Raw genomic sequence first — 58,436 nt, 5'->3', positions numbered from 1 at the left:
ACGAGACGTGGTACTATACTACCTCATACCTAACCGATCCCAGTCGAACAGTTGTTAGTCATGGTAGCATGATGTGATCATCCGGGAAGAGTGTGTTTTTCCTCGTGTAGTTGTGGATAATGCTTCTCCTCGAACGTCTAAAGTAAGGAGAAAAGTCGGACAGGCAGCCTCTGACATACATACACCTATCCAAAACTATATCTCTACCCCTAACCATATAACATGCATTTTTAACGATATTTAAAACGAATTTTTTTTCTTAAATTACTTATCTGATCTATAATCCGATCACACCGTTATATTCGTTGTAATTAAATCTTTACAACAAGATGTCGTATGATTATATTCCGATAAAAAATAATCATATGTTTCAATCCATTAACATTTTTTTTCTTACGTGATAGGGACATGTTTCAATATGTGTCTTCAGCGTGTTTCACAAAATTCACTCACAAAACTAACTGTTACTACTCTCTCCTCTCTCTCTCTCCACCTCATGCATGCATGCATTTTAACTAGTTTCAAAACAATTTTTCTCTTAAACTAATTATTCAACCTACGATCTGATCACACCGTTGTATTCTTTATAATTAAATCTTTAAAACAAGATATCGCATGATTATATTTTGATGAAAGAAAAACATATGTTTCAATACATTAACATTGGTTGTTTTATATGTGATAGTGATATGTTTCAACGTGTATCTTCATCATGTTTCATAAACTTTTTAAATGTTTCAGTTGCTGATATTTTTGTTTCACCATATATAACTTGATATTTCACTTGTTAGTTAACTGGAGCATTTGACTGACTGATTTTTTTTTTTGCATGCTGCATACACAGGTGGTGTGATGACGCGTAAACAGTCGGGCGTCCGATATTTGGTGGAATATCGGACGTCCGATGCGGAGTCGTCTCCCGTAGTTGCCCGTTGCCAATTTTTTTCTGCAGTAACTACAACTTCTCTGATCTGGACAAAAATCTAAACTATTTAGGTGAGTTTCTGTTTCTGGAAGAAGCTGCAGCTCGTAAAAACTCTCCCAAACATATCCAAAGATATTTCCTACGCTCATCTCTAGGATATTTGTAGGTATTGTAGAGCTAGTTTAGCTCCCATAGTCCCATTGAAGCGTACGTGCACACAACCAAAAATGTTTGCTGGAGCAGTGGAGAGCACGGAATGTTAGATAGCACCTACCCTTCACCGTCAAATCGGAACTACCTAAGCTTATCGATCGGGTGATCAGTTATGCTAAAGGCCTGCAGCTAGCTAGAGAACACAAACGCATCGATGAGTAGTAGTTGGAACGTGCCACTGCCCACTGCACGACTTTAGTTCTTCGACCCTGTGTGAGTAGTAGCGAACCCAGCCTCTCTATGTAGCGTGCTCCACCCGTACAGTACGCCCCTCCCTATATACGGATGATCACGCAGTACACGCTCTCCATATCGTAAAACCCGCGAAAACCACAACCGAAACGCAAGGGTCGATCCATCCACGCCTATCGCGCACGCGTGCATCGGATCGATCGATCGAGATGGCGCCGGTGGCCACGACGTTCCTCCCGACGGCGTCGAACGAGGCGACGCTGCGGCCGTCGTTCGTGCGCGACGAGGACGAGCGCCCCAGGGTGGCGTACAACCAGTTCAGCGACGCGGTCCCGGTGATCTCGCTCCAGGGGATCGACGAAGCGGCGCGGGCGGAGATCCGTGCCCGCGTGGCCGGCGCGTGCGAGGAGTGGGGCATCTTCCAGGTGGTGGACCACGGCGTGGACGCGGGGCTCGTCGCCGACATGGCGCGCCTCGCCCGCGACTTCTTCGCGCTGCCGCCGGAGGACAAGCTCCGGTTCGACATGTCCGGCGGCAAGAAGGGCGGATTCATCGTCTCCAGCCACCTCCAGGTACGTCACGTCACGTCACTTCACGTCGTTACGTTCCTAGAGCACTCGAAGTCGACGCACGCGCGGGAACGGCGACATGTCGATCACCATGTCTGCTCTGTTGCTTCGTCAGAGCAGTGATCACCGAAGATATTCCTATGCCAATGTTGACTAGGTTGCAATTCCAATGGTTTGTCGTATTGGCCTCGGCTGCTATATTTTCAAAAGAAAAGAAAACGAATGGAATCCTTACACAATCCTGAATTCTCCAAAAGGATCTGGTAAAATATTCTTGTGTTATATTTCCCTTCATTAGCCGACGAACAGTTTGGAGAGACGAACTAGTCATGAAGGACGAAGACAACAGGAGTATTTTTTTTTTTAGAAAATAGGAGTAGATTACTGTCTTCAATTCAACAAACAAATTGACAGATCCCATGTTGCACTCTAAACTTCAAATTAATCTCATTTCTACTGTTTCTGTACAGTCTTTGTGAATGGACAGACCCGTACGACCAATGAGAGGCCAAGAACCTTAACCTTTCAAACTTCCAATTGTTTACCACCGTTTCTATAGCTGCATAACTTCCTATTCTTTGTGCACCAACGTTTCTGTAGCTATCATCTTCGTTGAAACAATTAAATATATTTCGGTAAATCTAACACAAGAGCATCTCGATTTAGTCCTAACCAGCGACACGACATTGACCGGAAGAATTTACTTAACTATAGTAATACTAGTCCAACAAGTAAGTAGAGAAATATATTTCTATCACCTATATTTCAAATAAAATTTTCTCTTAGATTACTCATCGAATTTACGATCCGATTACACTGTTGTGTTCATAACAATTAAATCTTTATAACAATATCTCACATGATTATATTTTTGATAAAAAAAAATACAAATTACTTTTATAATATATCTAAATTACTTTTAGATTTTATTAAATTACTTTTTAGACATATAAAAGTAAATTCAATAAAGCCTAAAAGTAATATATATATATATATATATATATATATATATATATATATATATATATATATATATATATATATATATATATATATATATATATATATATAAAGTAACTTAAAACAAAACGAAACGAAAGTAACTTGTCACGACATTAGAAGTAAATCCGTTGTGGGGGGTAAAAACATGAGTCTATCTAAAAATTAAATGTAATTAGCATACATTATGGAATTGATTAAAAATGGTAATAAAACAAACAACTCACAAAAGTATTTTTTATATATGATAAAAGTAACTTACATATTAATAAAAGTAATTCATAGATATTTTTTATAAAAAAATATAATTATGTAAGGTTTTGTTGTAAATATTTAATTGCAACGAACACAATAGTTTAATCAGATTATAGATCGGATAAGTAATTTAAGAGAAAAATTTATAAGAATAAAAAAAGGCATGCATTGTTAGGTATAGACGTAAAGGTCTCTCATTAAAACAATACAATGTACGGTCTCTGTGTAGTCACGTCCAATATATTTGTCAGTTTCAATTTACAGTTTTACACGTTTAGAGTTTACTGTAACGTGCAGGGTGAAGCGGTGAAAGACTGGCGGGAGATCGTGACCTACTTCTCGTACCCGGTGAAGTCCCGCGACTACTCGCGGTGGCCCGACAAGCCGGCGGGGTGGCGCGCAGTGGTGGAGCAGTACAGCGAGCGGCTCATGGGCCTCGCCTGCAAGCTGCTGGGCGTGCTCTCCGAGGCCATGGGCCTCGACACCAACGCGCTGGCCGATGCCTGCGTCGACATGGACCAGAAGGTTGTCGTCAACTTCTACCCCAAGTGCCCCCAGCCCGACCTCACCCTTGGCCTCAAGCGCCACACCGACCCCGGCACCATCACGCTCCTCCTCCAGGACCTCGTCGGCGGCCTCCAGGCCACCCGCGACGCCGGCAAGACGTGGATCACCGTCCAGCCCATCCCCGGCTCCTTCGTCGTCAACCTCGGTGACCATGCTCACGTGAGTACTACGGCCACACTGTATCCTTGGTGATTTTGTTTTAGATCATGCATCTCTTAGGCAATGTGAACTTGCAGTATCTGAGCAATGGGAGGTTCAAGAACGCGGATCACCAGGCGGTGGTGAACTCCGACTGCTGCCGGCTGTCGATCGCGACGTTCCAGAACCCGGCGCCGGACGCGAGGGTGTACCCACTGGCGGTGCGCGACGGGGAGGAGCCCATACTGGAGGAGTCGATCACGTTCGCGGAGATGTACCGGCGCAAGATGGCACGCGACCTCGAGCTCGCCAAGCTCAAGAAGAAGGCCAAGGAGCAGCGGCAGCTGCAGCAGGCGGCGCTGCCGCCGCCGCCGCCGACGCAGGTCGCCGCGGAGTTGGCAGCACAGAAGCCCAAGTCTCTCGACGAGATTCTTGCCTAGATCGCCATGGACGCAGCGCGATCGATGTGTGGAGTACTGTGGACTAGATATAAGTATAACTATGCTGTCTATGCATTTGCAGCACGAATGCTTGAAGACTGAAATAATGTGTATCTTCCGTCGAAAATCGAAGCAGTCGTAATACTACTAATATACTAGTATACGAAGTAAGGACTCTTTACATGAGACCTTCTTTACATTTTCAGAGTTGTCTTTTCTCTATATCGGCTAAGTAATAGCTAGGGACAGACCTCCCGCCTCCCTTTGTCAAAGAGAGCAAAAGGGGGAGAACTTTATATGAAACATGACCAAATTCATTTATGAACTGAAAAATATCTCACGCTCATGACCTTTAAATTTTGATAAGGAACAGGGCAAACATATGCAGACGTGATAATTAACTGGCCAATTGCCTACCACTCGGCAAGAAATGCAGGCTAAATGGTCCTCATCATGCGGCCCAATCACTTGGTGCATGCAAGTGGAACAAGTTGGCCCACGAGCACAAGCATAGATCGCCGCCATTGGTAGAGATCCAAGCCGGGCCGTCCATCCCAACGCCCGATCCGTTCGTTCGCCGCTCACGAACCCAACCCCATATTCCGTGATCTTTTCGATCTGGGTGACCTGAGCACTATCGGACGGCTGTCATGAACCAACCCCATGTCAGCTTGTCAGGGGCCACAAAATAAAAATTACACTGTCCCGTTCTTGAGGACGCGATCATTGCGACAACTCAAATCACTTCATCCTCCCATGCTTTGCAGTTTAAGTACACACGACAAAAGAAGAGATAAAAAACCAAGCTGATTACTGAAGCCTCTATCAGTCTGTCACCCCACCGTGCACCAGCCAGCAGTAATAAATCAAAAACCGGCAGACGAGCCCCCGGTTTCGAGGTGCACGAGCCAGCCAGGATCCCCGGAAATGTGGGGCGGCTCAGGTGAGGCACGCGACGACGACGCGATCGATCGATCACACGTACGCGCGGTGGGCGCCGTCCCCGTTGCGCTTGTGCAGTGCCCTCCCGCGCAGGCAAACCATCGCATCGCACAGGGCAGCGTACGCGCGCAACGCCCGCAATCTCGCACCCGTACGTCGCGGTCGCTTGCTCGCCATGCACGGCGCGCGTCGATCTCCTCCGGAAAGGCGGCCGCCCCGCGCCCGCTCACGCGCGCGAGCCCGTGACAAGATCGAGCAGGAGTAGTACGCTCCCATGCCGCAGCGCTGTTCCATCCGCGCGCCCGCAGCAAAAAGGCAAAGGCGCCCCGCGCCCGTCCCGACTCTGTGTGCGCGAGCCGAAACCGGGCAAAACTTTCCAATATCCCTTAATTATACATTTTATACGGTGTGCTATGTGTGTGTGTGTATGTCGTGTGTATCCGTCGTCGATGAACTCCGTTGAGCTTAATTTAAATATTGTGGTTTTGCATGCACGCATGGATGTGCAGGCGGCAAGTTGCAAGGCGTGACGAAATAATTCGGCGGCTGATATGCTGTAACGTGGTTCCTGTAGAATATGTCATCGATTTCAGTTTGGAGGCTCCAAGTTAATGGATGATCGTACTGCCACACCTGCAAAACCGTGAGCATAGCATAGCAGCAGACGCCCGGTATTTTGCAATCTGTTGGCTGAACAGTATTGTCGCGCTTGTCATCACGGGGAAGCCAGAATTATTCCGGCCCAGTAGAGATTATGGACGTACAGGTTTCAGTTTCACTGCTGAAAGTGCTCATGTGTGCCGGTGACGGCGAGGGCCCAACGGTATGAGATGGTGAATCCTCGTATCGTATCGTCACATGCAGCTAGCCAGCTACGCCGAAAAAAAAAAAAAGAAGCCTCTCTTTATCGGAAAAGAATCAACATAGTACTACTCCACTTCCTAGTGTCAAATCATCGTGCGTGGTGACAGATTACCTGTGGTGAGAACTCAATGACCTGTTAAACTCGACACGATGCAAAGAAGGCCGTGTTTAGTTCCCCAAATTCCTAACTTTCCATCACATCACATCATATCACATCGAAAACTCTCCTACACACATAAATTACCAACTTTTTTCTCTAAACTATCAACTTTCTTCCAACTTTCAACTTTTCAACCATCTAAACACAGCCTAAACCGAGTTACGGCGTACTCTGGATTTAGAACCCGTTCACAAGTGGGCGACCTCACCATCAAAGGCTTATCCTGAATAATCCATACACCAGCCTGTTCTGGGGCCACGTACGTGCCCAGTTGAGATCAGTAGATCACCTCGCAAGGGTGCATGCTCTGCATGACAGATCAGGGTGCACATCCACCGGGCAGACACGCCGCCGGCAGCACGTACGAGCTGCGAGGAAAGCAAAATAAATGTGGTGTACCCCTCGCCCGACGACATAAGAAACGCATGTTTCAACACTGCAGGTCTCACGCGAACGCATCCATGTATGCGTGGTGCAGGCTGCAGCCGTGCAGCTGGTGGGGAATCGAAGCCAACGGGAGGACTACGTCGCAGCCGCCTTCTTTATAAAAAAGAAAAAGAAAACAAGATTTGAAAGGAGATATATCCCTTCAAATACACTTTCAAAAAAGAAATTACGAGGGTGTTAACATAGTATTGAAACTAAATATTACTTGTCACTGCACTATCAAGTGCATCTCGATGTAGTCGTCATCTCACTGGTAGCGAGGAAGATTTTGCAGGGCACGCCGGTGTGAATATTTTACATTTTAATCATTTTTAAAAACTTTGTAAATATATAAAAAAACTTATTTTAAAATGGTTCTTTTTCTCAGCATTAGTGACCTTCATGTTCAAGGTCTTGGTACCAACAACACTAATGTTAATACCCTCATTTTCTTAAAATACTTATGTCATCGATGTAAAGGGGATCGATGCTAATGATAATGGCAGGATCTATTTGTCAGTCCTGGAATCTAGCACACCGATGATGACTGTGTCTTAATTCTGAGTTCGGCGCACGAGCTAATATGCACGCCAGCTTCGCGAAGGTTCGGCAGAGTCCTCCTGCCGTCCTGCGTGGTGAACGTGCGCGTTTGAGCGGTTGAGCCGGATTTAACGGTGAACTGGCAGTCGGTGCTATACCTGTATAGCTATGTACTCCTAGCTGAATAGCTGCGTCCAGTTTCGGGGAAAGATTGTTGACCAGTTTGGGAACTCTCCGCATGTACCTGCCCATTGAACCAGGGGTAAGCTATTTTTACGTTTGATTCCAACCTCCAGAACTGAGAATACTGGATTAAAATGATCTATGGTAAAAGATCCAGACTAGTAAGAGAAGACTGTAAGAAGGCTAAATGCTGATATGGATGAGAGAGGAGAGTAAAGAGAGGGGAAGCGGGTAATAAGCTTACAGCCGGCTTAGATACATAAAAATAAAGGGCTTGTTTGGTTTGGTGCCAAATTATGTCCTACTAATTCATTGGTAATTTTGAATAGTGCTTCTATATGTTTGGATTGGTGCCAAATTTTACCAACACCATTTCTTAGGTAGTACAAAATTTATCCACCTAAATTTGGTAGTGCCAAAAGTTACCTAAACTTTGGTACTACCAAGATTTTGGTAGGGCACCAAACCAAACTGGCCCAAAAATTTGTGAGAGAGATAGGTGGACCATATATTAATAGTTAAGAGCTAATCACTATATGAGTTAGTTAAGAGGTAAACTGTAAAGATCTACTAGTATACAGTAAACAGCTGGCTATATTATTAGCCTCGCTCTAACTCGATGCGTTGATTATGCTCCAGGAACTGAGACAAACAATATCTTTTGCTTTTGTTTCAGACTTTCAGGTGTGCTAATGACCAGGTTAGCATCCCTGTAACATGTGAAAGTGAAACATGGGATTGTAAGCATTCCCAATCTCGTGTTTTCACTTTACACTCAGCAGTCAGGACTACAGCAGTACTCGTACGGTGGTAGCACAGCAATCAGCAGCACGCAGACTTCGAGAAACGACACAAAACCGCTTACCGATGCCAAAGTATCGCCTCACCTGCGAAACATACACGCAGTCACACACTGACACACACAAAAGAAAGAAAAACAAAAGGTGACACATGTCGATGCCATTCCTGCAATTTTTGACCAACTCCAGTGGCCAACACCTAACCAAACTGCTATATATTCCAAGTCCGTCTTGCCCTCCTCCAACCAACAGCTCGCGCGCCAAGCAAAGAGCCAAAGAGAGATCGAAAAGCCACCGCCGAGCAACAAACACAGCTCGCTCGTTCCGCCATTGGCCGCCGCTCAATCGATCGTTCGATCAGCCTCATTCTCGCCGTCAACCATGTGCAAGGTCATCACGATCCAGTCGCTCGTCTGGCTGCGCCGCACGGTGCGGCGGTGGCGCTCCCGCGCCGCGGCGCGCCCGGCCGGCAGCAAGATGGAGCGGGACGGCGACGCGGTTCCGGCGGGTCACGTGGCCGTGCGGGTGGGAGGCGGCGGGGAGGACGCGAGGCGGTTCGTGGTGCGGGTGGCGCACCTGAACCACCCGGCGTTCCGGGAGCTGCTCCGCCAGGCGGAGGAGGAGTACGGCTTCCCGTCCGGCGCCTCCGGCCCCGTCGCGCTCCCCTGCGACGAGGACCACTTCCGCGACGTCCTCCGCCGCGTGTCCTCCGACGAGCGCCACCACCTGGCCTTCTGCCGGCCCGCCGCCACCTGCGGCGTCACGAAGCGCCGCGCCGAGTCGTCTTCGTCGTCGTCGTCGCGGGCGCCGCTGCTTCAAGGGATGGCCGTGGACAGCCTCGTCTGGTGATCCGCGCCAATCCGAAAGCCTCGTACATAAGCCACCGATAAGCAAAAGCAGCTGCAAACCGTGCACGCGCGTCCATGTCGTCGATCGGCGGCATTGCAGCTGGTCGTTCGGGCGCGCGTGGCGACCGCGGGACAAGAAGGCCGTGCACGACACGTACGCACGCGGGCACATGCAAGAACGCGCGCTGGAGCATGCATGCGACGTCTAAAGGGCGCCCTCCCGTGCTCGGCGTAATGGCGGCGCGCGCAACTGGGGCAGGCGGCCGGCACACAGTACTGTAGCTAGCTAAGCTAGCTAGCATAGCAAGTAGGCTATAGCTATCTGCCATGGGCTGACAGCTACTACAAGATATACTAATCTGATTGAGAGGGTGGTGATGATTTTAGGTATTCTTCTCCCTGTAATTCTACTCGGAAATTAATAAAGAATCGATATATGGCTTATTGTGTTGTGCATGTATGCGTTTTGTCGTCGTTTGTCATGTGCTCGTGATGTTGATGTGGCAAACTTGTCTCAACCCAAAATGGTTTGGATCTTTGGATATGCCATGTATTAGCCTTTAAACTAGTGGCATGCCTTTGTCCTAGCTTCTAGCAGCCGGAAGTCCGGCACCAGTCGATAATACAGGAAAAAATAACAGCAAAACAAGAGCTGCAGTGAACACGATGGACGACGGATGAACAGTTAATGCGGATAGTTTAGCTAGATCAAAGTCAAGGCATATGGACACATATGGTTCAACATCAATGCTAGTGGATACTCACGCGTTGCAACAGGCCATTAGAACTTCTTTTCTTTACCGAGAATTGATTTGATGATTGATGTTTTACATACACTTTGATAAAATGGTTAGTATAGTTTGATGGCTAAAAATGTGAAAGCTGCTTTATAACAATCAATAATGCAGTTAGTATGTTGTAACGATGTAGGAAAAAAAATATCTTCATTCCAAAATATAACAACATATGATCAGATTCAAAGTTTAGGAAAGAGGAAGTAAAAAATACAAGCGGCGGAGCCAGGGGCCGGTAACCATGGGCAGTTGCCCGGGCTCCACCGCCGCACACATCATTAGAGCAAGTTTAATAGTATAGCCAACTACTGGCTTCAAATTATCTATAGTCAATTTAATAGCCAGTTCATACGATAGTTACCTATAAACATATATTACACAATTAATATCTAGTCCCACATGTTATACACACATATATGTTGGAGTCCGTGCTGCAGTTGGCTATAAATCTGTAGCTCGTTGTTCTTCTCTCTCCTCTTTTATCTTCTCAAAATGTGTTTATAGCTGGCTTATAGTCTGCTATTGTACCTGCTCTTAGAGTAGTCTTAAATCTTGGTGCTTAACCACAACATACAGCAGTATAAGCACACTACTTGGTTGGGACACTCTAATAATTTGTATAAGTATTAGAGAGCATGCTTAGCCACAACATGCAGCAGTATAAGTACGTTTTAATAATCTGTTAATAGATGTTAGACACACAATCATCTAGAGTAACCTGAAGCACCATGAATGTTTACTAGATCGTTGTACCTATTACTTGAGTGCAAGTTATTAGATGTCTACAACCTGAAAGCAAAGTAAATTTTCTAGCGTCCATTATATTTTTTTTCATTTTCAAGATAATAAATTACTAAGTCCCATAGTCTGCAAAAACACAACCATCGTTTTCCTCTAAATTAGAATACGGTAAAAAAAATTGTTGTATGGTGCATAGTCTATGGAGTTATATGAGATTTGTTATATATTTGTTGGTGTTGTTAATAAGGCTTGCCCAGGCTAACAAAAGTTTCTAGATCCGCCACTGCAAAATACATATGTGCATATGCATACCTACACTCCATTCTTAGTCTCTCCGCTCTCATCTTTTGCTATTGCTGTCTAAGGGCAGCCACAATGTGAACACAAGGGTGGGTCTTAAGCCTCTAAAGTGAACCTTATACATTGTGAGAGTAGTCTTTATAGGTGGCATTTATTTGAGCTAGCCATATGTATAAAGACCACCCACAAGGAGTAAAAAAATATATTACTCTTTCCTCTCTCATAATAGTGATACTCTCTCTCCCTCTCTCAATGGCTAATCTTGGGTTTGTGGGGTCCACCTTAATATCCACTCTTTCCATATACATTGTGGACATGATAATATATTTTAGTGTGATCCACTATAATAGCAATGTAGTCCATATACATTGAGCATGCCCTAAGACGTGTAAGCTAGCATAGTAAATAAGTAGTCCCTCCTATTCTAAATATTAAATATTTATAAAAAAATTGATTAAATTTAAAATTCTGTCCATCAGTTATATAGTACAAAATCTAATAAGTTTATGAATTATGATAATATTTGTGAGATAAATCTACATGTATCATTTCTTTTATTTTGAGACTAAGTATTTAAGAAATTATCGATCGATAGTAAGTTGGTCTTGGAGGAGACGAAATACCGTTTATTTGAGTTGCTTCGTATGTGAGACTAGGGTTCAATTTGTTGGTCCACAACAAAGTGTGTTTCCACAAATAAGCGGATGTGCTGCAGCTGTCCAACTCCCAAACGAACTGCACGCCTGAGAAATAGCAGGGCTACTGCCTCATGAAATTAATCAGCTAATTTCAACAGTTGGTTTAACTGGTTTGATGTAATTTTGGAGTTCTTAGGCCTGTAGTCTCACAACCTTGTTTGTTGTACGTAATCTATATTCAAGCTCTTCTTTGTCTTAATGAAGTTGGCCGTCGTTTCGTCGCTGGCCTAGCGGAAAATAAAAACAAAAATCAAGCTAATGCCATCATCTAGGACATGCATCCTGCCACCGTGTCACTGTCAATTCCACACTGGATTGATCAGAGTACTCTGGGAACAGTGTCGCATACGCCCCCTCGTTGCACATTTCAGCTGCACAAAGTTGAGTACATGCATCTTATTATGCTCCTAATTACTAACACCTGTCGATAGGGACTTCTAGTACAATACATTTAACTGATTAAAGCTTGGTCTGATCATCCAGGGTAAGGCAGATCTGGTTCAGCTGAGGATTCATAGGACAAAACCTCGTTCCAGACAAGATTTGAAGTCTGGGCTCTGGACCAACTGATCATTCAGAATGCTGTAGGATTCATGGGACAAAACCTCGTTCCAGACAAGATTTGACAATGCTGAAAACTTCACTGCATGCATGTTTGCGACCTCTGCACCCTGCACCGGATATCACTATACTAACATGTGTCACCTAAACAGAACAACAGAACAAAATTATAAACCATAAACCTCTGCACTTGCCATGTCTATATACTACTACTAGCACATGGATCTTTTTGTTTCAAGATAAAACTAATAATTAGCTAATTGACCATCGTATCGTAGCCACGTAGCGAGCTGAATCGTGTGTACCCCAGGGCAATTCCAGGATGGATGTCAGCCAGTTACACTGCACTTTCAGGTTCGTTATCTCTGAAGATTATATCCTTCGCTGCAGCCAAGCATCTGCGCTCGTGCACGACGCCTAAGGCTCAGCGCACGATCACGAAGGCCGTGTACGTGTCAGCTCGCCAAGGCGGTGAACATGCACAACCCCCAGAATCTTTGTGAAATGATGAAAAACCCCCGTGGATTGAGCGATTGTTCCAACCGAAATTGGTGTTTGTCCTTTTGGTTGCGAGATCACATCATCTAGCTACACGCAATATTATCATCTAATAAAATGCAAATGCATTATGCATGAGCTAGATAGGAGCTAGCTGAGTGCTGAGAGGCTGAGACAAGAGAGAGAAAAAAGGTTCTTATTTTTAGAGTGTTCCGGAATAAATTAACTCGTCACTCATAGATGTATGCATACACATGAATGACCAGATGCATGAACCGGGCATTCTGGTGCTTAGTTGTACTAATCGTGACTAACAATTACCAGTGCATTCCTGCATTGAGTATTGTTCTTCAGATTAATTAGGAAAGACCCTGAGTTTCTGCGTGTTCGCTAGTGATCCTTTCATATTGGAAGTCTATGTGCTATCCAGCTGAGCTGAAAAAGAAATGAGTTTTTTTCTAGGCATGTTTTATATATGTAGTATATATAGATTACTTTGAAATTAGCTACGAGTCACAAGAATCTAGTAGTTAAATTGCTATGCAGAGTCAGCCACATGCTCCCATGACACACATGGCACCACCACATGTATCACCATGGTCATGGAGAATCATCATTTGCAAGGCATCCAGTATGCTACTTAACAAATTGCAAGAACGTCAAGTGCGTACTTAGCGTTGGTGGTTGACACGTAGAGCATCTGTGAAGCATAGGACAAAGGTTGATTTGGTGACATATGATTAGCGAATTAGGAAAAGGACGAATAGACTCATTTGGCTTATAAGCCTACATATAAATCTCCTCCTCGCAATGTTCCCTTCACACCCTTTTCTATTGGCGAGATCATAAAAGAGAATCTCTGTTCGGTGAAGCGATTTAGAAAGGGGAAAACGGATGAAAAATATGATTATATTTTGGTACGCTTAATCATTTTGGCTAATCATTTATCGTCAAACAAGGTTGATAGTTAAAGACGTCTAATACCATTTTCAAATGTGTACCTGCAGCTAATCATGCTACTCCACACAATAAGATTCAGTCAGAACTGGGTAGTTTTAACTAAAAGTGCAAAACATGTCAACCGATCATGCAACCAACTATCCTACAGTAGTTTATACTCTGCTAAATATTCAGGCTTCTTTATACCCTGTAAATATTTGTATTCGATCCTTGCACGCAATAATTATTTTCAGTAAAAATATATTTTTTGTTATTACATAGAAGCTATGCATGTGTACATCGTTGTTTATAACCACGCACACCCAACTCACACAAGCAAAAACATTTCTCGAGAAACAATATGGTGATACTGTAATCGCACCAGCAGTCGACAGTAGACCAAAATTAAAAATTTGTTCACAGAAAAGTAATAGTTCACGTCAAATCGTTTGGATATTGTGGAGGCTAAGCCTTTTATGCGGTACAGCGAGAATGCTGAATGCATCTAGACAAATGACACTCTGTCTAAAGTTAGAAGTTAGAACCGTTCTTTCCAATGCATGGGCACTACTTAGCCTCTGTTCGTTCCAGAGTGAATGGGGAGATCGTGTCTCGTTTTCCACGCGCACGCTTTTCAAACTACTAAACGATGTGTTTTTTGCAAAAAAAAAAATTCTATAAGAAAGTTGCTTTAAAAAATCATATTAATCTATTTTTAAAATTTAAAATAGTTAATACTTAATTAATCATGAGCTAATGGCTCACCTCGTTTTACGTATCTTCTCAATCCCCTACTCCTTAAACACATCCTTAGAGTACGATATAACGCAATGTACGACGTTGCACTTAAATTGATGTGAAACATATACAATGTTCCTGTTCTATCTCTCTTTTTTCGCAGCTTCGCTGGCGCAAATAGCAAAAGATGAAAAGGCTATGTCTGCTCTTTTTTTTTTTTTGGTTGCACGCCCTGCTGATTCTTTCTTCTTTGGCGCTTTATGACGAGACAGTCCTATGATAATATTATCAGGAAAGGTTGGAGGATGCACTACTAGTGCGTAAAAAATGTGTGATAGTTTATGCCTGCAAATATATATTCTTTTGTTTGATACTTAGTGCTCGCAATCTTCCTGAATCACTGGCTCGATCGAGAGAAGCAAAATGCAGTAGCAGATAATGATCCTGCAGGCCAGAAATGAAAAAAATCGAACTGACAAGTTACTAGTACACCGGTGTTTGGTCAGGTATTGTCTGCTACGTTGCATATACGTCAAATTTCGATTCGTTTTGCTTTGGCTGTTTACGATAAGTGCCATGTTAATAAGCGAAAATTAAACATACTAGTCATGAACAGAGAAAAACAAAAACAATGGTTAGCCTTAGTTTGTTTCATCAGCATGATTACCGGCTAGAGCTAAATAACTACTCCCTCCGTACTAAAATATAGCAACTTTTATTTAGATGGGATGTATTCTAGTACTATAAATCTGGATAGGAGGCACTATGATGCATCCCAATCAACTAAAAATTGCTATATTTTAAAACGGAGGGAGTAGCTAGCTTACTTCACCAGTTGATTTTCTGAACCTTACATAATCTTTTTTTAGATAATCTTAATTTAGCAATTTAGAAGTATGTACCAATACATTACATTCCTTGGTGTTGACACTTGACAGTTCAGACTGAAAGCAAACGATATATCCTACTTATTGCGGCCACTCTGCATGCTAATTAAGCTCATATACTTTGAGCAGTTCTTATTTTTATGGTACACTTTGTAGCACGTCATCGTGGTCCTTTGATCGTTTCCCGTGCATCTATGGCGATCATCACTTGGTTGACAACAGTTAACACGAATTTTAAAAATAAATGGAAGTTAAGGGTGTCATATAGTTAGTTATAGGATGCAAAAGAGAGGATGGCATGGAAAGTAAACCGTCATCCTCATCATTCTGGGCTGCAACAACCGTTGTAGACAGCAGCCAAGGATGAAATTCCTAAACAAATTACTAGTAGAAGAGAATCCTTACTTTAGTGGTTCAGACTTCGGACCATTTCTCCTTTTGTTGTTGTTTTAGAGCTTTAGAAAACTAGAGATCCAGCCTGAAAAGGCAGAGGTGTGAGTACTTTTTTTGGACCTCTTTTGTTAAACTTTCACCGGCCGGAATGGATCAGGATTTATTCTTTAAAGCAAGTTATCCTTACTACTACTAAATTTGTAATAACTCCAAATTAATTATGCAAGCCTCAAAACCACCGGACCAAAGTACACTGTATGTCCTTCCAAGTACACCCACTTGGTTGCCACTTGCCCCGGTGGTTATGCCAAAACAATACGACTTCAGACCATTAGACGCTTACCAAGTTTGGCGTTCACATTCTTATGCCCGCTGTGACCTGTGGAATGGTACATCACCTCAGCTTTCCTCTAGGGTCTAGGCTCAACTGGCTGAAAGAGCACCAATGCAGCCAGTCAACGTGATGACGTAGGCAGGACACTTGAACATATGCGGATGGGTTTTTAATTGGATTTAGTGAGATTAAAGAAATAGCACTGATATAATCGTGTGTTAATTGATGTATTCGTAGGTGTGTCAGTGGTGCTGTGTACCAGGTGGTGCATGTACTTATGCAGTCCTGTGATCGAAAAAAATAGTGAATTTAATAAAACTAAAAGTAATTCGATCAAATTATTACAAAACTATAGATTTGACACTAAATTTATCATAAAACTACAATATCACAAAACTACAGATTTAGTAACAAATTTTGTTATCACAAAACTATAAGTTTTGATGACAATTTAATCACAAAACATGAACAATTATAAGTCCAACATAACATTAGTGCTAAAGATTTAAGCCCCATAATTTTGTGATAATTTTATTATTAAACATGTAGTTTATGATGCTTAGCCTTAAACCTGTAGTTTTATGAAATTTATCGTTAAATCTATAGTTCTGTTATACATTATCTTAAATATATAGTTTTATGATGATTTGACCAAAAGTACTTGTACTTTCGTAAAATTTACTAAGGCCCTATTTAGATCCCTCCTCAAAAATTTTCACCTTGTCACATCGAACGTTTTAACACTTGCATGAAGTATTAAATATAGGCTAAAAAATAACTAGTTGCACAGATTGCGACTAATTTGCGAGACAAATCTTTTAAGCCTAATTGTTCCATGATTTGACAACGTGGTGCTAGAGTAAACATTTGCTAATGATGGGTTAATTAGACTTAATAAATTCATTTCGCGGTTTACTGATAGATTCTATAATTAGTTTTTTTATTATTGTCCAAACACTCTATGTGACACCTATATAATAACTGATGTGACACGTCAAAACTTTACACCTAGGTCACACACCCCCCTAAGTGTTGACGTAGCAGGCATGTGACTGACAAGACGGACGAACAGCTATCTCGCTCAAACTCTGAGGAGATGGAGGCGGTTAGTTTGCGACGAAAAGACCAACTGATGGCGCATGGGCGAGCCACCGTTTTTCCACTGCTCGTCGCGCAATCGGCGTGCCCACTGCCCAGCTAGCGGCCTAGCACGCGGCTGCCTCCCGCCGCACCGAAGCGCAAAGGAAATTCGCGGCCCGGCTGCGCCGCGCGCGCCGCAACTCGCGACGCGAGCCTCTCCGTTCATTGGCCACCAATCCTCCATCATCCATGCGTATTCCTGCGTGACAACTTGCGGTTCGTTTTTGTTTAATCTATCGCGGAATCTGTGGGGGAAAAGACACGGTACGGACCACACGTCTCGTGGTACTTCCTGTCCTTTTTTTTGGGGGGGTATGGAACACCGTTATTTGGCGCGTACTAGTACGTGACAAAGTGACATGCCCGTCTCGATGTAACCCCGTTTGGTGCGTGTGTGCACGTACGAGTGAGTGTATCACTTCACACGTACGCGCCGCCCGTGGTTCGAACAGAGGATGTTGTCCTGATCGACGCATATGCAGTATCTCTATGAATTGTTATTCTTGGTATTTTCTGGGGCGTCTGGTTGGTTGGTCGACAGAAGCATCAACAAATGATGAAAGTTTTTTGCTCTCTTTTGGTGTACGTCCATGCGATCGAAGGTGCGTACGATTCGGGTGTACGATGAGAAAGGAACCGTTGGCTTGTCGCGCTAGTTTAATTACTCCTTTGCTAATTTATGCATAACAACAAATACGTACGTGCATTAAGCTGTGAATTTGCACGTATGCTCCCTTTTGTTGTCAGTGGAACGTGCTAGACGAAGACGAGTATTATGTTCGTAGGCTAGTTGCTGGTTGAGTCAATCGGTAACCTCTGCCCTCTCGTGGCAACTGGCAGTGCGAGATGTGGACTTGGCAACCAAAACAAAACAAAGCCCAACTAGCTCGTGAACTACTATGGCCAACGCAAAATGTGACCCCATATAATCATCAAAATTACTGCAGTATTAAACTTTGCACTGCATTGGTTGGCAGCTAGCGCTGCTCCAGCGACGTTGCCTGTACGACACCACTACCTAGGCGCCCAGGCTCAGGACCAGCACGCACGAACCAGGGGACAGGCCACATTCCACGAGGTGCACGTAATGCACGGCAGGGCGATGCTACTGGATCGCGCAATAGATGACCGGGCGAACGTACGTACCGACCGACGTACGCTCGTACCCTGCGACCAACAACACCCAAACCGGCCGGCGAAAACTGCCACAAACGCCGTAGCATGCCGGCTCGCGCGGCCTTCTCCCCGCCGCCTGCACATTTACTTCGCGCGCCTACTACGGCGTGCCGCGGCAACAGCCACGGCACATGGGTGTTGGTCGCGCGCGCGGTGTGTGGGGATCACTTGCGCGGCGCGGCGTTTACCCGGGGCCAAATCAAACGCGCGCCGCGCCGTGCCGTGCCGTGCCGCGAGCCGCGAGCCGCGACGCGAGCATATTCCAACTGCCCGCGCGCGCGCGGGCGCAACGGCGACGGGCTAACGAACGACGACGTACGCGGCGCGGCCCAATCCGGCACGAAATCCTCCTCTCGTCGCCGCGCGCGCGGCGGCATGCACGTGGAGAGCGCGCCGCGGCCACGCTCTCTCCACTGCACCTGGGCGAGCATGCATGCGGGGCATCTTGCTGGTATTCGTATCGCGTTATCTACCTAGCGAATCGTGGAGTCCGCGGCGGCCGGTCGGCCCAGCCGGGAGCGTGTACGACGCCAGTTTGATCGGAGTTTTTTTTGCGTGCAAGGGCGAGCTTAGCTAGTCTTTTGGACCATATGTACGCACGCAGAGCAGGTACACGCATCTGCGTGATTTCAGTGTGGCACGTGCAACAGTAGACGCTGCATGCTGCGATCAGTGACTGACGACTGACGAGACGACTTGGGTTAACTTAATTAGCCGAGGTCTTAGCTAGGAAAAGGGAACGGAAGCATGCATGTGTAGTCTCTAGTTGCTTACCTGGGAAGCATGTCGACGCTGCTGCTTCACGACAGTTAACCGGTATCACGGCTTTTGACAGGGATCAGATTCTGGACGGACGCACGACTGAACCGCCCGGATCGATGCTTAATTTTGTCAAAGAAGATGTACCAGCGCTATAGCTAGTAAGAATGGAACACCCTATATAGTATAACAAATCCTTACTCGACAAAAGGCTTAATTGGTTACACTAGTAGAGTGCACATGGCGGTTAGGGATCGTTAAAATGTCGTAATGCACTTCCTACCCACTATGGATGGCACTGCCAAACAATTGTTTATCGTACTGCAAACTTACTGAACTTTTTAATTGAAGAAGGAAGAGCATGGCAACCAGTTAGTAAGGGCCCGTTTAGTTCACAAAATTTTTTTTCCAAAAACATCACATTAAATCTTTAGACATATGCATGGAGTATTAAATATAGATAAAAATAAAAACTAATTGCACAGTTATGGGGGAAATCGCGAGACGAATCTTTTGAGACTAATTAGTCCGTGATTAGCCATAAGTGCTACAGTAACCCACATGTGCTAATGACGGCTTAATTAGGCTCAAAAGATTCGTCTCGCAGTTTCCCGATGAGTTCTGAAATTAGTTTTTTTATTCGTGTCCGAAAACCCCTTCCGACATCCGGTCAAACGTCCGATGTGACGTCCAAAATTTTTTTTTCCCAAACTTAAACAAGCCAAGATGAATCATCCTCATTTTAGCCAAAATGAAATGCAGTATCAAAAAGGGTGGAGGCGTGTGCAAATAATTAAGCTCGTTAGGTGCGAGAGGCATGCATGGCCTGAAATCTGCGGTGGAGATCTTTGACAGGTACAGGACCGGCAGGGATTTTTTCCATCACGCAGGCGCAAAATCTGATGAGAGATCAGGAATTCAGACAGACCAAATTCGGGCACATGTAGCCCGATTGACTGCCCGCTCAGCCCCGGACACAGCCGGGTCACATGCACGAGCACACCAGTACACCACCAAGCTAAGCTACCCTGCATGCTCATGAGTTGCTTGGCCACCCTGACCACCTCACTGGCCGCAGGGATCCACCACTTGGGCAAGCTGATCTTTTTAGTTCCCAAAAACATTTTCCTAAAAACATCTCTCAAATGTTTAGATACATATATAGAGTATTAAATATAAATAAAAAGAAAAATTAATTTTACAATTTGCATATAAATCGCGAGAAGAATCTTTTAAGCCTAATTAGGTCATGATTAGCCATAAATGCTACAGTACCCACATGTGCTAATGACGAATTAATTAGGCTCGAAAAATTCGTCTCGTGATTTTCAAGCGAGGTATAGAATTAGTTTTTTCATTCGTGTCTAAAAACCCCTTCCGTCATCCGGTAAAACGTTCAATATGACACCCAAAAATATTCATTCCACCAACTTAAACAGGCCCAAAGCAAACGATTCCTCCTAGCTCGTCTCTCTGCTCGACACAGGGACACCGCCGATGTGATGGGACTTCGCGATGATGTGAGATTGTGCGCCCAGTTAAGCTTAAGCTACAGCTTAGCTACAGCGACCCACGTTACTATGTACGACGCCGCTACGCTAGCTTGCGCGAGTCGAGTCACCGATGCAGCACGACAAATGCGCCTCCTGTTTCAGATTTGTAGCGGCGAAATAGGAAGTGAGCTTTGCTATAGTGGCCCTGAATGCGACGGGCATTCGGCTACACGTCTGCAAGATGCCAAAATGTGCTAGACACTGCCTTGTGGTGCACTCTGCAATTCCTGTTTCAGAAAGTTCACAAGCAGTCCGTGGTTTGTCCTTGCATCTCCACCATTTTTCAATGTGTGTGATGAGCTTATTAGAAAACATAAGAAATATTAAATTTTGATCCTTATAATTGGGCTCATGTTATCCACGCGAAAAGGGAGTTTGTTGATAAGTTGGAGATGGAATGCCGTGGTGCATGAGTAGGATTTCTTGCGAGACAGCCAATTCGTTAGTACAAAAAAAAGAAAGACAATATGTACACATGACATTTGGCGCCCTGTTTCATCATGTTTTAAAAATTAAAACACACTGAAAATGCAAGTGAAGTCATCAATTCGTTTTTATGCATACTATTATGCATGTATGATGTATCGCTGTGAACATAAACTAAAAAGTGACACACAAAATTTAATGGCTAGTCCAAGGTACAAACAAGAACTATATCATGGCTACAGTTTTCGGATCCTATTCTTTGACAAAATAGCTACAGCACTCTAGAAGAAAACGTTCAGATCACAGATCGACCTTCATTGGAGCGTTGTGAAAGAGGAGTAATGAGCAATATTTATAGATGACTTACAAAATTTTGAAATGAAAAAAACAGCACGGCTATATCATCAACCACATGTCCTTTTCCTTTTCTTCTAATATGTTGTACACTTTTTTCCAGCTGGAATTATTTCATCCAACCAAAAGCTCCTCCCTCCACATATAAATCAAACCTCTTCTTAGACCCAACTCTTGCAAATTATGGGAAGAATGACAAAAAGACTAATGCGTGAATGCGCTGACCCCGTGCATGCAAATGTGTCCTATTCCCTTTTGCAAGCGATTTTAAGCTTTAACTTTCAGCATATATATTTTTATAGGTAGAAAATTTTGTTATATAAACTTTATATTTTTATAGTATAAACTTTCTACAAATAAGATTTTAAAGAAATTATAAAAAATCAAAACATTTCTACTCAAAATCATGAAAGTTTATTTGAATAGTTGAAAGTTTCTACTAAAAAAATCAATAACTTTCAACCAAACTAAAAAAAATCTCCTCAAAATCATGAAACTTTCATATGAATATTTGAAAGTTTTTACTTAAAAAAATCAGAAACCTTCAACCTAAAATAGAAGGGTGCTAAGCTTATATGTGGGCCAGATCTAAGGAAGAAGGATGTAAGGAACCTCATCGAGGTTGCGATCATGAAGCACAAGTCTAGTTCGAAAAGGAGGTAGAAGCAAATGCTTGGGATCTTTATCTTGGAGGAAGATGAAGAGGACCTCAGGTTAGTCGTTGTCTCGCCAAAGACGACGAGAACCTCTAATGTGTTGTGGCCTACAGGGCGTAAACCTGGTTGACGAAAGTGAAGAAGGGGATGCAACGGGAAGGATGAAGGGGGAATAATGGGAGAGGCTAGATTTGGTTTCACTCTCTTGTGTTCACGGAGAGGAACAAATAGAAAGAGAAGAGGAATATGAATATCAAAGACTCTAGCCTTAATAGATCACAAGTTGGAAGTTAATAGATCACCAAGTTGGAACGTGTTCGCTCGTTAAAGTGACTCGAGTAAGTTCGGCAATTAGCTATCCCAAAGAATGGTGCATCTGTGGGAGGCTAAAAAAGAATTTGATCGTTAGATGTGACTTAAGTGTTATAGAGAAAAAATTTATTAACCGACATTGCGAGTCAGTCTCTAGGAAATACAAACTTCCAATTTAACAAGCAGCAAATCCATACACATCAACATTCCATTCCGTCACTTGAATAATTTGGTATGTACAAACGAATATCAAAGGAGGGTCCAACAAAAAAATGAATATCAAAGGAGGGAATGAACTAAGGTTCATTGTGACACATGTTACACATAATTATTATGTGAGTGGTAAATTATATGCACATTGATAGTGATATACATGCGATAGCTTCGTCTCAAGATACATTGTCCTAGTTCCTCAAAGATAGTTATAAGGACATGGTATAAAAGTGTATGTTCATAAGACTAACATATATATGAGTGTCTGTGTTTATACTATGTATCAAAAAAAGAAAATGATAGAAATGAACAAGAAAGCTTACATTTTTTTCACCTATGGAGGAATGGAGCATACCGTAGAACTCAATTGAAATTATTTTCCTTACAAATGGGCTTCCCTACCATAGATAGACAACATATGCATGCATGGGCAAACTACTAATCCAAATGAATTTTCCAATGTTTGTTTCCTATACATACCAAACGATGATTCAAAAATCCCAAGATAAAAAAAGATTAAATACAGTTTTTACTTTATAGTAATATATCATGTGTCACATCACTATTAAATTAATTTATTTTAGGTACGAAAGGAGTATAAAATAGGAGAATAAAGTCACATCTCGCCGTAGTATTAAAAAACTTTGCGAGCCAACTGGACGACCCAAAAACATTTTCCCAGTTCGTCTGTCCCGTCCTATAAAACGTCCCGCCCCGCCCACTCGAAAAGCCAGCTCCTCCATTTCACCAACTCACACCCCCACACACGCCATTAACTCACCCAACAGCAGCTAGCCGAGCCGAGCCAACCAACGGACGAACACCTCTCTGGCTCTCTCCCCCACCGCGTCGTCGTCGTCGTCGTCGCCGATGGCCAAATGCAGCAAGATCCGCTACATCGTCTGGCTCCGGCAGACGCTGCGGCGGTGGCGGTCCCGGGCCGCGGCGCGCGCGGCGGCGGAGGCGGTGCCGGCGGGGCACGTGGCGGTGTGCGTGGGCGGGGCGTCGCGGCGGTTCGTGGTGCGGGCGGCGCACCTGAACCACCCGGTGTTCAGGGAGCTGCTCCGGCAGGCGGAGGAGGAGTACGGCTTCCCGTCGGGCGCCTACTGTGGCCCCATCGCGCTCCCCTGCGACGAGGGCCTCTTCGAGCACGTCCTCCGGCACCTCTCCTCGCCGTCCTCCGCCGCGCGGTTCGTCACCCTCGAGGACATCCAGAGCGGCGCCCTCTCCTGCTGCTGCGCCGCCGCCGGCGACGCCCTCCCGCTCCTCCGCGGCATTGCCACCGACAAGGCCGTGTGGTGAATGCGATGTGTGATCCCACCCCTAGCTAGCCGCTCCGCTCGCCATTGCGCGTGCGTGCATGCGCGCGACCGTTCTTGCCACCATTTTTTTTTTCTCTTCTCTTCTTGTCCTCTTTTTTCCCCTCTCCCTCCATGGCCAATTGAGAGGAGCTGAGACTCGCCGGAGCAAGAGAAAGAGAGAGAAATCGGCGGCCGGCCGGCGGTGGCGGTGAAGTGAGATGGCTGAGAAAGTCTTAGGATTTTGAGACGGCCAAGTCTAGTCATCCATTCCCTTGTCAAATCCGGGAAAATTATTTAGCACCGGAGAATTTTATTCTTTCTTCTTCTTCTTCTTATTTTCACTTAATAATTCGCCAGTGTAAATAACTGTACTACTGCGATTATTCTGCCACCATTTCAAGTGAATTGAAACATTCTTTCTTTACAAAGCCTCACTGTCTCTTAATTTTCCTTCTACTGTACGGTCCTGTATGTACTTGCTGCTACTACTACTACATTTCTGTGTGAGCTGAAGCTTCTTACTATTTGGACCGTACGGATTATTAGGGGGCTTAATTAGAGGTAGCTTAATTAGAAAAGGATTTGACACGGTATCTTCTCCTTTTGTGGGAAAATTAAGAATGGAGCAGGAGTAGTGCAAGCTTAGTACTGGAGTAGAATATATGTTCAAGCTGTCGCTAGGCTGTTTGCAATGATTTAGGTATGCATTATCATGGATGCATCGACCAGCTACCGATCGGAATTATGGGCTGATAATTGATACTGCAACTTAAGTATTCCTAGCTACTGCTATCAATGTTGTGTGCGGTAGTCAACTATTTTCTGTTCTTTTCTCTGGGACTGAAAATTAAGCGACTTAAATTATCCCTGAAGCCTGAAGATATCGTCAAGCTCTTAAAGCAACAGCCATAGTTCAGAAAAGCTGTTTTTTTTTAGAAAAAAAAAACATTTTGATCTACTACTTTCTAGTCGAATCTCAACACATAACGGTATGGCCGTCCACTTTGCACCGAACAGGCGAAACACTGAACCTGAAGAGAGCAGCTTATCATTTAGTGGTAGTCAGTAAACGACTTTGTATATTGCACTATTGCTCCTAGAGAAGATCAGGTTAATTATGCAGCGGTAGTATGCAAACACCTCTCAAAGATTCCCCTTTCGAATGTTCTTCCTCCTCTCTCTGGATGATTATTTTTGTCCGTCTCTCCTTAAGATTACTAGATTTTCAGCAGGTTAGCCTGCAAAAATTCGGCAATCAGGGAGGAAACCGTTTTATCCAGTACTGGCCCCCGGCTAATCCAGTCCAATTATTACGTGGACGAAAAAAAATATCGTAAAGTTATGAGCTACTCCTGTATGTGGGGATGGAGAGAGAGAGAGAGAGAGTGTGTGTGTGTATTCAGTATTCTACTGTGTAGGCTCCGATTGTTCGAGCTATAAGCCACAGAAAAATAAACATGGTAATATAAATAATATATGAAATAAAATTTATATTTGTGTGATCCAAAAGTAATGTCAAAATTATATTATTGTAAGACAACTTTCAAACTAACTTTATAGTTAAATTTTAAAATTGAAATTTTGGTTGTAATTGACAATAAACTAATAACGAGACCAGAAGGAGAGTGTCACTTCAGTACTGTTAATACGGTAGTAAAAACACTGATGTGTGGATCCGGAGTGGAGAGGATCTGCATCCCACTTGGTCTACGTACTCCAGTAGTACTCCTATTTTTTACTGTGCTGCCGCTGCCGCTGAAATGGATGGGTGCGATTCGGTGGTGGGGGAGGGGAGGTTGGAGAGGGAGGGAGGGGCGCGCATGTGGGCCGTGGGCCCCGCTGCATGTGTGTTGATACCCCGGCCCGGGACGGCGCGGTGTGGACCAGCAGCCGCACGCCGTTGCCCCATCATCACCTGCTTCTGCTTGCCTCCGAGTCCGTAGTCCTTTGCGGCCTTTTCTTTTTTGCGGTTTAGTCCTTTCTCCTCCGCCTTTTTGTGCCCCGTCCTTTCTCCCGTCCTCCCTTCTTCTTCTCCGTTGCCCGATCCGTTCCGTTCCGTTCTCGCGAAGCAAAAATGCAAAACTGCAAGAGTCGGGGCGGCAGCCGGTACGCCTGCGGCGCTACACGTGCGGCACTGGACACGTGGGGGTAGGACATACAGGCGGCGACGTTCCTCTCCGGGTAAATACGGATTTACGGGCGGTGAAATCCTGTATGACGTCAAATTTATTTATTTACCCCCTCAGTCCGAAATACTCCCTCCGTTCAAAATATTTGATACCGTTGAGTTTTTAATACGTGTTTGACCATTCATTTTATTAAAAAAATTAAGTAATTATTTATTCTTTTCATATCATTTGATTCATTGTTAAATATACTTTCATGTGCACATATAATTTTACATATTTCACATTTTTTTAGAATAAGACTAACGGTCAAACATGTGCTAAAAAGTCAACGGTGTCAAATATTTTGAAACGGAGGGAGTATAAGGGATTTTAGATGGATGTAAAATCCCTTATATTTCGGGACGGATGAAGTATTTGTTATGTCAAATTTTATCAAAAGGTACTCAAAATTTTATAATTTATCTGTGGACATCTAAAAACCTGACACGGTTAGAGGACACCATATAAAATTAAAAACTAGTAATCTGATGGAGAATATCATAATCATTATTCTATTATTGAGTAAAGCACATGAACCATATCTAAACTTGTACGGATGTATTATGTAGATCCCTCAACTTTCAAAACGTATTTTTGGTACCGAACTTGTTTTGGGTGTCATATAAGTCCAAACGGGCTCCAACCCACTCTATGTACTAACGTGACATGCCATAGCGGTTTCTAAATGACATTTTTTTGATAGATTAGGAATCTAAATGACATACCCGCATAATTTTAAGAACCGTCCGTGCACTTCACTCTTTACTATTTTTATCCAATTGGAGAGAGATTTTTAAAATACAAAAAACACACTTGATCCATGAGCTTCTAACCTGTCACAAGCAATATGATATAGTTGGGGTGATGACAGGTTGCGAATTGCATAATGTACGGTTTGAAATTTTGGGGAAAAAAAGAAAATTTCAAAAAATATATATGAAAATATAGATAATTATGCTAATATTTTAAGAAAAAAACTTTTCATCCTGCTTTTGATTGAAAGCAAATAATTATGATATAGTTATATTTAAAATGTTTGAAAAAAACTGTGGAAAGTTGTATAGCTAATCCCACATTAAAACCGGCATAGGATTCCACTAAAAAGACCGACGTAGGAAAAGAAACAGAAATCTAGCAAAACAGAACTGAAAAAAAAAGAAAATTCAGGCTCACACACGGGGCCCACAAGGCACGCAACGTCACGGCCCACAAGGCCCACTCAGCCCACGCCACAACACACACAAGCTCCCACAAGTCCCAACCAACCCTAGAGCCGCGCCGCCTCGCTTCTCCCCGACTCCCGCGTGCTCGCCGCGCCGCCCACCGCCACCGCCTGGAGCGTGCGAAAGCTCGCCGGTGCGGTTTCTCCGCTCAGGTAAGCCCACCTGCTGCTTCCGCCCGCACCCTGTAATCTTCGTCTCCGTCGGTTCTTGCTGAATCGCCGGCCCTGCCTTGCAGCGTGAAGGATGAGGAAGCTCAGGTTCCACGAGCAGAAGCTACTCAAGAAGACCAACTTCCTCGACTTCAAGAGGGAGAAAGGCCACCGCGACGCCATCGTCACGCAGCGCTACCTCCTCGTCGAGAGAGACGACTACAAGAAGTACTAACTCATCTCTCTCTCCAGAGTATCAACTCGTACCTTATCGGTTGGTTAAAGGATTATCTGTGTGTTCTTTCGCGTTTTACTGTTCATCCTGTCCATGGACATGGATTTGCTGCAAATTTGTGATTTTGTTTTTGGGTGGTGGCAGGTACAATGGCATATGCCTGATGGTGCAAAAGCTCGTCAACATTATAAAGCAAATGGACCCGAGAGACCCTTACAGAGCGGAGATGACAGACATGTTGCTCGATAAGCTGTAAGTAGCCTGTTGCGTGGTCTGCATACAAATTTAGAGCTGGACAGTTACGGTCTACAATTCCACATGACCCATCAAACACGTTAGGCACACAAATTTGCTGTTTGCTGAATTGTCATAGAGTCAGAATCGAGATTGCTCAGGGAAATTCAGTTCCTGTATATAATGTTTCAGAGAATTTTATAGCATGTCAACTAATTCGTGTGTTTGAGGAGGGGCTGTGTGCCTGTGTCTATTTTTGAATTACCAAATTGATTGGATTTGCAATCGAGGCTATAAAGTATAAACACATGACTAGTTTCTCAGTAGTTCATCTGCTTCTTGTCCAGGGACATAATTGTTTCGATAATCCTGCCAAAGATTTTTCGAATAATTCTCGCTCTTATGTTTGGATACGTACCTCGGTAGTCCTCTTCTCTTTTACTCCCAACATTTTGAGCTTGGACTGGACTAAAAGATTGATAGACTTGTGCTAAGCAGAACTTATAATCTAATGTTACTTTCTGCAATGGATTGCCTATGCTTGGGTACTTCATATAGAACTGTTCACTCTTAATTTTGTATGCTTTTCTTGTTTCCAGTTGTCTAGCCATTTCCAGATTTTGTACTACTCATGTGTAGTTTGATGAAGTTCATGAAATTTCAGGTACAACATGGGTGTAATTCCAACAAAAAAGAGCCTGTTAACATGTGAAAAACTTTCAGTGAGCTCCTTTTGCAGGTCCTCTCTCTCTCTCTCTCTCTCTCTCTCTCTCTCCATGTATATGTGCTGTGTAGCCATCTTTTACCATTTAGTGGCAAATGTTTACTCATCTCAGTTCAACAATTGTTAAATTGCACGTTTCATTGGTCAGCTGTGTGTTAAAGTGTTGTTGTACCACTGCTTCAACATAAATGAGACTTACCATGGCTAACCACTTAACAAACACTATAACCTCGATTAGCACACAAGACTAAAGTTGTAGGAGATCAGACATATCGTACATCACTTATTGCGTGTATTGGCAAATTATTGCAGGCGGAGGCTTGCAACAGTCATGGTGAAGCTCAAGTTCGCGGAGCACCTTAAAGAGGCCGTGACATACATACAGCAGGGTCATGTGCGTGTAGGCCCAGAGACAGTCACCGATCCAGCCTTTCTTGTAACCAGGAACATGGAGGATTTCATCACCTGGGTTGACTCCTCAAAGATCAAGAGAAAGGTCCAGGAGTATAATGGTGAATTGGACGATTTTGATGCTATGGCTTGAGAATATCGTTGAGCAGAATTTCTGGGTCCATCGGTGTAGCTACTCGTGTATGATTTTTTTTTTTTTGGAACTTTTTAAGGTGAGGTCGTGATTTGCTGCAGAGCTACTTGCATGTGCATTGTTGTTGTCAATGTTGTGTAATGCAGCTCAACGCCTATGACAGTTCATTCACTTACTAATACAATTTTGTAGCCGTTTCTCTATTACAGTAGCGCTTTGCTTATGTTCTTGAGTGTATTTTCCTGTCACATTACAACCTGATTATGCAGGATAATTCTCATGGTCAGATTCATCGACTTTCATGTCAGTGCGTGGCCAATCTAGGCTACGGATTACGGATAGATGGCCCTTGCTTACTCTTTGATGTTCTCTTAGTTGTGTTCGTTGGGATGTGTTGCCTATGTGCACTATAGTTGTGTGCACAATTTTTTCGCTGAGTTCAAAAAAGCTTTCATTATCTTAAAAAAGTATGTGGAGACTGAGTATTATACGCTATATGAACCAGTAGCAGATGGCGCATACTGCAAAAAAAGAACCGTACTTGATTCCAATCTTCAGTATTTGTTTACTGCACATTCAGGCACTATAAATTTACAATGGTGCACGTTACGCCATTCAGCAAGAAGCTGCATGCACATTCAGGCCATGCATAGGTGTTACTTCTAATACAGTTTTCAAGCCGACATTCAACTGGAAGCATGAGACCCAAAGAAAGAATAGATAGCTCCTCACACACAAAATGGATTTTATACTACCATCATGTCCTAAATTTCAGTTCACAACACTAACTATGAATCTTGAGATTCTTCATCACCTGGTAACGTTTGAGAATCCCTACCGCATTTTGATTCTTGCATCTCGACCTCAACAGTAGTCACATCTTTTGCCTTCCCATTTTCTGTCTCCATCCTTCTTACCTTCTCCTTTTGTATGGCTCGTAGCTCATACCTACAAATAAAAAAAAAACAGAACATATGTTTCAAATGTTGATGCTGTTAAATTGTCTATGGTAATAGGGACTAGGAGAACATGTAAATATGAAATTCATAGACTTCTGCGGATAACATTTGAAATAGCAGCCTAAATCTATGAGGTCTTTGCACATCAAATATCAGCCTATCTCGATTGCATAGGTGGAAGCAGATAATGAGCAAAGCTGATTGCAAAGTCTCACGAGGCTACAGAGGAGTTAACTGTATATTTGGTCTAGTGTTTACATGCCTGTCTATAATTTTAGCCTGGATCCTGTAACTTCAGCACTCACAAGGATGAATAATTCATTTTACCTATAATTTCACCTATTTGAAGTATATGCCTACAATACCTCTAAATCTTAGGACATATAATTCAGACCAAAAAAGGATGAATAATTCCTTTTTTTCAGGATAGGTCATTTAGGTAACTTAAGTTAGTGAGGTACAATGGAGAACAATAACCTTCCAACATTCCATGATAATTAACAAAATCACAGGATGTAAACGGCAATTATATCTGGCAGAAGCACTACTTCACCAAGAAGATAGCAATTAATGGGCAATCTCATGTTTTTGCATACTCATCACTTCATCAGGTACAGCAAACCCAACTTCTTAAATATGTACAAGGGCTCACATTTGATGTAACTTATCTGATGAGATATAAATTGGTTGTGCGTAATGTTAAGTGCAAGGTAATGTAATGTCCATAGTTTATAATTATGTACTGTATTAAATTGGATTAGAAGGTAATGCATAACTCATTGAATTATGAAGGAAAAAGTGAGATGCTACTCTGATGTTAGCTTGTGTTGCATATCAATACTCAGAAACTAAATTTACATGACGATAATCGAAATAATTTCAGAATGGAAGCTTACGGAGAAGTGTAACTCTTAGCGAGCAGAAAGTATATCCTCCAGAACTGCTTATCCTTCATGTGGCGCGGGCACAGATCGTACCGGATCTTGGCCAATTCCTGCGCATCAAGCACGCATGCGTTTGCTCAAACTTCCACAACATCCTCATCACAGACAGAGAGAAGCGAGCGATACAGAACCGAGATCCGCCGGGAAGCGTACCTTGGCTTTGGAGAGCACGAGCACGGCGTGCCGCTCCTGCCAGCCGGTGAGGTCGCCAACTTCCACCCCTGCGAGAAGCACGCACGGACATCACGATCGAGCCCGGATCGGAGTGGGAAGGATGAAATCGAGATGGAGATGGCGAGTGTGTGGCTGTTGCCTTGGAGCTGGAGCGCGGAGGACTTGAAGGAGTCCGGGGAGAGCGTCCGGAGGAAGTCGAGCAGCTGCGGCGTCACGCCCAGCTCCTCCTCCTCGTTCCCGGCCGCGGCGGCGGCGGCGGCGGCGGAGGAGGCGGAGGGTTTGCTCGGGCCGCCTCCGCCTCCGCCGCCTCGGCGGCGGAACGGCCACGAGAAAGAGGAGAAGGCCATAGGGGGGACGAGCTGCGTTTGCGCCTCGCGATGGTGAATTCGGCGATGGGTTGGAGAGGATGGCCGCGACCGCGACGATTCGATTCGCTACGGCTTACGAATTCGCCGAGTCGTAATCAGCAGACGCACACACCACGCAAACCGTTCTGGAATCTGGAGGATGATTTCGACGAATTTTGCCTTGTGCCTTGTGCCGATGGAGTTTGGAACGGGTTTTATTATTATTATTATTATTATTATTATTTTACGAATTTGGCCGTGTGCTTTTATTTTTCAGAGAACAGTAACAGTTTCAAAGTAGGAATTGGGAAAAACGTTCGACTGCAATTCATTTCGAGGTAGATTTACAACGAGGTTCAGTAAGAGTTTCAAAGTAGGAATTAGGAAAAACCTGCAACTCCAATTCAGCCGCTACATCAAGGTTCCAAAACCGTTCGCTGATCAAGTACTCAACGGTTGTCCATTTTTATGAAAACGATTTGAAAATTGCAAAAATAGATGAAAGATAATCCAGGGCAGTTTAGTTTGACGTCATGAATTGAATTAGTTTACCAGGGTAGTTTTTGAACTCGAGCCGAAGCGAAAACCACCTGTGTGCACCCATCAGCGCTCCATTGACAGCCGCCAACTAGAGAACACATACGATAAGCCTCGCCAAGAAAACCTGTCCTAGCAACTTGTTAGGTATCAATTACAATGTTGCCACAAGCCGAACAAACTAATGGTTTTGCGTCAAGTAAACATTTACTAGAAGTTAATCGTACGACAATCCGCATCACAAAACATGATGCACCCCATGAAACATTGTATATAAGATCAAGATGAAAGCTCAAGAGGTAGTATGACCTAAGCTCACAGAATGTAAAGTTTGCCGTTGACCTTATCGTACATGAAATAAACATCGAAAGTGTAAAACCAAGGTCAAAGACAATTGGTTCAAACGCCATCATGCTAACATGTCACAATTCTTTTGGCTTCCACTGGGTCCAAAATCTAAGGCAAATAAAGCACATTCAGCTCCCAGCAGCACTAGGTATGGCGGTTGGCTTCGAATCCTCGGCTTTCTCATGCTCCTTGTTTAGCATCTGGAATCAAATAAAAGGAAGTCTTACAATAAATGACAAGTATCTCCTAACTCCCGCATCTTCTATATTCGATAGATAAGACAAACAATTTACCTTGTTATTGATCAAGTTATGGAGTGCGATGACACTCCGGATAAGAGAAGACAAGTATATGACCAACATCATATCGTTTGTTTTAACTGCAGGAAAGAACATTAGCATCGAACCATTTTAAGATAAGAAACCCAGACGACAGGTTCAGCTCAATTATAGTAAATTGGTGAGAACTTGTGTTATTACCTGCAAAGGCTTTAATAAGCTCGTTTACATTGAGATTGGGGAGCAGATTAAACACATCCTGTGATTTTTTTAAAAAATAAACAGGTTATTAACTGCATCAGTAAAATTGTTTCAGCAACAGAACTTTGAATTATATTTAAATTTTGTTTGGCAAGTTACATGTAGTAAACTGTCATGACCTTCATTAGTTTTTTTAGACATGTTGTGTCACAGTTTTCTTATTAAGGTAGTGACAAGCTGAGTAAAAATATTAGACAACAAACCAACAAATCATAAAAAACATACATAAAACAGATTTGGCCATCCAAAAGATCCCTTATATCTCGCGTCCAATGTATTGTGAAAACTACCAGTAGCATCACAAGGAATTACCAGTGGCAGCATATTCCACTTTGTAAGCAACTTTTAAGCACTTTTTTTATTTGATTTGGGAGTGATATTTAGTGATACTGAATTCCGAACAACCACAATAATGGAGGTGTATATCTCAAAGGCACAAATATTCCATAAAACCAAACGGCGGTAGCATGAGATAGCTTTCAAGTGCTGACCTCAATAATATAGCAAATGCAAGAGAATTGGAGGTATATGTAACTCCTAAGAATACCATACAGAAAGCAATGAGTAGAAGGCGAACCTGCAAGTGGTACAAAATCTCATGATTCAGTGGGAGCTTCCCTTCAATTACAAGATCTAAGTACCCACGGATCTCCCTGAGCCTTGCGTCCAGTCCTTTCAAGGCTGCAAGCTTGCTGGTTACCTTTAATGACAACAATGATAAAGGATATATTAGGGCATAATAAAGCAACTTGTAGGCTGAAAATGCATATTCTTGTGAAATATTACCTCTGTCGCAAGCGTGCTTATTGTTGTGTCCTTGACATCCCTCAGAAGATGCTCAACTCCTATAAGTAGGATGAACATACATCAGTCAACAATCCTTTCTGAAGGAAAAAGACTTCACCACAAAAATATTCTTTCCTCTTGGTGAAGAAACCTCACTAGCATCAACAACTTAATATATTTACCGCTCAAACAAGCTAACTATTATCTGTAACTTGCAAAATACACAAAGCATCCCTTTTTCCTAGTAAAAACAGATGAGACAGACATACCGATTTCCTCAACCTCGTGGGCAGCTATTTCTGAAGGAACATGAACAAACACCTTTTGACTTTTTTGAGTAGCATTCTGTAAAAGACAACATGTACATTGATGAAACAGAACAAGACAATGGACAAGCACAATAAACCTCCAGCTTCTTAGATCACATGCTAACCTCTTTAACCTCCTCCACAGCATAGTATGCTTTGGTGGGTATTCCTAACTCCTTGGGTTGAACATCAATAATCACCAGGACAGGGTTAGGAACATAGCTACAATTGAGAAGCACAAGAACTAAGTTAGCTACTATGAAGGGTAAGCACCAAAATAAATATGGCACAAGCATCCAGGGACAAAAACAAAAAGGAAAAAAAATACTTTGAAGGGGGGAAACTACTTCCACTTTCATTAACAAAAATTACAAGCACACTTAATAAAAAGATACAAAAGGTAATGTTTCAGGTATACTAACATCACCTATTAAACTCCCATGCCACCAATATGTGCGAATGACTTTCCAAACACATAAATTAATTTGAGGGAACAAATTAACTACAAAACTGCTTTTAGTTAGGATGATGCTTTAGTTAGCACCAAGCTGTTCATATCAGTTCATTATGTTCGTAACCAAAACTGATCAGGAAATTTCCATCGGCCAGGGTAGCAGATAAGGTTTCAGCAAGAAAGAAAAAAAAGGGGGAAAGATAAAAGGTGTTATCTATGATGCGGGACTAGCTATGCACTTCTGAGGAGCTTACAGTCCAGTGCAGTAGGGCCACAGTTTTATGCACAGACAACATTCAACTTGCTCTCATGTTAACAGTAGGAAGTCAAACAGCAATTGAATCTAGGTTATATATAAAACAGTTCCTTCTGTTATACTAGCAAGCTGAAAAGTCTACAGTGCTTTATAACTTGGGTGCCAGACAATTTAATAAAGATTACTTGCACCAAAACAACATATCTAGTCAAGAATATAACTTCATGAACAATACAGGATATAAAGCTTCGGTACATCACATACTTATTGAATAGTGCGTGTATATCCAAGTCGTTCTCCCTGAGTTTTGGACCGGTGCTGTACCAGCCAACAACATGCTCCTTGGCTACACGAAGAACAGCTCGTCAGTACAACACAATCAGTTACACAGGGCAGGTCAAACAAATGGAAGACTTGCAAACTGCATACCGTTGATCCTCTTGAACATGGAAAACATCGATTCGTGGTAATTATGATCGAGGAACCAGATCCTCGGATCCTTGTCATCCTCTTCAAACGGCACTGCAAAACCAAGTGCCATAGCATGCTATAAATACAGTAAATCGTCACTGGAATAGAACTCCACAGATCTAATTGTGCAGGTTCAACGCAATTCACGCCAATAGATCTAACTATACCCACAACCGCCACCAGTTGCGCGAACCCTAAGGCGAACTAGCAGCGCAGATCCCTCGGAAACAGAAGGGGGCTGATCCGAGACACGCAAACCCTAGTACTGGGGGAAGGTTTACCGGCGTAGGAGTTGGTGACATCGACGGAGCCGCGGGAGGAGGTGCCGAGGAGCACGCCGACGACGCGCTTGCGGGTGTCGCGGGCGACGCGGTTGTAGTGGTCGACGATGCTGAGCAGCACCAGCGGGTGCACCACCACCTTCTCCAGCGTCCGCCCCGAGAGCTGCGCCGCCTTCACCACGTCCATCTCCGCCGCCGCCGCCTCCTACTCGTCGCCCTCCTCCTCCTCCTCCTCTCCCTCCTACTTCCTCGCTCGATTCCGGCGAAGAAACCCTAACGCGGCCACAGATCTGCGGCGGCGCGGCCTCTCTCTCCTCCCCTGCCTTGTGTTGCTGCTGCGACGGCCGCCTCTGCGCTTTGCTTCCCCTCTTTTTCTTTCTTTCTTGCGGAGGCGGAAGGTAGGGGTGCGCCTCTTCGAAAAAAGGATTTAATAGAGGGACGGAAACGGAAAAGAACTCGGATTGAAGCCTCGTAAACCGTTCGATCTCAAGTGGACGGTCCAGATGAAGCTCACTGGATCGAGTTGGGCTTTTTGGCCCATGACCACCAACCCAACCCTGGTTCGCCTTCGGCTTCGGGTCGGTTCGGTCGCTCGTCTCGACCGCCACCGCCGCCGCCGCTCGCCGGAGGCTCTCGCGCCCTTCCTCGAGGTTGGCATCCCCATCTGTGCTTCATCCAAACAACTGTTCATGTTTTTCCCATTCCGGGTATAGATTCTCACCTCTAACTCTGGTTCATTCTGCACCCTAAATTTCCCCAATTTGCATCTCGATTGGTTGAATCAATGCCCAGATCTCTCGCCGGTTTGTTGAAATTTAGTTCGTATTATTGCCGCGATATCTTTAACACGATAGCCATCTCAATCAGGCCGGTAGGCGCTTGCTTGGCGGGGCCAGAAATTTTTCTGAGCCTGGGCAAGTCTACCGATGAACACAACTTAACAAGTGCTTGCAAAGATCACTCACACAAGATTCGCCATGGTCCCTTTCATATCAACTTCTCAGTATGAAATTTGAGCAAAGTGTTAGCACAGGTGAAAAATCCAGTTCAGTTTGTCCAAGTATTTTGCTCCTGCTGGTATGCCTTTGCATCTGCCTGCTAATTAAGTAGCCAAGCGCCCAAATAAGATAGTCTAAGCATAGAGTCATGTACCATGTGCCTGTTGTGTACTTGTGTTGCTGCACGCCCTGCTACTCTGCTAGACACCTGCTGCCCGCGCCATTGCGCCAACGTTTGCTGCTCAACCGTCGGACGCACGCAGAGCAGTGCAATGCATTCACTGCTGCAAGCGAATGAGCCATTTACCCTGGGCAGCTGCCCAGGGTGGTCGGGCGCGAAATCCGCTCCGCTTCTTCCCCCTGTTCCACTCCCTCTGCTTCCTTCTTCCTTGGCATCATCTCTATGGTCCTTTCATCTATGGGATTGATGTCCTGTGGGTAGGCGTGGGGGTTGTGAAGTGTGGGTAATGGTCTCGTGGGCGTGTTCAACATTGAATTGGTGCGACTGTACTAGTCGACTTGTCTGGGTTTTATATCGTGGTAAGTGATCGCGTGGTAATCAGTCAAATCGGTGCGAGTTGTCCTTGCATTTGTTTTGGTTTGCAATTTGCATCTGTAAATTGGTAGTAATGGGAGTAACTGATTAGTTTTGCTTTTTGATGATTCAGTGAGTCAAATTATAATCTCTTAAATGTAATGTTTGTATTATGTTGCAAGAACTGCAACTGCAATACCTACCCAGAAGATTTGACCACAGATTCTTAAAACAAAGTATAAATCTGAATGAAAGGGGCCTGGTTTTCTAGCGTGAAGATGATTTGGTTTCCATTTTACATGTAAACAATAGTTTCAAATTAGATTCAGTTTATTGAGCTTAAGGAAACATAGGCCACATCAAAAGTTGTGATTCTCAGATTCTGTGATGTGACAGCTTGGAAGTTGAGTTGGTTCCGTACCTGGCATGGCCACATCGTCAGCATATCCTCCACCTCCTCCATATTACCGACTATACAAGGATTACGAAAAGGATCCCTCATCTGCACCTGAACCTCCACCGCCAGTTGATGGACCATATCAACTCTTCGGTGCTACCTACACAGTATGTTGCTTATTGTACTCTTCTTTATATTATGTTGTTACATGTGTTAAACTGACTATGCCTTTGCCTATATGCTCTCTAGACAGATGTGGTGCTCCCAAGCTTAGAGGATCAAGGTGTTCGTCAGCTTTATCCGAAGAGCCCAGATATCGGTATGTGCAACTCCTGACTGCATATTTAGTTCAATAGTTACATTGTGACTTGTTAAAATTATTCGGGCTTCTATGGTAAGCTTCCTACACTTCTGGCCATACTGAACAAATGGTTTGTGTTGTTACTTTCAGCACTAAACAACTTTTGTATTCTTTGATTTAACGAGCTGGCTTTTTGAATAACTGATTATCTGCAGATTTCAAAAAGGAGCTAAGGACCCTGAACAGAGAGCTTCAGCTCCATATTTTGGAGCTAGCAGATATTTTAGTGGAAAGACCATCACAGTATGCTCGTAGGGTAGAGGATATTTCACTCATTTTCAAGAACTTGCACCACCTTCTTAATTCCTTACGACCTCACCAAGTAAGAGACTCAGTTTTTATCCCACAGTATGAATGATTGTCTCTATATTCGCCAAAATGATTTCCCTTTTCAAAATACTTTGTAGGCCAGAGCCACTCTGATTCACATGCTTGAGAACCAAATTCAGCGTCGGAAACAAGCAATTGAAGATATAAAGCAGTAAGTATCTTTAGCTTGAAACCTTGAATAGGGCTGCTAACTAAGAATGGCTGTTGAACTTCAATGATCATGCATGCTGTTTTAGAACAAATGCCGACTTTTAGGCTCAGATCAATTTTGACCTCCAACCCTTATATTATTTGCGAATTGTGCAACTTACATTCCTCATTGAAAACCACTCCAGTTTTCATCCTATGTATCACTGATTTGGATCCCTATTGGCACAAAGCACGTGAATCACTTTCCTGAGATTTATACCTTTCTTGCTATTGTTTCGCAGGAGGAGAGAGGAGGCACAAAAGCTACTTGGGGAATCACTGCTAATCTTAGATGGAAACCAGCCGAGTTTGCCTGCAATGTGAAGACATGTGATGTATCTGCTTACCTGCTTCCTAACGTGCCAAGTTGGCTAGCTAGAGAGTGCACTTGGCAGTTCACCTGTAGAAATAGTCTAGTGAGTAGTGTGACCGTGGGAGATACTTCTGGCTTTTGTGCAAACTCCTTATTTATTGCCTGTTTGTGTGTTGTGATTTGTGAAACTTTAAACATTGAACTTATCCTGGACTTGACGGTAGAAAAGCTTCAATGTTCTCCTGTAATGCATACAGTTTCATAATGTTTAGAACCTATAGTTCTGTTTAATTGCTTGACAGTTCCATTATTATTTTTTATCTACTCTACTAGTAGAAGACTGGAAGATTTTTTTTTAGTGGGGGAAATCCAAATACATGGGTGAATAGCCAAAGTGGTCCTCCAAGTTTCATCTAAGGCTCAGTTTAGTCCTTAATGTTTTAATCTATCCATATTAGTCCTTCAAGTTTTCATTTTAGTTCAAACTTATCCTCGAACCAACAACTCTCTTGATAAATGACACTTATACCCCCATCATTCACATATATAAGAGAAAAATTGTATGCTTGATTTTTTTATTGATAATATATAGTAAATTATGTAAAGCGAAAATAAATTATGTACTAGCAAGTGTATACGATAGTAATTGCTTATGTTTTATGTGCACATGTTGAAATAATGGGAAGTATATCTGCAATGTTGTTTATTCATCTTGGTTTCTCCCTTTTAGTATATAGTTGTATATAAATTAAGGGCAAAAGGGACATTTTCTAATAGAAATATTGACTTAAAAATAGCCATATGGCATATTAAGTGGGCCCAAGGATGATGTCAAGCCAAAACAAATATTTAGAGGAGCTATATGGACAAAATGAAACGTGAATGACCAAATTGAGCCTTCGGTGAAACTTGAGGGGCTTGATTAGCTATTCACCCCAAATACACCCCTATAAGTAACTGATCTTTCTAATCTCCCACCTACAACTTAATTGATAGAGAACACTCCTTACAAGTTTATTAGTTTCTTCCAACTTCCCACCTCTATTAGCTTTCAGCAACTTCTTGCGCTCCATAGGCCTCCATTTGGTGATTGAAGTTATCCCCTGCCACAAAAGGTGTGTGTATTTCGGTCTCCTTTCACCTTATGCTTTTGTACTCTTTAATTCCATAGTGGTACGGTGGTAAAACCATGGCGGCAAACACATGCTACTATAGATGTGGTGTATAAAATCTCAAGCCTAATAAGAAAAGACATAGGGGCAACTTTGCTCACCACGCCGGAGCCCCACATGCTGTGAGAAGTTGATCAGTACAACGAGAAATTATTGAAAACTAGATAGAGGTGGAGGTTAGAAGAGAAAATAAACTTCATGGAGAGTGTTCTCTACCAAATTAAGTTGTATGTGAGAGATTATAAAAGACAGTGACGTGTTGGAGTTATTTGGAGAGACCAATTTATAGAGCTAGAAAAAAAAAAGGATTCGCAATCATTGTGTCAACATATTTTTCCCGTCAAAAACAGCCAATTTTTGTTCTGTGATGTGGGTTGAGATTCGTGCTTCTTTTACACAGGTCCAACTTCTTCATACATGTCACTGCCAGGCTGCTGTCTACTTCTTCCGTCTCATAAAGAATCAACCTAATACTAAATGTGACACATCGTAGTAATATGGACAGGTAATCTATCTCCTTTAATTTTCATTGCTCAACAAACTCATGTCACGTCATCCAGGGACAGAGAAGTCGGAGAGGAGAAAGAAAACATTGGAAGGTGAATATGAGAATTACTAGTATCTAATCACACAATAGTTACTCCCCCCTCCCCCCGGTGTCCTTAAAAAAGTATCTAATCACACAATAGTTACTCCCCCCATCCAAAAAAACCAACCTAGGACCGAATGTGACACATCCTAGTACTACGAATCTAGACATACATATGTTCAGGTTTATCGTACTAGAATATGCCACATCCGGTCCTGATTCGTGTTTTATGGTACTGAGGGAGTACATTATAGTTACGTTGTAGTTATATATTGTAGTTACACTGTAGCTATATAAAAGTTACAGGATAAACACAGGATAATTACAATGTACATGAATGCAATTATAGAGTGAAAATATTTTGACTATTTTCTAGTGAAAAATATGATGTCATAAATATTGCTACTCCCAAGAAGAAAAGTTACTTTATGTGTCCTGGCTTGGGCCTTCCGTGTGAAACTGGGTCCATAACATGATAACGTGGACGTGCAGGCGGCCCATAGACACGGGAGCCCAGAGCTCAGACAGAAGGCCGACCAAACCGAGCCGGGTAAAAGCCCCTCGCCGAGCTCCGCTGCGCGTGTCCGTGTCTCTCTTGACTCTCCTCCGCCTCCCCTCCCGTCCCTCCGCCTCCATGGACGCCTACCCCCACCACCGCCGCTTCGCCGTCTCCGGCGACGCCCCCCCGCCGCCGCCGCCGCCGCAGCCGCAGCCTCCACCTCCCTCCCACGCGAGCCCGCACTGGTACCCCGGGCCGTCCCCACCGCCGTACCCTCCCCACGCCAACCACCCTTTCCCTCCCCAGCACCACCAGTGGGGACCACCCCACCCTCCGCCGCCGCTGCCGCAGCAGCCGCCGCCGTATGGGTACCATCCCTCCCTCCCTCCGATGCCGATGCAGCCGCCGCCTCCTGCGGCGGGGAATCCCTGGCCTCCTCACCACGCCGCTGCCCAGCCACCGCCGCCCAGCTACCCGCCGCCGCCTCCGGGCCAGGTATGTCGGGGGCTATCCTGTTTCGTTTTGGATTCGCCGTTGGAGACTATAGTAAATTTTCTGTTAGGGTTTGTAGTTCAGGATCGCTGTTGGCTGTAGGGTTTCTGGGAAGGGTGTGATACGGTGTTTGATTAGGGTGAGGTGACTATAACTCTAGGGTGGTTTTGTGACTGTGTGAAACTGGTCTGATGAGTCACTGAGGGATGATTGTGTGAATAGTGTTGTCCTTGTACAGTTCTCACTTATTCACAATGGAGACTTTCATATGGATAGATCATCTAGGGTGAAGGTCTAAATCATCTTTTAGAATGCATTCAATAAACCTCCTGCACTTGTTGTATTTTCTTTACTTCATTTTGATACATATTCTTTGTGGCAAATCCTTAGTGCCTTGGAACAATTTGGTTCCCTTTAGATATGATGCCACTCCTTCATGAGCTTTGGTTAGGTGCTCTTGGTGAGGTTACATTCAGTTGGCTTCAACATCCAATCTAAATGACATAATGTTTCCCATGACCCTGTTTTCTTATCTGTTCTTTTGTTGAATTCAAATAATGTTTTGTTAGTTGACATTGCTTATTTCCTAGGGCTGGGCCAATCATTCGTGGGCTCAAAGTCATGGATACGCAGGTTTGTCATTAGATCTAAGCTTTATGTTCATTTGGATCTAATTTTATTGGTCCAGTATGCTTGACAACCGGATGTTAATGAAACTTGTGTTGTTACTGATGCACAGCACTGGTTGATCATTATGATGCAGCATGCATCTTTCAATGTTTAAGCTCATAACACTATGCATAGGGACAAATGTTTATTGAATGTACATGCGTTTCAAGGATTTTGGGGAGTGTAAGTTGCCTTTAAGTTTTTACTAAAGTAGTCATCGGCTCATCGCTAGCGGTGATCAAACAAGTATCCACTATGCCATCTGGAGCTATTTTCTGCCCATTCCCAGTATGTATTAGTAAATTTACATGAGAACTAGCTTGTATGATGCACATGTTTCCCATTATCCCTTTTTTCTGAACTTTTGCTTATAAATAATTCCTTTTCTGATTCACCAAATGCATAGGCTTATTAGATGTATTTATGGTCTGTGCTTGAAAAGAATTCTTACATATGTTTGATAATAAGATGGTACTAATTGATAATAAGATAGTACTAAGCTTTCTTGGAGCAGACAAATCCCTTACAATAAGAATGTAGTTACTGATGATGGTTCAGGATTGACCTTTTCAATTTGTTTTTTCTCCCCATCTGGAAGGGCATGGAAATGAGGAAGATTGGGCTACAAAGGCGAAGGCATGGGCTGCTGCTAAATCTGTTACAGAAAACCATCATATTCAACAGCATGCCATATCCGCAAATAGGCCAGAAGTTCATAATTACGGTTACCAGGATCAATATCAGCAACCAGCTGGTCTGCCCGCAGAACCTTTACGCCCGCCAATCCCTCAGTCAAGTAATGACCAGTTGCCATTTCAAATGACAGGACAGCACAGGGAAACAAACTATCTGCCAGGTACCATATCTTATTACTATTGCTCAATATATGTTATATATGGATATGTCAGTTCCAGAGTGGAGCTGAAGATAATATTGCAGATGGAGGTCCATTGGCGCCACCAGCAAAGAACTTTGGTTCATTTCCATCCGCCTATGAGCAGGAGGTATCTTATAATTATCCTTCTACTCCAGGTATGCTTGCTTGGCAATATAACTTACTGTGTAGCCTGAATCATATTAAGGCTGGTCCCTCCTGGTAATACCTTCAGATTCAAATATGGAAAGACTTGCAAGTCTACAGAGCTATTTATTTAAGAAAAAAGAGCATATGACACACGTTACCTTGTAAAAACATTTGAGCTAGCGTTATTGTTTGTGTATGCTCCACTCTTCCTATATTTGAGGCGATTGCTTGGGTGGGTTTCACCAGCTTCAAAAGGAGGAATATGCAGATATCTACTCAGAATCACTTTCTCAGTGACTATGCCATTTTATCATGGATTCAATAATTACCTCTGATATATCATGAATGTAATTGAATGTTTGGTTGAGCCCTTTTTACTTTGAAGCACTGAAAATCTTCATTTCTCTTGCTGCCAGTCCTGGAAATTAGATGGAAATCACATTTTAGAAAAGCTAATTACTGGCTGGCTGTGCTCAATGTATATAACTCAGTGTTTGGATGGGGTAACCTGCATTTTTTATCCAGGCTTAATGCTGACTATGCAATGTAATAACAGGTGTTGGGAATGCTATGATTCAATATCCAAGCTCGCAGACTCAGCCAGCTCCAACTGCCTCAGCAATGCAAGATGGATTTCCACAAGCGCCTTCCAGTATGCATATTGCTCCCTCACTGGAACAACCTCATTTTGGGCATGATGGGCAGTCTTCCAAGATTGCAGTTGATCCCAGTGATCAACCTTTAGAATTTAATAGTAGGAAAGCTCCTGATATGGCAGTGCACAGAACAGCAAATTTCAATTCTAATATTCCAGCAGCTCCAATAGCAGCATCTGATCATGATGCACATTCAGCACCAGCGCAATCATGGATTCCATCTACTACAGTACTTTTTCCTCAAGCTTCAGTACCACCACAAGCAGCACAGGTTCAATTCTATTATTTTATTACTCCGTATGATTCCTCTGCACCATAGATATGATAATTAACTTTTACCTTACAGATGGACCCTTCAGTTCATGCTGCACCACTCTTTGGAGCAGTTTCTGGTTCAAGCTATATTCCACCTGCAGCATTTGGAGTTGGTAATGTGACAGAAGCATTCCCTGTGGATGCAAACACTCCTTTTAATGTCACAGAAAGATCAAAGAAAGTAAGTTTTGTTCTTCTCTTCCTTTTTTCTTCCACCCTTATTTTTGAGATTCCTGCGTGTGTCTGCTCATGTGCCTAAGTACTTTGACTGATTCCCGCGCTCTATTATGGCCAGCCTCCAGTGCCTAACTGGCTTCGCGAAGAACTTTTGAAGAAGAAATCTACATCAGTGAGTGCTTCGGTGCAACACTCAACAGAGTTCCACTCCAAGGGATCTGAAGATGCTGAAAAAACACTTAAAAGTTCTGATCAGGCTGACAGCAGAAGCGTAGATTCAGCTAAATCTACTGATGATGATGAAGAAGATGAGGTGCAGTTTGCTATTCTATTACTAAAAACTACTTATATGACTTCATTTTGGTCACAAGATAATTCACTAATTTGTTAAAAAAAAAGATTCATGGCCTTTTGGAACATATAGAAATGTTGGGGCCATATGCTAGCTACTGAGAAGCTATTTGCACTTACAGCAACTCCATTTTAAAGGAAAGCTACCTTTAGTTTTTTTTTAGGTGGATAATTAGACAACGTATTTGAACAATGTGCTGGTTTTATCCCCTTCTATTTTCTTTTATCTATTTTATAGTCTAGTATAGCCGCCTTTATTTGTAATAATTTTACTGGACTAAAATTATTTGCAGGACGAAATTGAAGCAGCCCGGATGGCAGCAATGAACCAGGAAATTAAGCGTGTATTAACTGAAGTTCTCTTAAAGGTCTTGTTTTTAACATGGAACTGGCAGTTACTTTGCTAGGTCTGACAAGGTCCTGTCATTTCTTTAGTATTTGATCCTCTTGTCACTTTCCAGGTTACTGATGATCTTTTTGATGAGATCGCGACAAAAGTATTGAATGAAGATGATCCATCAGCTGAACGTGAGTGATGTGCTAAATTGTAAATTTAAATAGACATTCTGCATTTCTGATAATTTCTTCTACATTGCAGCAAATGAGCCCACTAGAGTTTCTAGTGTGAAGGGGCCTGGTCTGGGAGAATCAAAACCAAAGGTCTCAGCTAAAGTTGTTGTCCCTGCTAAGCCAACCAATGTTAGCTCAGCTGATCATTCTGATGGTACTGGGTTAAGTTCCCCTAAAGGCGCTCTTCTTGGCCTTGCTAGTTATGATTCAGATGATGAGGACGATGACGGTGATAATGAGGATAAGGTTCCAGTTTCAAAATTATCGTCTGAAACTAAAGCTGGCGCAGCTCGTCCAGGAGAAGGTAAGTTCTTAAAATAAATACCTGCAGAGCATTACTTGTCCACTTAAATATATTAACTCGAGTAAATAATCAATAGGTGAAAAAGCCACTGACGGTGAACAGCATGGAAATCATAATGAAAGAAATTCTGTGGTCCAAAATGCTTCATTAGGCGAAGATCGTAAATTTAATGATGAAATGTCTCATAGGAACTCAAGTGCAGAACTTAAACAAGAGCTACGTGTTCATGACACACATAGTAGGGAATTTCCTTCAGATGCCAAAATATCAAGTCAGCCGAAGGATGTGGCTCCTACCCCGGATGAGAAGGCACATGGATATTCCCAAAATGGAAAAGTTCCACCTTCAGGCAATAATGCTGAAAATTTTAGCAATATGGAGAGCAGTCAAGGGCATTTAGGGAAGAGCAGCAATGAGGAAGATTTTGTAAAGGAGCCAAAGGCTGTTCGAAGAAAAGAATCCGAATCTTCTTCCAAAAGATATAATGATGATGATAAATCTAGCATGTATGGAAATATTGATAAAAAGGGTAGCTTCAAGGAGGAAAAAGGATCTGACAGGAGTGTGAGACATGGAGCTGATACAAGGGAACCCCGTTCCAGAGGAAACTCTAAGCAGGATGATGCAAAAGGAGAGAGAAAAGATTATCAAAAGGACGTAAGAGAGAAAAGCAGGGATTCTGCAGATAGAAGAGAGAAAGGGAAACATGAAAAGGAGGATAGGTCGAGGCAAACTACAAAGGGCTCAAGTAGTCATAGCAGTAGAAGGTCAAGATCACCAAGTGCGAGAAGTCGGACCAAGAAGGAGAGTTCTTCACATCGAGAGAGTGTCTCAAGTGATGAGCCTTCTGATAATTCGAAAAGGAGGTATATGCCATTCTTAAATTCTCATAATGTGTATTGTATTAATTGTTATCCCTGCGTGGTAATTTGTCCATTACTTTTTTTTTCTGTTACAGAAAACTTCATTCACGTAAAAGCAGCATGTCCCCCTCACCCCCAAAATCTAGGAACAGGTAACTATATGTTTACAGCATATTTATAATGTAGATTAATGCTGTTAAAAATGTGCGAATTAGCAGTTAGCTTCAACATGTTTGTAGATGGTATTGTTTTATGGCTGGCATCATTAGTTAATCCTAAAAGTTGTTTTTATGTTTGGCATCAATAATGTGGCTGACATACTTACTCTGTTCTGGTTATCTGGAAGCCACAAATTGCTTAGCATTTGATGTTTTTTTAATCATGAATACGGCTAGTCATGCCATGGTTTTTCTATGATTTCCATCCTTTCTCCCCATGCGAGGATAAGAGATTTTTGTTTTTGTGTGTGTGTTGGGGTGGGGGGGAGGGGATGTATTGGTTGAACTATTTTGTACTATCTGTCTGGATTCATGTTCTTTGAGGCAGTGCCTCAAGGACACTGCTTTCGCATATCTGCTATGGTAAGTCTTGTATAGGAATGCTTTTATTCTATGCCTTGTGAATTTGATATGAGTGTGCAGGTATCTTCTGAGTGAAGAAACATCAGGTTCATATATCTCTTATCCTTTCACTTACCCATTTAGTTATGTTTCATCTCTAGACGAGTTTCGCGGTCTCCACATAGCAAGCATTCTCACCGCAGGCATTCGCCTTATTCATCTGCGGAAAGGTAAGAGATTAATCAGTTCTTCCTTTATCATTATGTTACTCCAGGTGGTATTTCCACATGAATTTTTCAGGAGTTCTCAGCTTCAGTAATATGGTCGATCTTACTGTAGCTGATTATAGGAATTTGATTAGATGCAGAAAAATATATTAACGAGTTTGAGAAAATAGAAGTCAACCTTTAGGTGTCTTAAGAACATGTACCCGATTAAAATATGTGTTCTGGGTTTACATGAAACCTTTGTGTTTTAAATTCAAATTTACATAAGTTGTTATTGCATGGACTTCCATCTCAGCTTGAGAAATTGAAGACCCTTGGTACAAAATTTTTCCTAGAACTAGAATATATTTGTCATGCATAACACTTATGGGCTGCTTGGTTTTAGGAATAGGACAGGTTGGTTCTTCATGGATCATTCGATGATTTTGGTGGAATGACTGTCACTTTATTTTGTACTACGCTTGTGCTTTGAGTGATAAAAATATTGGTGTATCAACCCACTACATTGCCCAAAGTCAAACCAAACTAGACATCAAAGTTCGCAGTTAGGATCGGCAGATGCCCAATTCAGCATCCATTCGTCCAAAGCAAACAACCCTAGTAATATTACTACTGTTCAAAAACCACTGAAAACAGAGAGGCCACCAATTCAGGTTTTATTGGGACAGAGCTGATATGCTGGCCTGCCTCCAATCCTAGACACTGAAGCAAATGCGTGAACTCCTATAAATCTGGAACCCTGTCTGCCCTATGCCACTTGTGTAGTAACTGTGTTACTTTGTGTTATATTGGTGGTGTCTTTAAATCTGTGTCTAATCATTGCAGGAAGAAGCGTTCCAGATCCAGAACTCCAGTCAAAAGAAGATAGAAGATACTTTTGATTTCAAGATGCCTCGACATCCTTGTGAGGCGATGTGTGGCATATCGCTGCATCTTGTACTGATTCATTGAACAACGCATTCGCACGGTAGCAAGATGCCCGCGGATCACCAGTGTAGATAAGCTGGAGGTTTGCCCATACAGAGGATATTAAATCTTCTGTGCTAGCAGCCTAGCAGAGAGCAATGTACTTCATTATTTTGTAGGCCTAGCGACCCACGCAAATATGACATGTACCACCTTTCGATTTCATGTATTCCATCTTGATTGTGGAAAATTGGCAACGCCAACGCCCAGTAGGTGTGTACTGGCTTGCGATTATTTTTGTAGTTTTGAAGATTACTGTTATGTTTATTTCTTGAAACGCAGATTGTTCGTATTATTCTATTTGGCTCGCCTATCCATCTTGCTTACCGCTACTCCATTGTTGTTCTTCATTATGATTCGAGCGTGGTAGGCAGCTGAACTGTACTAAAAAATTTTAAGTAACTCGCCACAATAGAACCCACCCTATGACGCTGTAAAATCAGGTGCCGTGTATACAAAAGTTTGAAGGGCCTGTTTAGTTGGTGAAATGAAAAAATAAAAATTTATGTCACATCGGACGTTTGACCGGATATCGTAAAAGGTTTTTAGACACGAATGAAAAAACTAATTTCATAACTCACCTTGAAACCGCGAGACGAATCTTTTGAGCCTAATTAAGCTATCATTAGCACATGTGGGTTACTATAGCACTTATAGCTAATCATGGACTAGTTAGGTTTAAAAGATTCGTCTCGCGATTTATATGCTAATTGTACAATTAATTTTTCTTTTTATCTGCAATTAATTTTTCTTTTTATCTATATTTAATGCTTGTGTTCAAAAATTCCATGTAATGCTTTTGCAAAAAGTTTTTGGTAACTAAATGGGCCGAAGTTACAAGATCAAATATACTGTAACCACTTTATTTGTCACACTGGTGTTCGTAAGGTTCGGGTGAAGTGAAAACAAAACAGTGAGCAGAACCAAAATCGTCACTGCTTAGCTCCGAGCTGAACGCGGCTGGGCTAACGAAGGAACTGACAAGCTGACGAAGTGAACGCCGATAGCCCGCGAGGACCAAATTCTCATCGGCCCCGATCATGGCTCGCACGAGCATCCCCTGCCGGACGACGCGGCTCGGAAACTCCGATCCCACTGGTCCACAGGCGCAGCTTCAGCGTGAGGGACATGGCGCGGGTGCTTCTCCCTCTTATCACCCTTTATCTGCTTCAGGGCGTGTTTCAGTGCTGGAAGAAGCGCCTCCATGCACTCCGCAACGGCGTTCGGGTTCCCGGGCATGTTGATGATCTGAAAAGATATATCAACAGGTTTGATAAACATGTGAACGTTTCAGAGTGAGGTGAGAAATTGCCAAGTTTGAGCTATGGTGTGTACAAGTGTTGATCCTCTGATCCCCGCAGTGGCTCTAGATAGCATTGCGAATGGTGTCACCTGTACCACAGATAAGTTCAATAGCTCAGATTAAAGGAAAGTTAGGGTACTAAAATCTATTGAAATGAAATGCCACTAAAGTTTAGCCCTAGTGTCATATGCATGGTTAGTTGTTATCTCTTATCTCTAGAAAAAGTTGATGATAATGGATTTCCATGTTAAACCAAAGAACAAGGGGATATAGAAAAATGTCAGTCATCACCTTCAAACTTTCCTGAAGCATGACATATGTGAGGCCAGGTGCTTCTTTCTCTATGACAGATTTTGTTGCCTCTGGTGTGACATCTCTAGGTGTGAAACCAGTACCACCTGCATATCCGTTATAAAAAGGAAGTTGATGCTCATCTCACTGTAAAAATAAGGATTGTGCAATTCGCTAACTTAAAGAATGAAAACATTTTCACCTAGTGTCAAGATGAGGCTGACACGATCAATGTCACTCCACTTCACCAAAATGTTCTTGATTTTTTCCACATCGTCTGGAACAACAGCAGTAGCAACAACAGTCGCTCCACCCAATTTCTCTGATGAAGAATTCACTACAGATATTGCCCTTGGCCCACTACAGATGATATTGTATTACAGAGAAGAAACAACAGTGATTTAAGTATTCATGAAAAAGTAGTCACATGTGTTTTATAAAAATGCTAAGCTGACAGCATAAGGAATTAAAGCTTTTGGTTGATCCACTGTTCCGATGGAAAAAATAACAGCCTTGTGAAATGTGGAGCCCTTACTGAGATGCATCACCATCTTATGTGAAGAAAAAACAGTAATTCGACTCTTTAGTTTTGCATCATGGTGTGACCCCTTTGCAACTCAACACAAAGAGGTGTATCAGGATGCGTGCACTTCAAAAGGTAAGACTTTATATTGGTTCATTATCTTTTCTGATTCAATCTGGAACCCAATCATAAGCAAAAGTACAGCAGCTTTTCAGCAACAATCACGAGGAAAAAGGCGCTTAACGAAATACCTCCTGTCAGGGCCTGCACCCAATGAAACAGTGTCGCTCACTGTCAGAATTGCTACTTTAACTTCAGTATTCTGTGAGGCTGGAACCTGAGACAAATCTGTGGAAACACTTTTTGCAGAAGGAAATAAATGAGATGGCAACGGATTTGAAGCAGTGGGTAGCTTGTCAAAAGGTGAACTGGTCATATCAGAAATAAGTATAGCTTGCATAGATGTTCCAGCCTCCAACATCTGCCCCACTAATGGTACTTCCAGTAAAGCATTCGCAGATTTCATACTTAGGAGGCGGCTACTAGCTTGTTGGCCCGTGCTTTCAGCAACATATCTGCCAAGACCAATTTCATCAGCCGGTATCACCTACAGTATTGCCAAATATAAGGCATCATATTAAAATATAGCTCTTACCCAGGTCTACCAGATCCATCATCAGGCACCCATCTGATCACTGCACGATGGAACTCTTGATGATGTGGGTCTCCTCTTAAAGGATGCAGTAGACGTGCGTGCACTCTGTAGAAAGTCATGTCAGTGAAGACAATATGCTCAATGATATATAATGGGAATAAAGAACTTAATAACAATGCTAACCACTTATGCATGACAATAACTACCTTGGTAGATGAGGATTTGACCAGCCAGAGAGTGAACGTATTGCAGGAACAACAAAGAGATTGAAGCAAACAACACAACTCACTGGGTTTCCAGGCAACCCAAATGCAAGAACCTTTTTAGATGGTTTCGATGAATCTTCTGTTACGATCTCAGCAAATGTTAATGGTTTCCCTGGTTTCATCCGAATCTGTACATGCAAACACAGCAAACTGTTAGAATTACTGGAATTGTACAAATATATTAGTGCCAAAGACTAAAAGAATTTTCCATCAATAACTGTTTTAATTGGTTATCCAGCTGGAAACAAGAAAAGCATATCATAACTCCTGGTTTGTACTTCCATACAACTGCATGGTGCACGCCTAATTTTGGAGGAATTTCCAAGATACCTTTTCAAAGTGAATTTTCCCCATGCTTGCCAAACAAGGTTTGACAAGATCCCTATCGCCCATGGAAACACCACCAGAAGTAAGAATGATATCAGCATCAGAACTTAGAGCTGCATCCATATGCTCCTTAAGACTTTCCTCAGTGTCTTTTGCAATACCAAAGTCAACTACCTTGCACTTGTGCTGAATAGCAGCAGCAAGTAACATAGCCCGGTTGGAATCACGAATCTGCAAAGCAAGTACACATTTCGGTGAATATGAAATGCAGATAAAGGTGAGGGATGCAAACATTGTGAAATAGTGGGAATAACCTGACCACGACTGAGAGATGCTGTGGCTGGCTCCACTAATTCATCCCCTGTAGAAAATACAGCAATGGTTGGTCGACGATATACCTGCAGATTCATACTCAAAATGATCAGTTGTGCGAGATTCTCTTCTGCACTCAGTGACAGGGTAACTGAAAGACTTATTCACCTTGACAGTAGTCACTCCCACGGTTGCAAGTAACCCAATTTCTGCAGGACCTATGTGCTCACTAGACTTCAGCACTACCGAATCCTTTTGTATGTCACATCCCTATGGATTATTTATTCAAATAACTAACTCATCAGTTACCAGATGAAGTAATACTGTACCAAATGCTCTGCATGAACTATAGAAGTACATAGTAATTGAGAACTACAGTACACAGCTAATAGCGCAATAATAACAAACAAGAATGTTGCTTCCACTGAAGGACATAAACAAGTAAATCCACTCAAATACATCAACAATTTAAACTGAATTAAGATGCAATTGACATAGCAGAAGAGCAGAGCATGGATAGTAGCTTTTTTGTTTCAATCAAATCGTCGCACAAACGCAAGTAGGAGGGAATAAAGCAAGTAAGGATAAGCATTAAGCAAAGCAATGAAACCTATTAGCAATACCACATTGCGTATATTCTGCCCCTGAGTTGGCCGCACCAATATCCTAACCCTCTTCGACCCATCCGGCGCGCCGGCGAGTTGCTCCGTGTCCTCCACTTGCACGACGGCGTCAGCACCATCCGGAATCGGCCCTGCCCGAGAAACCACGGTCAGTAACCGATCACCGCCGCATCATCGGAAGGGACAGCGCGAGCCACCTCACCTCCGGTCGTGACATACGCCACCGTGCCGGGGGTGACGACCAAGCCGAGGGCGTCGTCGCCGGCCCTCGACTCCGTAATCACCGGGTACTCCCCGGGCCCGTCGGAGGCCACGACGGCGTACCCATCCTGCAGAGGGTTTCAACCCAAGCGCCCTCAGGCGCGGCGGCAAGGAGGGGGAGCAGAAGAGAGGGGGAGGAAGGTGTTGACCTTGATGGAGGCGCGGAAGGGAGGGAGGGGGTCGGGCGCGCGGACGTCCTCCGCGAGGACGAGCCCGAGCGCGTCGTGCAGCGGCACGGCCTCGGCGGCGCGCGCCGCCGCGCTCGCCGCCGCGGACAGCACGGCCGCCAGCGCCTCCTCCACTGGCAACATTTTTTTTCCTTTTTTGCTGTTCTTCTTCTACTCCTATTTCGGTCGGTTTATCTCGGGCGGCGGCGTCCGGCGGCTGAGGCTGCCCATCTCCATCGACGAGAGAGTATCGACTACCTACTCACTTTGAGCCCTTGATTTAAAACCCAACGCACAGGATACGTTTGGGAGCATGGAAGTATGCTCCTGTACCGTAGCACTCGATATATTCCTCCTGACTCCGTCCCGTAAAAAACCGTAGTACCAGTGTGTCACCTCCTATCCTATACTCGTTTTTTATGTGACATATTAAGTATTACCCAACTACCCGAGTCGCGAATCGAATCCTATTTAAATGGCAGCCTGCCACAAGTCGTGCGACGGATGCTTTTCGGTGGATGGTGGTGCCGCAATCAAAATAAGTCGAAAGTCCAAATCACGTTTCATTTAGAAAAACTGTAAAACCTAACCGAAAAGTTACTTTGTTGCAAATGATCATCTCCTAACTAGTTTATTGTAAAAAAGCTCAGTACGCACATGCTTAACGAAATCAGTCTGTTATCGCTAATATAGAGCTACCATATGCTAAGCTAGTGTTTGTATTGAACTCTTTTTTACGGATATAGCGAAACTCAGTACGACAACATTTAAACTCGTACCATTTCTATCCGTGGATTTTTCAAAAAAAAAAAAGGTGTCCAGACTATACTCTAGAAATACTTAATTTTGGTAAAGACCACATCAATAGCTCATAATTTATGAAACATGTTGATTCCGTAAAACGACGTCTTGGCTGGGATGGGTTTTGCAGTAAAATTAAATAGGGGATTAGTATTTACAACAAAATGACCTATGAGGTATAATGCCAAATTTCAAGTGATTTATGGGGTGGTTTTTTAAATTTCCCTTAGAAAAATGAACTGGCCTTTTGAAATCGAGAGGAAAAAAAAAGGCTTGAACTAACGTTTGGTCGCGGGTAGAGGTGGCGAACGTCGGTCCGCGCGTATCCCTGCCATTCGCACGCCGGATTTGCCCGCCGTTGCGCGTCCCTGTCAGAACCACGAAGCGGCCCATCCTACATCCCGCATGCCCATCGCTTCGACCGCTCAAAGAGCCAAGAGGCAATGCTGCAGCGGCACGCTGCCAGCGCGAACGAGCGAGCTAGGAAAAGAAGCTGATCGAAGGCTTCGAAGCTACTAGTTCATGTACACGGCAATCACAGGACACGCATGCCCTTCTTGCAACGCGATAGCCTCTCCCAAATTCTCTTCAAAACTAGTACTGTAGTATTTCTCATTTCATCGTGTTCCTAGGAGTGTCTGAATGCTCGACCTGTCGATATGTCATATAGCTGCCATTGCCGCCTATACTTGCCAGTTACTCCCTCCGTCAAAAAAAAAAAAAAAAAGACAAACCCCGAGTTTCCGTATCCAACGTTTGACCGTCCATCTTATTTGAAAAACATATGAAAAAAAATTAAAAAAACAAGTCACACATAAAGTATTAATCATGTTTTATCATCTAACAACAATAAAAATATTAGTTATAAAAAAATTTTATATAAGACAGACAGTCAAACGTTGGACACGAAAACCTGGTTTGTCTTTTTTTTTTAGACGGAGGGGTACCACTCCTAGGATATTGCAAAGAAGTACTCCCTCCGTCCAAAACAAACAAATCTAGTACCGGATGTGACATATTCTAGTACAATGAATCTGGATAGAGATATGTCCAGATTCGTAGTACTAGGATGTGTCACATCCGGTACGAGGTTGATTTTTTATGGGACGGAGGGAGTAATCGACACAGAAGCAGCAGTAGGTTATTTTACCAGCTGGATGTTTGAGGAACACTGCATGTTCTCATTGCTGCACCCTAAGGATTCTCAGTTATAGCTATGCCTGAAGATGTTCCATCACCTTCTTTCTAGCCAACAGAAAATTCACTGTATGAAGATCTAAAAAGTTCTAAATGAGATGGTAGACAACCCAGTATTTTGAATCAAGTAATTCCATACTTCCGCTCAAGCAAGTAGCTGTTTTACCAGTAAAATCCACTAAGACGAACCAGATAAACAATACCTAACTCAGCTTGGCACAAAAGCGGGGTTCAGGGAATTTTGATAAGTAGAGACGTTCTGCAAAAGAAGAAGAAAAAAAAAGAGTTTCAGTTAAGCTGCTGAAGATGCACAAAAATTTACTGCCCATACTAATATACTATTCCATCCAGAAACTAACACTAGATCAATTTCTTAATTTTATTTTTTGAACTTTTTAATTTTAAAAATGAACCCTTTCAAAACTTATTTCCAGAATCTAAATCTTTTGGTCACGCCAGCACGCTTGGTGTAGAAAAACATCATTGACACACCACCTACAGCCAGTGTAACCAAATAACGTTGCCTAGCTAGACCGGCGTGGCCAAATAACTGCCACGCCAGCCCGGCTGGCGTGGCTAAAAGGTTCAGATTCTGGAAATAATTTTTGAAAGGATTTATTTTAAAATTAAAAATTAAAAAGATTTAAAAGATAAAATAATTCCACTAGATCAACCCCAAGTTTTGAAGCCCAAAATCTCTTTTAAGTCTTATCTGGCCAAAGTGACACTAGACAAAAGGTACACCTGACAACATACTTATCATAAAGGTAAAATATATTTGCCTTACACAGCTCAAACCTAAGCTGATGCAAGCTACAACTTACAGCAAGTAACACTTTTTGGCTGTATGAATCAAAGTTATACACACACAGACCCTAACAAAAAAAAAATCGAAAAGATGGGCCTATGACATCTGCAGCTGTATAAAAGTAAAACACATTAAAAAAACATGGGCACTAAGGAGGAGCTTAGTGTCAATGAAAGAAAAAAAGGTGAGCACGTTCGGGGAGAATCGAACGTGGACTGTTGAGCAGCATGTTGGCTGCCCTTGCCATATGTGCAGTTTCAAAGTAAAACACTCTGATAACTGTCATGTTAAAGCAGGTAGTGTACATTGTTTTGCAACAACAAAGTGATTGTTGCCAGAATTACCTACACTATATGTAGCAGACTTACCAGTTACATGTTGTATAACTAATAACTTGAAAATGCACCAATCGAGTTAGCACCTGGTGGGCAGGGGATGGGAGTTGGATGAACTACATGTCTACGTGGGAGTAGATAAAGAATAAAACGAAGAGGATCAGTGGGGCCAGACAGCATAAACATAAACACTCTGAAAGCTCTCAAAATGTTTGCCCATTCACAATTTCACATGCTACTCTTCACGCAATCTTAACAAAAAAAGGTATTACTTACAACTAGTGGCGGAGCTAGAAATTATTGAAGAGTAGGGCTAAAATAGTGCTTAACTAGTGAGTTGTTTATTTTTTTTCTTAAATTTACATGGTGATTTAAGATAATTTAGCCATGATTTTGGAGGCACGCCCATGCTTACAACCATCCAATTAAACCCCACTCCCTATCTACTATCAACAGTTGTCCGCAGCAGAAAAAATATCCTCGTTAAATTGGTGCTCAGGCTTCAAGAGTAGAAAAAAGGGCTCTTCATGTTTGAGGTGATTCCAGAGTGCACTTTGAAAGGCCATTTATACAGCCTAATGAAATGGAGCAGCATGGATAAATGCTCTGGAGATAGATTGCCCTGGTGTAATTCCCAGTGGCGTAGCTAGGATTTAAAGTAAAAGTGGTCCATCTATATATAATATGTCGATTAAAAGGGTGGTCCACTATACAATTTTTATTATATTAACTAGCACATATATTATAATTTTAATTTTTTAGGTGGTCCGTGGACCACGGTGCCACCTAGCTGGCTACGCCCCTGGTAATTCCCAACGACAAGCCATAATATGTGACCAATGGTTGGTGTTTCACAAAAAAGTCAATGAAGATTCAGCCATAGAGGGAGAGAAATATGTAGAAATTTCATCGGTCCACATTGCAGTTTTACCAGTAGTCCAGTACAACAGCTGAAACAAAACTGGATAATGCCTCATTCTGTTTAGACTTTATAGCAGTACACTGCTGAAACAGAACTAGATAGTGCCTACCAAAATGAATGCCATTATTTTACCATATAGGAATCAGGGTTTATGTAATTGTCCAGAATCGGAGCTCTGACCTGACAGAACTCTTCCCGTATTAGCATAAGCAAAACTTCTTAAAATCAATTATGTCAGTATTTTTTCGGTTTCAGCTGCGAATTAGGAGCCGAATGAACCCAGATTCACAGTTGAGCTTCACAATCACCGCACGAGAAAAGCAAATCCTATAACATGATTCTTGAATACTGAACTTAACGGTGCAGGAATGATACACAGCACAGTTCAATCGACCAATGGGGGAGAAAAATACCTGTTCTACTCATCGTCTTTCAGGACACGCTCGCCGGAGGCCATGGGGGCGGCGGCTGCTGCTGCTTCGTCTTCCTCCTGGAGGATCTTCTGCATATCATTGACGCGCGTCCGGACGACATTGGTAATCATAACTGCGGACGAAAATTCATCAGATCAGAGTGCAGTCTGTGGTACTATGTGCGATTGGAGAGACGAGAGTTGAGGAATATGGCGGGATTGCTTACTTCCAGCGGTTCCCAGGGTCCAGATCCACAGGATCTTGAGGCCGGGGCCCTTCTCGCTCCATCTGGTCACCATCGGAGGAGCAGAGCTCGAGCGCGGCGGGAGCGCCGCCGGCGTTCAGGCTGATTTCCTTTTTGTTTGTTTTTTTTTTTTTTTGGGAAATCGGTCAGGCTGGTTTCGTCTGCACTCGGGGTTGGGGATGGAGAACGACGAGGTGCGGAGGGGTGTCCTTTTCTTATCGTATTTTTTTTAAAAGGAATCGGCGTGAGATTGTGCTATTAGTAAGTTATTATCTATACCCTATAGTTCAACAAATACTTTCACTTATTCTTTCATTTATCACTCAACGGTCCAGATTATCCCCAAGAGATCTGACGTCCAGAATAGCATCCGCCTTCCCTCACCCCTGTGCCCCGGAAATAGTCGCACTTTCCTTCCGATCGCGAAATCCATCTCCTCCGCCAGTTCTCTCACCCATCGCGCCTATGCACGTCGCCGCCCCCGTCGTCTCCCGGCGCTCGCGCCCCCACCCGCCGTCCAGACAGCATCGCCCACTCCGCTGTCGCGCGCCGCACACCGCACCCGCCCTCCCACCCCGCCAGTTGTCTCCTCCACTCGCCACTCCGCCATTCATCGCCCTTCTCGCCGGTCTCCTCCGCACCGCCCCCGATCTCCACCAGGAACTCCGCCTCGCCGGTCTCCTCCGTGCCGCCCCCAATCTCCGGCTCGTCGACCGTCTCTGTGCAACCACCGATCTCTGCTTTCAGAACAGTGTCCCACATCCTCGATCTGATTCGCCGAAATTAAGGTACAGAAATCATCCTTCCTCCCCTTTTTTTTAATCCACAATCCAGTATTATATATATTTCCTCTCTCCCCATCAGTCGCCACTGATTTGATCATACGGTTCTTAATATAATCCAGAATCAATCAAAA

General features: G+C 43.1%; 9 protein-coding genes across 10 annotated transcripts; 6 read left to right on the top strand and 3 right to left on the bottom strand.

Annotated features, from left to right (window-relative positions):
• Positions 1–1,290: 1,290 nt before the first annotated feature.
• On the top strand, positions 1,291–4,628 carry LOC127770046 (flavanone 3-dioxygenase 1). The gene is made up of 3 exons (XM_052295711.1): positions 1,291–1,902; positions 3,451–3,879; positions 3,957–4,628. The coding sequence occupies exons 1-3, from the start codon at positions 1,540–1,542 to the stop codon at positions 4,296–4,298; spliced, it is 1,134 nt and encodes a 377-aa protein (XP_052151671.1). The 5' UTR covers positions 1,291–1,539; the 3' UTR covers positions 4,299–4,628.
• Positions 4,629–8,474: 3,846 nt separating this feature from the next.
• On the top strand, positions 8,475–9,499 carry LOC127771778 (indole-3-acetic acid-induced protein ARG7-like). Its single transcript, XM_052297709.1, has one exon. The coding sequence runs from the start codon at positions 8,595–8,597 to the stop codon at positions 9,060–9,062; it is 468 nt and encodes a 155-aa protein (XP_052153669.1). The 5' UTR covers positions 8,475–8,594; the 3' UTR covers positions 9,063–9,499.
• A 13,780-nt stretch (positions 9,500–23,279) lies between these two features.
• LOC127771407 (indole-3-acetic acid-induced protein ARG7-like) lies at positions 23,280–24,614 on the top strand. Its single transcript, XM_052297319.1, has one exon. It carries the CDS (start codon positions 23,404–23,406, stop codon positions 23,833–23,835), a length of 432 nt encoding a protein of 143 aa, XP_052153279.1. The 5' UTR covers positions 23,280–23,403; the 3' UTR covers positions 23,836–24,614.
• A 2,623-nt stretch (positions 24,615–27,237) lies between these two features.
• On the top strand, positions 27,238–29,319 carry LOC127770502 (uncharacterized). Its single transcript, XM_052296239.1, has 5 exons — positions 27,238–27,377; positions 27,461–27,602; positions 27,754–27,861; positions 28,508–28,582; positions 28,880–29,319. The coding sequence occupies exons 2-5, from the start codon at positions 27,469–27,471 to the stop codon at positions 29,109–29,111; spliced, it is 549 nt and encodes a 182-aa protein (XP_052152199.1). The 5' UTR covers positions 27,238–27,377; positions 27,461–27,468; the 3' UTR covers positions 29,112–29,319.
• Positions 29,320–29,594: 275 nt separating this feature from the next.
• On the bottom strand, positions 29,595–31,722 carry LOC127770503 (uncharacterized). The gene is made up of 4 exons (XM_052296240.1): positions 31,328–31,722; positions 31,168–31,235; positions 30,967–31,064; positions 29,595–30,059 (listed from the first exon to the last, which is right to left on the bottom strand). Exons 1-4 carry the CDS (start codon positions 31,533–31,535, stop codon positions 29,900–29,902), a joined length of 534 nt encoding a protein of 177 aa, XP_052152200.1. The 5' UTR covers positions 31,536–31,722; the 3' UTR covers positions 29,595–29,899.
• Positions 31,723–32,310: 588 nt separating this feature from the next.
• LOC127770501 (26S proteasome non-ATPase regulatory subunit 7 homolog A) lies at positions 32,311–35,908 on the bottom strand. The gene is made up of 10 exons (XM_052296238.1): positions 35,516–35,908; positions 35,193–35,285; positions 35,028–35,109; positions 34,179–34,275; positions 34,015–34,090; positions 33,746–33,804; positions 33,537–33,659; positions 32,900–32,957; positions 32,714–32,799; positions 32,311–32,620 (listed from the first exon to the last, which is right to left on the bottom strand). The coding sequence occupies exons 1-10, from the start codon at positions 35,700–35,702 to the stop codon at positions 32,549–32,551; spliced, it is 933 nt and encodes a 310-aa protein (XP_052152198.1). The 5' UTR covers positions 35,703–35,908; the 3' UTR covers positions 32,311–32,548.
• A 157-nt stretch (positions 35,909–36,065) lies between these two features.
• LOC127769603 (mediator of RNA polymerase II transcription subunit 7a-like) lies at positions 36,066–38,914 on the top strand. 2 transcript variants are annotated; one of them, XM_052295202.1, is made up of 6 exons: positions 36,066–36,165; positions 37,445–37,612; positions 37,695–37,764; positions 37,962–38,128; positions 38,214–38,287; positions 38,568–38,914. In XM_052295202.1, exons 2-6 carry the CDS (start codon positions 37,475–37,477, stop codon positions 38,647–38,649), a joined length of 531 nt encoding a protein of 176 aa, XP_052151162.1. In that variant the 5' UTR covers positions 36,066–36,165; positions 37,445–37,474; the 3' UTR covers positions 38,650–38,914. The 2 variants fall into 2 exon arrangements, with proteins under 2 accessions (XP_052151162.1, XP_052151163.1); XM_052295203.1 differs by having other exon boundaries at positions 36,077–36,222.
• Positions 38,915–40,995: 2,081 nt separating this feature from the next.
• Positions 40,996–48,387, top strand: LOC127770421 (uncharacterized). The gene is made up of 14 exons (XM_052296142.1): positions 40,996–41,393; positions 41,981–42,023; positions 42,658–42,915; positions 42,999–43,091; positions 43,640–44,010; positions 44,086–44,235; positions 44,350–44,544; positions 44,876–44,950; positions 45,044–45,110; positions 45,181–45,456; positions 45,533–46,322; positions 46,415–46,471; positions 47,041–47,109; positions 47,932–48,387. Exons 1-14 carry the CDS (start codon positions 41,034–41,036, stop codon positions 47,972–47,974), a joined length of 2,847 nt encoding a protein of 948 aa, XP_052152102.1. The 5' UTR covers positions 40,996–41,033; the 3' UTR covers positions 47,975–48,387.
• Positions 48,388–48,866: 479 nt separating this feature from the next.
• LOC127770422 (molybdopterin biosynthesis protein CNX1) lies at positions 48,867–55,056 on the bottom strand. The gene is made up of 13 exons (XM_052296143.1): positions 52,783–55,056; positions 52,575–52,701; positions 52,373–52,503; positions 51,918–52,019; positions 51,752–51,835; positions 51,441–51,668; positions 51,051–51,238; positions 50,845–50,949; positions 50,441–50,764; positions 49,869–50,026; positions 49,667–49,773; positions 49,408–49,464; positions 48,867–49,320 (listed from the first exon to the last, which is right to left on the bottom strand). The coding sequence occupies exons 1-13, from the start codon at positions 52,942–52,944 to the stop codon at positions 49,111–49,113; spliced, it is 1,983 nt and encodes a 660-aa protein (XP_052152103.1). The 5' UTR covers positions 52,945–55,056; the 3' UTR covers positions 48,867–49,110.
• Between the last annotated feature and the right edge of the window lie 3,380 nt (positions 55,057–58,436).

The sequence above is a fragment of the Oryza glaberrima genome, chromosome 4 (assembly GCF_000147395.1).
Source record: "Oryza glaberrima chromosome 4, OglaRS2, whole genome shotgun sequence".
Classification (NCBI taxonomy): Eukaryota; Viridiplantae; Streptophyta; class Magnoliopsida; order Poales; family Poaceae; genus Oryza; species Oryza glaberrima.
Note: the sequence above shows the minus strand (reverse complement) of the source record. Positions and strands in the feature narration are given on the sequence as shown.

What these genes read in the sequence shown, in the direction of transcription:
- LOC127771778 (XM_052297709.1), top strand. Translation starts at nt 8,595, where the DNA reads ATGTGCAAGGTCATCACGATCCAGTCGCTCGTCTGGCTGCGCCGCACG.
- LOC127770503 (XM_052296240.1), bottom strand. Translation starts at nt 31,535, where the DNA reads ATGGCCTTCTCCTCTTTCTCGTGGCCGTTCCGCCGCCGAGGCGGCGGA. An exon ending in CTCCGCGCTCCAGCTCCAAG is followed by an intron (nt 31,236 to 31,327) that starts GCAACAGCCACA and finishes TGCTTCTCGCAG; the next exon opens with GGGTGGAAGTTGGCGACCTC. An exon ending in TCGTGCTCTCCAAAGCCAAG is followed by an intron (nt 31,065 to 31,167) that starts GTACGCTTCCCG and finishes CTTGATGCGCAG; the next exon opens with GAATTGGCCAAGATCCGGTA.
- LOC127771407 (XM_052297319.1), top strand. Translation starts at nt 23,404, where the DNA reads ATGGCCAAATGCAGCAAGATCCGCTACATCGTCTGGCTCCGGCAGACG.
- LOC127770421 (XM_052296142.1), top strand. Translation starts at nt 41,034, where the DNA reads ATGGACGCCTACCCCCACCACCGCCGCTTCGCCGTCTCCGGCGACGCC. An exon ending in TCACAGAAAGATCAAAGAAA is followed by an intron (nt 44,236 to 44,349) that starts GTAAGTTTTGTT and finishes TATTATGGCCAG; the next exon opens with CCTCCAGTGCCTAACTGGCT. An exon ending in CGCAGCTCGTCCAGGAGAAG is followed by an intron (nt 45,457 to 45,532) that starts GTAAGTTCTTAA and finishes AATAATCAATAG; the next exon opens with GTGAAAAAGCCACTGACGGT.
- LOC127769603 (XM_052295202.1), top strand. Translation starts at nt 37,475, where the DNA reads ATGGCCACATCGTCAGCATATCCTCCACCTCCTCCATATTACCGACTA. An exon ending in TCCGAAGAGCCCAGATATCG is followed by an intron (nt 37,765 to 37,961) that starts GTATGTGCAACT and finishes GATTATCTGCAG; the next exon opens with ATTTCAAAAAGGAGCTAAGG. An exon ending in GCAATTGAAGATATAAAGCA is followed by an intron (nt 38,288 to 38,567) that starts GTAAGTATCTTT and finishes ATTGTTTCGCAG; the next exon opens with GAGGAGAGAGGAGGCACAAA.
- LOC127770501 (XM_052296238.1), bottom strand. Translation starts at nt 35,702, where the DNA reads ATGGACGTGGTGAAGGCGGCGCAGCTCTCGGGGCGGACGCTGGAGAAG. An exon ending in CCACGAGGTTGAGGAAATCG is followed by an intron (nt 33,805 to 34,014) that starts GTATGTCTGTCT and finishes TCCTACTTATAG; the next exon opens with GAGTTGAGCATCTTCTGAGG. An exon ending in AGATTTTGTACCACTTGCAG is followed by an intron (nt 32,958 to 33,536) that starts GTTCGCCTTCTA and finishes AAAAAATCACAG; the next exon opens with GATGTGTTTAATCTGCTCCC.
- LOC127770502 (XM_052296239.1), top strand. Translation starts at nt 27,469, where the DNA reads ATGAGGAAGCTCAGGTTCCACGAGCAGAAGCTACTCAAGAAGACCAAC. An exon ending in GAGAGAGACGACTACAAGAA is followed by an intron (nt 27,603 to 27,753) that starts GTACTAACTCAT and finishes GGGTGGTGGCAG; the next exon opens with GTACAATGGCATATGCCTGA. An exon ending in GACATGTTGCTCGATAAGCT is followed by an intron (nt 27,862 to 28,507) that starts GTAAGTAGCCTG and finishes ATGAAATTTCAG; the next exon opens with GTACAACATGGGTGTAATTC.
- LOC127770422 (XM_052296143.1), bottom strand. Translation starts at nt 52,944, where the DNA reads ATGTTGCCAGTGGAGGAGGCGCTGGCGGCCGTGCTGTCCGCGGCGGCG. An exon ending in TCAAATCCTCATCTACCAAG is followed by an intron (nt 50,950 to 51,050) that starts GTAGTTATTGTC and finishes GACTTTCTACAG; the next exon opens with AGTGCACGCACGTCTACTGC. An exon ending in GATGGATCTGGTAGACCTGG is followed by an intron (nt 50,765 to 50,844) that starts GTAAGAGCTATA and finishes TGGTCTTGGCAG; the next exon opens with ATATGTTGCTGAAAGCACGG.
- LOC127770046 (XM_052295711.1), top strand. Translation starts at nt 1,540, where the DNA reads ATGGCGCCGGTGGCCACGACGTTCCTCCCGACGGCGTCGAACGAGGCG. An exon ending in TCGTCTCCAGCCACCTCCAG is followed by an intron (nt 1,903 to 3,450) that starts GTACGTCACGTC and finishes TGTAACGTGCAG; the next exon opens with GGTGAAGCGGTGAAAGACTG. An exon ending in ACCTCGGTGACCATGCTCAC is followed by an intron (nt 3,880 to 3,956) that starts GTGAGTACTACG and finishes GTGAACTTGCAG; the next exon opens with TATCTGAGCAATGGGAGGTT.